The sequence below is a fragment of the Tachysurus vachellii genome, chromosome 5 (assembly GCF_030014155.1).
Source record: "Tachysurus vachellii isolate PV-2020 chromosome 5, HZAU_Pvac_v1, whole genome shotgun sequence".
Taxonomy (NCBI): domain Eukaryota; kingdom Metazoa; phylum Chordata; class Actinopteri; order Siluriformes; family Bagridae; genus Tachysurus; species Tachysurus vachellii.
In genome coordinates this window covers 20,524,077-20,579,985 of record NC_083464.1, presented here as the reverse complement: position 1 = coordinate 20,579,985, position 55,909 = coordinate 20,524,077, and the positions used below count along the sequence as shown (strand labels likewise).

Genomic DNA, 55,909 nt, shown 5'->3' with positions numbered 1-55,909 from the left:
TACACACATACATACACACTGTGAACTGTATATATCTTGAATTTTTATTATATTAATTCTTTATACTTCTCCTTATGTTTATCTTTTGTTTTATGTTTATGTTCTGTAAAGCTGCTTTGTGACAATGTCCATTGTAAAAAGCGCTATACAAATAAACTTGAATTGAATTGAATTGAATTAAGAATTGTTATCAATATAGTACTGAATTCAGCAAAAACAACTCTATCACTGTTTAACTGCAGTTTAGCTAGTGCTATCCCTAGCTCATTTGAACAACCAAACATATTCACATTTTTTTACACCATCAGCAAACATTTGTCGCTTAGACACATTTTAGTTTGCTAAGGTAAATCGTGCACAGTCAAATTATATACTAATGAGGTTTAAAGCTGCACTACATTCACATTCCCACCTGCTGTTAAATAGACCACCCCATTGTAGCTGGGAAGATACAGTTAACTAACTGATACTTCAGCTTTCCTTTAGAAGAACATCTAAAAATAGCTACACGTTTGCCAAATGATTTGCTCATTACTCATTTTCTCTGGAGCTCTGAGTCACATCTGCCCTCAGTGGCAAATGTGATTCATGTCAGCACTTTCTCCTGTGTTACTGGTAAAGGGAATATTAGAGCGGTTGGATGAGAGGATTAGGGGTTTAGAGATTTTTTAATGAAATGGGATTTTCTTTATAATAACAATAAAAAATTTATTCTGAGGAAAACATTTGATTTGTGATAATGATGGAGAGAAATCTCAATACACAATACTGTACATAAAGCAATACATGCCTTTCTCAAACACCTCAAACAGGAGGTTTCTCTATGCCTTAAATATATTCTGGCAGGTTTTTTAAAGGTGGTCCGAGAGGAATGTTTTGAACACAGATTTTTTAATCCAGATCTTCAATGGGCTTTAGTAGAAGGTCACCTGGAGGTGTGAGCTGGTGTGAACCTATTGGTGCAAATACACCGTAATGATATTATCAGACATCTATAGGATGTAGACTTATCTAAAGACATCTTGAACCAAATATAAGATTATATATGATATATAGAATATTAAACCTTCTAGACTTTTGAACCTTCTAGAAGTTTGTCAGACAGTATAAGAAAATAAATCAAGCTTAAAATGAGGGAAAAAAGTCTCAAAATAGATTTAATCATCTTGGATTTTTTCAAAATGTAGAACAGTTTAATAAAGTGCTGTTTCTCTTTAGAAGTTGTGGATTCAGGGTAACTGGATGCCGAGGAACAACTCTCTCTTTTGGCCCTCAGAGCTGGACATTTCTCTGCAGGATGTCTCAAACTTTTCTCGCTCCCCTGCGCTGCCTGAGTGGGAAGCTCCCACGTTCACCCGGGCGGCACAGTTCCGAGTTGGAGCCACACTGGTGCTCTTCCTGTTTGCAGCAGTCAGTAACCTGGCACTTCTCATCAGCGTGTGCCGCGGACGGGGACGACGCCTGGCTTCTCACCTGCGGCCTCTCATTACGAGCCTGGCTGCAGCAGATCTGATGATGACATTCATCATGATGCCACTGGACATGGTGTGGAACGTGACGGTGCAGTGGCATGGTGGTGACGGTCTTTGCAAGTTACTTAGCTTCCTTAAGTTGTTTGCCATGCAGGCCTCTGCATTCATCCTGGTGGTAATCAGTCTGGACCGCCATCATGCCATCCTGCACCCACTCGACACCATTAATGCACACTGGCGGAACAAGAGAATGCTGATGCTGGCATGGAGCCTCAGCTTGCTCCTCGCCTCACCACAGGTGAGCTACAACACCGCACACATAAAAATGAAGCGGAACTCTGTTGTACTATTTTCCTTATGGATACAAAGTCATTCGCAGTGCTCTATGTTAATAATGCCATTATGTTCTGTGGTTCTTTTCACAACAGTACCAATGCTGTGACCCAGTCATGGTCCATTAAGGCTTCTGGGAAATTGGATAAGTCGCAGATATTGAGTAGTTTAATTAAACTGAGTTAAAGAGGACCTTTTCCTAATTCATTTAGACAAACTGTTTACCTATTGGCTAGAGATAAAGGGTTATTATGGGGAAATTACAGACGGTGATTGAGCTTAAGTGTGATTCCATATTTGATGAACAATGAATGAATTTGTGGTCCTTTTATTTTTAATGTTCTTTCATTAATGCGGTATGAAATTAAGTAATTTACTTTAATTTCATAAAGTTCAGAACAATAGTTAATTTCCAGACCAAACATATACAGTAGACCTATTATGATCCTTTTATAAGAGAATGTGCTGAAGACCAAAAATAAATGATTTGAATAAGCAGCTTGTCCTCCCACATTCATAAGAGCATACATCTGTTTTTACATATGCTGTGTTTTATAGTGAGCTAGAATCTGCTATGAGTGATATTTCCATAGCAAGAATGAGCCCTGTTTTGGTGAAGGTCAAGCTCCTACCACCATCATCATCATCATCATCATCATCTTAATAATTTTAAACCCAAGATTATGTTGATCATTACGTAATACATTATGTCATTCTTTTTAGCACTAATTTGAAGAGGATGCGGGTCACGCCACCTTCTAAAGCTGTCTGACACGCAGGAATAACGCTAGGACAGACGCATTTTGTGCCCCTGACAGGTGTGCATATTAAATTCCCAGCACTTTTTGGGGTCATCTGCTTCAAATAATACTGGTGTAACACGCTGGCATATCGTAACACTGACACAGTAGATCTACACACACACACACACACATTTTATTTTGCCCCAAAAATGTGCCTCCGAAGTTCACATGAGGGTCACAGTAAGAATATTGCAGGATTCAAAGCACACTTATTACTCATGCAGCGACATACATTGCCCAAAAAATTCTGCTGTTGTGATGCTTTATGTGTGTGTGTTAGAGAAGATCTTTTGTTTCAGGATTACAATATGGTCACATTTTACATCAGTATTATGTGAAAGCAGAGAAGCCTGAATATTGCTAGGAATTTTTGTATGCACACCTGTCAGGGGCACAAAATGCTTCTAATCAAATATACACCTACTGCAGCAGGACCGGGAGGAAGTAGGGAATGTCACTTGAACACAGTAATGCAGCAGGAGATGAGAATTGAGAATCACTTGAAAATTGGGAAAGACAAGTAATGTGTAAAAAGGTATCAGAGTATAATGGGATAAGAGCAAAGGGAATAATTTGAAATGACATCTGAAACGGGTTGGTTTTGTGAAATATTTTGCTGCAACTGAAACTGTACTGAGTCTTTTTTTTTTGTACTGAGTCTCTAAGGTCTGTCTCTTCTTTCAGTTGTTTATCTTCAGGGCAATTAAAGCCGAAAAAGTTGATTTCACTCAATGTGTGACACACGGGAGTTTCCACGAGCGATGGCAGGAAACAGTTTACAACATGTTCCACTTTGTCACTCTCTATGTCATCCCGCTGCTAGTCATGAGCTGCTGTTACACACGTATCCTTGTCGAGATCAACAGTCAGGAGCGCAAAAATAAAGGTAATTGCATTAATTTTATATGGAACTAAATACTACTATGGCATCAACTGTTCATTTCACTTATTATTCTAGATATCCAGTTTGTAGATTTATTGACAACTTAAATTTCTGCTAATGTAGCTCAGTGTGAGACTTGTTGAAAATGTACTGCTCAGTGGGACAGTTTCTTGTTCTGCATACTGTACATCAGAGATGGGGGACTCGAGTCATATGACTTGACTCGAGTCGGACTTAAGTCGCACATTTGAGACTTGAGACTTGCTTGACAAATATTAAAAAAAGACTCGACTTGACTTTGACTTGACATTCATGACTTGAGACTTGACTCGGACTTGAGTTAAATGACTCGAAATAACTTTTTTTTTTTTTTTTTGGGGGGGGGGGGGGGGGGGTTTTTTCTGTTTTTAAACGCACGCAAGGGCGTAATCTAACCACGTGACGCAGCAGGCAAGCAGAGGGAGCGCGCGCACTGACTAATAAACCTTAACAGTCGTGACGAAACATGGAAGGCGCCACACCAAAAATAATTAAGTTCAGGTACCGGGATTTTGTGCAAGATGAAAAGAGAAGTACAGCAGAATGCGACCACATCGCTCACAATTGAATGACACAATTGAAGTTATATGAAATTAAATTTTTTGCAAGCGCAATGTAGTGTGAATGGTTGGTCACTGTTCATGTGGAAAGCATTTTTGCAATAGCACTTGTAATTGGTCTTCAGTGTTAGGCTTTGAGTGAAAAGCGTATGGTTATGCACACATATATAAAAAATATAAATATAAAAATAAAAAACTTCAGAGTTGCACGCACAGCCATATTCTTGTCTCGCATGCACACGCACACACATTCAATTTAAAGGGATGGTTCACCCAAAAAAAAAAAAACTCAAAATTTTCTCACCCTCGTGTTACAAACCTGTATAAATTTCTTTGTTTAGATGAACACGGAGGAAGATATTTTAAGGAATGTTTGTAACCAAACCATTCATGAGCCCCATTCACTTCCATAGCATTCTTTTTTCCCCACTATAGAAGTGAATGGGGCTCAGAAATGGTTTGGTTACAAACAGTCCTCAAAATATCTACATGTGTGTTCATCAAAACAAAGAAATTTATACAGGTTTGTAACATCATGAGGGTGAGAAAATGATGAAAAAATTTTTAGGTGAACTATCCCTTTAAATAATAAATTACAATCAAATAATCTCTCTCTCTCTCTCTCTCTCTCTCTCTCTCTCTCCCCCTCCCCCCCATAGTTAATTCACTTCAAGGTTTGTGTGATTCAATAATTTACGTTTTTTGATTGACGTGAATGATTGTTGTTGTTATTCTGTTGTTAAAAAGGAAGGATCTAATTTAAGGATGTGTTCATGTCCCATTAAAAGGGAATGCCTGTTCAATAAATGCCATTTTGTTGCATAGAAACCATTGTATTTTATATATATACTTTTCCATGGTCTTTTGCCATGTTTGAGGCATATTGAAACTTTTCATGATTTTATGTTGGCCTTATTTCAGCTACATTTACATCTTATTCTTTGTAGTTTTGATTTTTATTCATTTTTAGATTTTTATTGTATTTACAACTCACCTGTATGTGGACACCTTTTAAAAATAAATGCATATAATCATTTTTTGGTGCAAATAAAACTCATAGTCCATAAATACTGTAGATTTAACTTTGTTTAATATATACATTTAGTTAAATCATCAAACATATGTATGACTTGCCAGTGACTTGCTTGACTCAAGCTATGACTTGACTTGAATTGCTTGACATAAAGCGGTGACTTGACTTGACTTGACTTGACACTCACAAAAAATGACTCGGACTTGCTTGAGACTTGAAAGTTAAGACTTGAGACTTGCACATGTGTGACTTACTCCCAACTCTGCTGTACATTCACACAATGCCCAGGGTTTCACATCCATCCTGAAATCTATAGCACACTGTATTTCATCAGGTATCCACAGACCAGTATACTGTATTTTTACCATATAAAGCCATATAGGAATAAAACCTTAAGTAGGAATAATGATTATATTTACAGCTTTTGGTAGACGCCCTTATCCAGAGAAAAATACATTTTATCTCATTTTATACAACTGTGCAATTCAGGGTTAAGGCTAATTTAGGGCAGCTTGGTGGACCTGACATTCAAACTCACAACCTTTTGATCTGTAGTCCAATATCTTAACCACTAAGCTACCACATCCCAAATAGGTCACAAAGATAATATCACTGATTTAAATAAAGACAAGGGGGCACGGTGGCTTAGTGGTTAGCACGTTCGCCTCACACCTCCAGGGTCGGGGTTCGATTCCCGCCTCCACCTTGTGTGTGTGGAGTTTGCATGTTCTCCCCGTGCCTTGGGGGTTTCCTCCGGGTACTCCGGTTTCCTCCCCCGGTCCAAAGACATGCATGGTAGGTTGATTGGCATCTCTGGTGTCCCTAGTGTGTGATTGTGTGAGTGAATGAGTGTGTGTGTGTACCCTGCGATGGGTTGGCACTCTGTCCAGGGTGTATCCTGCCTTGATGCCCGATGACGCCTGAGATAGGCACAGGCTCCCCGTGACCCGAGGTAGTTCGGATAAGTGGTAGATGATGAATGAATGAATAAATAAAGACATGGCATGCTGATGGAGAAGGTGATGCCACGTAGTTAGACCTGAGTCTATGACTCTATAAATTCATCTTTATACTAAAAGTCCTATGTGACACTAGCATGTATAAATATTTAATCCAATTGAAATGTGTTTAAAGTTATTCTGCATTTAGTTTCCATATTAAGTTTTTCAGCCTGACCTAATCTGCTTCTTCTGTGCAGCAGGGGAGTCATGTCTCCGGCGCAGCCGAACAGATATGATCCCTAAAGCAAGAATGAAGACACTGAAGATGACCATAATCATCGTCCTGTCATTCATAGTCTGCTGGACTCCATATTACCTGTTGGGGATCTGGTACTGGTTCCAACCAGAAATGCTGAAGGTCACTCCTGAGTATGTCCACCACCTGCTCTTTGTCTTTGGTAATCTGAATACCTGCTGTGACCCAGTAATCTACGGCCTGTACACTCCCTCTTTCCGCGCAGACCTTGCGCGCTGCTGGGCCTGCCGTTCAACTAGCGAATCTCCTCGTTCTTTGGAACGACTCTCTGCACGACAGGGGCCTCACAGCGCAGAGCAGGAGTCTGATCCTGCTAGTGTAAAAGGGGTTGAGGGGTAACATGAGAAGTACCCTTCCAAATCTCTCCACATACCCTCAAGTGCAAACATCGAAATAGCTTAAAATGTGCACTGAGCGTGGATTACAAGGGAAACAGTATTTTTACACACATGTAATGTAATGTAGTGTAATGTAATAAAAGGCCAGAACACAAGTACAGTTATCGGCATGCACTGCAGCAAATACGTCAGCATTATAGCTGATTTCTGTAATGCTGCCAGGTCCTCGGTTGGTACTTTAAACTTTAGCAATATCTGATATTTTACACCAGCAGTGAGTGACATTTCTTCTCTGCAAGTCTGAGTCTCTGTTTTTTTAATGAGCACATCTTACATCATTTCATATTTGCATAATTAAGTTTAATAACCTTGCAATGCCTGTACAAAGACCACAGGGACTGATTAACAGGGATAAAAAAGTGTTTAAAGCCAGAACAGACTGCAGCTCATTTTGAAAGTGAAAAGGAATCTGATTTCACATTGGGCCACATTAAAAACTGGCTTAGCACAAAATTAAATGGAGATTGTGTACTTAAAAAACTGCAGGGTCTTCAGAGTGCTATTAAGTATGATTTGTGAGTTTGTTTGGCTCCTGAATCAATGTATGTAATCTGAGATGCAGAGAGAGAGAGAGAGAGAGAGAGAGAGAGAGAGGGGATTCGAAGTCTCAGTATATGTTAAATACTTTGGGACAGGTATACATCATTATCTTATCAGCAATAGAATCAAGAATCAATGATAATCAACAGTGGAGTTCACTGTAGGTTATTGTAATGGTCTCTGGTCACTGCTCTACAGTACATTGCTTAACTGCCTGTATTGTGCACATTATGCAGAGGAGTTGTACAAACAACTTAACTCCATGGTCATTTTTATTTATTCAGCATTAATGCATAGAGGCAGGAGTGAAACATACTACACACCTTGTCTAAACTGCTGCAGTTATATTTCAGCATCTATTTTAGAGGTGTCCTGATATATGGAGTTAATGCTCACCTGGCAGCAAATCATTTCTGAGGCCATACTGTGAGTTTATACGGGATATTATCATTTTGTTCCTAGCGACTATAGAAACAACAGGATTTAATGGTGAGAGTGAAGCAATAAAGCTTTACACATGAGAATGCAGTGAAATCCCCTGCATTATTCTACAGTATCTCCTATAGTCAGTAATGAGAGGCAGAGCTTAGTTGCAGATACAGCTCAACATTTTTACATGACATAAACAATACAATTTATATGTACACCCTTTGCATACACGCATATGCTATGCACACAGTATCAGTTGTTTGTAATTGCAGGAATGTTCTTGGAAAGCTGTGTAATTCTGTGTGAAATTGACTGAATTAATGAAAGTCATTTTCAGGCAACAAATGATCCTGTACGGAATAAATCAAGGATATCAGCAAATCTCTATAGCATATCAGCATCTTTCAAGATGGAGATATTACCAGACGGTATATGTCACTTTCTTCTATGAGCCTACATAAGCACACTCATGCTCACACACACTATAGAACACACACAGGGTCTGCCTCTCTAGATACTGTAGGTCCCCAGGGTCCTGCTAGCTGCCATGGCAACACTTGAAGTCCATGTAGTTGGTGTGATGATGATTTCTTGATGATGTGGCCAAAAGAAATGCAATTGCTGTGTGTCATCTCTTGTTTTTGAATCTAAAATATCTAAATTGTCCTGATGTGATTTAGCATTTTGTTGTCTGACCATATGTAATGAATCCAATAATCTGAACTCAATACATCTATTACACATATAATGCTGTTTTACATCATGACTTAAAACCTCAACCTTCATTCATCAAAGTTGAGCCATCACGGCCATGCTTCTGCTTGTCTGTACTTGTGTCTGGTCTCAGTGGTGTGTAACATTTTAACAACTTGTCAAGCTTTGTTTAGGCAGAAGATTCTGTTAATGCTTTCCTCTGTGTGATCATCTTCTCAGTGAAATAGCATGAGCAGGAGCTAAGAAAGAAGCAATCCCACGTGTCTTGAATGAAACATGTGTTACACCCTGGTGATAGAAAAGAACTAGCAAGTGGCTGGGAATTACCAAATGACCTTTGGGAGAAGGGGGGTAGAAAAATCTCCTGGAACATTACAAAGTCCAAGCTGCCCTGCATCCTAATAAGGTTTGCAGGGTCTTTGGAGGAAAATAACACTACAACATAATAGATCCTCCACCATAACTAACAGTGGAAATTACATAAAATTTCTGTATAACCATCCTTCTTTTCTCGGACAAAAGCCTTCCTTAGTGCTTGTTGCCAGAAAGATCTATACTCCAGGTGCTCACATACAGTACATGGTTAGATTGGAGGCCATTTCTTTCCATCATTATGTATATGGCATATGACTGTAGTTGTGGAGTGTCAAGATGCTTGAAATATTTGACCATCCATCCATATTGTACATAGAGTTACAATACACTTTTTACTACACACATCTTGACAGAAATATCTTTCCCCTCTTTATTGACTTTTGCACTTAATCAGATGTAGCATGCTGAATGATTCATTTTTCAGACTCATATTTGGGTGTGTTATATAACGTCTAAAGATGTGACAAAGGTCACTGTTCTTTTTGACAGTTACATGAGTCAAATGCTTATTTGTTCAAACATCATTCTTCATCACTCAGTTTCTACACAACTTCGATGAATAAAGGCCACTGTGAGTATAATCTAAATAATATCTAAATAAAATCTATTAAAGGATCAGGCTCCTGAGTGTGGTTCCTTCAGGCTGATTGTGCTACTAGGTCGTACATTATTCAGCAGCCTATTTGAATCGAAACCAACAGAGATTCTCAGGCTAAATACAAACCACTATGTGTACAAACAGATGTGACATGCATAACTTTTCATTGAAAAAACTATTCATTTAAACTTTACTACCTGTTCCTTCTTAATGAAAATCTGCCTTTGGGTTCATTTTTCAACATTATTGGAGTGACAGTGTGATCAAGGAATTTTCTTCATCTTCAGTATTCTGGGTGCAGTCAATTTAGAATTAGAGGAAAGCAACCCACAGGCTATCTGGAGAAGCTGCATTGGGCCTTTTGGCTGTTTAAAAATTTTATTGGCATGAAGAGAACATTATACATCCTAATTTATCATTTTCCTTTTAGTATTTTCTGGTGCTTTACCTTTTATTGATTGATTGATTGATTTTCAAACAGGTAGCCAAAGCCAGAACATCTGGAGAAGATGCTTTACTCCATTATGTCTGAAACTTATACTAACAGTCCCCTTCTATAATAGTTCTCCAACAGGCAATGTGATTCTATATTGTAATTAACTTGTAATTTAGCCTCATATTCAATTACGAACATACACTGACAAAGATTATACCCTTACCGTGAGACCATTATGTACTGTGAATGCTGATGTACATTAGACAGAGAAGCCTTTTGAACTTATGGAACTAATTACATTTGGCTTTTGGACAATTCTGCATGTATTCTTTAACACATTAATTAGAGTGAATCTATGTTGTTGATTGGGACTAGCACACAGATGGTGGTTCTGTGACTATTATTCCCTGATTCCTAACCTTTATTTAGTCAGCACAATGTCTTAAAATGTAAAACAGTGGAACTACTGACAGGAACCATGTGTTTCCTTATATCTGCACAAGGGGTAGACTGATACTGATCCGTACTTAGGCCACACAGGACGTTGTTATGCCTAATACAATGAGTTGTGAGTTTGCTTTTTATGCAGAGTAACAGTTTTGTACTTTTCATTGAGATTGTGAAGATGTAATCTGTTTGTGTAGCTAATAAATATATGCATTGCTGATGTTGTTTCTTGTTTTGTAATTTCACTATTATGGTCTGAAAAAGTAGATTAATTTGGCATAATAAAAAAAGCCAAAGGGATTTCTGTGTTTGGTGTACAGTACATCTGGATAGTCACACGTTGGCGTGCTAATCACCAGCCGTTTTGGAGACACAATGACGGTGAAAATAAATTCACATTCGGCTTGGGGTTTTTATCTCCAAAGGGCTAAATCCAGTTATCCAGTCGATACAAATGAGTATTTGAGGAAAGAAATGCTAATACTGCTATCATGTATATGTGCAATACATTATTCTTTTACTCATACTCTTAACATTAACTTTCAAATTCCAACATTTAATACTGCACGGTATTATGTGACATAAACCTAGTGTAGATTAACGTGTAAAATTACATAATTCTTAATTCAATCAATGCAAATCAGACTGCAAAATGTTCTTTGAAAATATTATCAAGAGGAAAAATATACACAATCATAATAAAATGTAACAAAACCAACAAACAACAAAAACTCATGAGTTGTTTACTGCTGGCAATGTGACAACCATCAGCGCAGATAGCTAGGCTAAAATAAAATCAATAATAAATGAACAGCTCTAACCCCAGATATTGCTCAGTATATCAGCCCCAATTGGTTACTGGCAATGAGTGAAACTTTTAACAAAATCCACTCTTCTCTACTGCACCCCTACTCAGTCCTATAGGTAATGCATGTACCTAGTGAAGACACTCACTCTCTCTCTCACTCATTTTCTACCTCTTATCCGAACTACCTCGGGTCACGGGGAGCCTGTGCCTATCTCAGGCGTCATTGGGCATCAAGGCAGGATACACCATGGACGGAGTGCCAACCCATCGCAGGGCACACACACACTCTCATTCACTCACGCAATCACACACTACGGACAATTTTCCAGAGATGCCAATCAACCTACCATGCATGTCTTTGGACCGGGCGAGGAAACCGGAGTACCCGGAGGAAACCCCCGAGGCACGGGGAGAACATGCAAACTCCACACACACAAGGTGGAGGCGGGAATCTAACCCCCAACCCTGGAGGTGTGAGGTGAATGTGCTAACCACTAAGCCACCGTGCCACCCCTAGTGAAGACAATTGGAAAAAAATTAACTAGTCAATATTATAAAGAACAAGTTATGTACGTGTGTGGACACGTGTGTGCTTTTCATGGTCAGAAAGTAAAACAAATGTTTTTAAAATAAATTTATTTCAGTTACGTACATCGGTTACATGTGAATGAACTGAGTAACGTTAACACAATTAGTTTTCATACATCTGGATATTTTCAAACACCGAGCTGAGAATAAACCCCATGACACTGGTGTTTTGCAACGGACACATTAATGTCACGGTATTCCATTTATATATTTAACCCTCTAATTGTAATACTATAGTTATACATTAGCTCCCATCAGCAACAACATCCTTGTTAAATTTCACAATTTAATTGGTTTATGTTTAATCAAGTATCTATAATCTAAATGTAAATAAATATGTATGACTGGCCATATATTCCTTTTTCAGTTTAAGTAAACTGAGAAAACATAAACAGAGATACTGTTTATCAATTGCTACTACATAGATCAGTATTGGTTTGATGGGGTGTTAAAAACATGTAATTGTACATTTGCTAGTAAAATGTACTGATGCCTCCCTCCTGGAGGATTAAAAAAATGTAGATAAGATATACCTTTATAAGATATACCTTTAGATAAGGTAAGTCATAGCCCAGGCTATCACACGAAAAGAAGCAGCTGAGCATCATATCAGTGTAGCCAAGATATTTTATATTTTATACTGTCCTTTAAATTCCCAGAGTAGACAGAGTTAAGAGTCTTCACAGGTTTTTAACTGGCTGGTCAGTGACATTAAAATGGATACAGAGGATAGTGTGGGTGTGAATGGAGCTCCTGAGTCATGCTTTATTCATATCTGATATTTGTGATATATCATAGTGACAGCCCAAACATGAAGTCTGCATCATTCTCTCTTTTAAACTATTGTACTTAAAGATTATAAAGTATAAGCTATTGGCCTGCTCTGTTAGTCTAAATAAGACGACTCTGTAAGCCACTCGCCGCAGTAAATGGTGCGCAGTGATATTCAGACTTGCTGCAGTCTCCTGGGACACTACAGGTCTTCTGCCTTAGATTGCTACCATCAATCCTTATTATAATATGGTTCTATCAGAAAGGCAAACACACACACACACACACACATATTTATATATATATATATATACAGGGGACCAGTCAACACAAAGCTCCTATAGAAGACATAAACCTGATAAACAACTATAAATCATATAGTTTAATTATTCAGAGACAGTTATGAAATCTTGTCAGTTGAAGATTAAAAGGATGAAGGGAAGTTGATGTGCTGCTTTAAGATGATACTCAGACAAGTTTGAGGTAAAGCAGGAGTAGCTTTAATTTCCTAGATGGGCCTACTGCAATGGAGTGGATGGAATTGGATGTAAAGAAAAATATTGCAGAAACCCATTGAAGACAAGGTTTGACATTTTTTTATAGCAGATGAAACTGGTCTTCTGTTTCTTTGCACCACATTCGCATGTTACTGGAAAGAAAACAGCAACAGCTTGATGACCTTTATAGAAATGATGGCTTATTATAGTGCTGAAGAGTACAACTGTTAATGGATTGCAGGGATTCAATCTGACCATGCTCTTGCTGTAACCTGAGTATGAAGAAAGTGGAAAATCTTTGTGACATCTGTATTGATTTTTGTGGTTGTAGTTCACTGTGGCAGCAGCATTTCTATTTTTGTAGCACTCAGTAATAGATAGAGCCTGTAGATTTCGGGTGGAAGCTGTTTACTTCTGTGGCAGACTGCAGACGCTGCTGCACCATGGCCCCGCACCCTTTATGAAACATGTACAGATGAGCTTATGTTACATACAAGCCTGCTTCTACCCTTTCCTTATGTTCTGAGGAAAAAATGAGAAAGAAAAAGAGAAATTAATGAAGCAATAAACAACCAGGACCAAAACAGAGAGCACACAAGTGCTGACACAGAGGTGTTAAGAGAAATTATAAATCTATAAACCTCAAAATCTGGCGTACAACTGGATCATTAAGTCTTTTTTGGGTTTTTTTATGTGTGTGCATGAGAAGCATTAAAATTTGTGACAGTACAGTATGTGCACACACCACCCACTGATTTAATGTGCATTAGTGAAAGAATGCTGTTCTCATATCATTATGTTTATCAAGGAATCTGCTTCTGTTTGTCAGGTAGTCTGTCTCTAAGGGACAAAAAAAAGGGAAAGAAAATATTGCAAATGTCTTACAACACAGTGCAAGACAATAACAATGCTCTGATTCACTTTAATAGTCTCTTTCATTTTCAGTTTCTAGCAGTAGGCAATTGCAAGACCTTTGTTTCAGTAACGTTTACCATAAAGAATTTAGTGATGTGAAGTTCATACACTTTTTTATGTACCGTTCATGCTTACTATCCGAAAGATGTAATCAGCAACAGAGATAAAGAATGCAATAATTTCTACCTTAAATTTCCACATTTGCTTTAATGAACACAATCTAAACAATATTTTTAATGAGCACATGGTGTAGGAATAAATAAATCTGTAGAATTCTACTCTGAGAGAAATAAGAAATTAGATGATGTCACTTTCTACAAGCCAATTGAAGCTTTCTCTTTAGTGAGAATATGCAAAGTATATTTCAGCTGGATCATAGATTTTGCTGATGCTGCTCTCACCTTTACTGTCTGAGCTGGCACACTGCCCACTGAGCATGACCGCAATGGCGTAGAAGAGGCGTAACGTGAGCATACACTGAACTAGCAATGGGATCTGAAACACACACACACACTCACACACACACACACACACAAGCATCAAAGGATCGACATCCACCCAAACCTCTGTTCTCTACAGTAGATACAGGATGTGCATTAGGCAGCTTATACAACCAAATGTCTTGGGTTTGATTCCGAATCTGGGATACTATCTGTATTGTGATGTGTTTCCGCCATTAACCAGATGGTATATGCTTATACTGATATATTTGACATCTTAGTGTAGTTATGGAAACTAGACAGTAGTAGGAGCAATAATAGTATGAATTTGTTGTTTTTATCATTTAAGGCATGATCCATTTTTAATCTTATAATATTAATAAGGGTGACAAAAACATTGTGAGGCTTGAGGTTTGGTGTGGGTAAATGTGGAATTCTAAATAAAATGGATTCATGACCTTTTATTGACACTATTATATTATATGATCTTGCCACACATTCACTGATCACTTAGCAAAGCTTAGCAATGAGCTGTTTTTCACTGTTGAACACTGATTTATTTGCGCCCTCTCTGCTCCTGGGGCACTGAATCATAGCTGCCCCAGTGCTCTGACCCCAACTTTCTCAGCTGGGATATGCAAACAGAATTACACTGTGCTGTAATGTATGGTAATGTGTGGCAATAATAAAGAGTTATTTTTCTTGTGTGTACCCTGTAACCATATATAATCTGTATGTTTCTCACATTCGTAGTTCACGCTGATGGTTTTTGTTTTAATTCTTTGGGTTGTTTGATTTTATACTCTACACTTTCATCCATCATCTGCCTCTGCTACTAGTTCCTGATATATTACAGCTAAATTATTGCACAATTGATGTTAATATCGTTAAAATATTAAAAATATTTTAGAAGCGCTCAAACCCAACATCCACCTCCCTGGCTATGTCTCTGGAGTATCGTAATACTGAAACCATGCACAGCACTTGTGTATTGGATTTATGGTGCGCTAAATCTAAAGTACATGTGTTTTGCCACATTTCACTATAGATCATTAAAATTATTTGACAATATCAACAAAGAAAAAACAAAAAAGCAGTTATTACTTTCTGGTATAAGTGTATAGTTCTTATTTTTAAAGTTTTATATGCTCCACATTTTAAAGGAAACCATAGAAAAGCTTGAGCTAAAATGTGTAGAACCCTATTTTTTTGGGAGGCTAATAGTTTTAGTGATCTAGAGGTAATAATATAGGCAATTAAGCAGGAAATAGCATTTATCTACAAGGAATTTGAACTCTGCCAGTCTGTTGTGTGAAGATTCAGACACAACACAGAAGGAAAAGAAAAATCAGACAAAAAATGTCATAACTGCAAATGTTCAATAAGTCTGTGAACACTGACATCTACTTAACAGTCTTTTATTTGGTACAAAGGCATCGGTATAAAGAAATGAAAACAGAAAAAGAATCATTTTTCATTAAACTGTCATTAAACTGAGACACACTCAGCACTCACAGACCTTCTGTCTAGGGTCACTAGACGTATTCACTAGATGTTTTCACTAGATGTTTTCACTATATGTTTTCACTATATGTTTTCACTATATGTTCACTGATTTACAAACTATTTTTCAGGAGCAATTCAAGAATCTACTCATGTCTGCAGAAGGCTTCTGTTATATGTACTGCAGTGTGTCTCAGGATAAAAGACTCCACAGTAGGGAGCTGTACCAGTTGAACAGCAATTTAAAGCTATGGCGAGTTTGGTTCTGAATCACACAAGTATGGTAGAAACAAAACAGAAAATACAAACATTAAAGCATTGCTTTCTCATTGGTACAAGCATCAAGCATTTACTACTTCTCTATTCATTTGATCACTTTTTCTATATAACACACATGTTGGGCAGGCAAGAGCAAAGGAACTTATACTTATAATGTCCCTAGTGAACTTATTAACACTGAGGCATGTGACATGTAGCAGCAAATGTTGCAGCACTGACGAGCCAAATTTATATACAAATTAATAAGACAAAAGTTAAATTATGCATTAAATTAATGTGTATATGGCTTATTAAAATATGGCAAAAGTCCAAATAAAAACATATTCTGAAGAAACATATGAACATTGTGAATAAATAACTATAATGAAGCAATAAAATAGCTTTAAGTCACGCCTTGCTTGCCGTCAACATGCACTTCTGTTTCAAATTCTCAAACATTTTCTAACAATTTTTTTTATTCTACTGAGAAAGAAAATAATAACTGAAATCAAATATGAATATGAGAAGAAATCACATTACATTATTATTATTAATCATAATTACAATAACCAGTTTGAAGGAACTTATCAAAATGTTTTTTGGCAATGTTTTCCATTTATAACAGAAGGAAACGAATTAGAAAAAACACACACAAATATTAAAAAAGTTCTCAAGAGAGCAGGTAAAAATATTTTTTCTTCTTTTTCTGGACATTGGAAATTGTTTTCTTTATACATTTTGGCATCATACTTGTTCTTGTATGCAAAGCACTCTCACTATATAAAACGGACAGATCCTTCTGTATTAAAAACAGCTTTCACATGTGAAACTCTGACAATTAATTCACAACCTGTAAAACAGCAGTCCTTTCCTTGTGCAGTGTCAATAGACCTGGTGTGCTGTGTATATGGACTAAGTTCATTTATTACTAATAAATACATCTTTAAAATCTTCACAACCTCTTGTTTTCTCGTTTTACAATTTTATCCCACTGCTTTCAAGGCTGTCACCAATTTAGCCCTCACTCACTCATTCACACACACACACACACACACACTCACCCACTCACCCACTCACACTCACTCACTCACTCACTCACAAACATGTAAAAAATGCATGACTATACCAATCAGTGTGAAAAGCACTGAACATGTTATGTGCCTTAGTCAGAGAGAAGCATTAATAGGAAAGGTAAAGTACATATGAGGTATTTGGTCACATTTCACTATAAATCATAAGAGTTATTTGGCAATATCAACTCAATCAGCAAAAAGAGAAAAGCAGTTATTACTTTCTGGTATCAGTGTATGAAAATATATGCATTATTCACTAGTTATTATTTTAAAAGTTATATACTGTATACTAGTTCTATTTAGAATTCCATGTTTTAAAGGTAACCATAGAAAGACATGAACTAACATGTGAAGAACTCTATTGGGTTTTGAGGGTTTTGTTTTTTTTTTTTTGCTTTGGTTAATGGGAAGCTAATGTTTTTAGTAGCATGACTGCCCTTAAAACAGGAACAAGTGTGACATCTAAAATGTCCACTGAAGGAAAAGACAAATAGAAAGCAATGAAAACCATTATAATACAGCATCTTTGGATTTCACTCAACAGTTTTCACTGAATATTTGGAGAGGTTAAAAGCAGAAAAGACAGAAACTAGCTTTGTGTCTAGCTCTGTGACAGTAAATACTTTCATGAAAAAGGGTCACCAAAGAAACTTGAAAAATGGTTAGTAATAACTCAAAAAAATAATAACAGATCTCCAGGACAACAGCCGGTTCACTGATAGCCTTTCTTCTGTGTGCGGTGCTGATAGGAAAGTGCTCAGTCAACCACCTCCGTCAACCACAGCAGGCTAAGGAGAAGTGTTCTCTAAGTCAATTCCTTCCCAACAGAGATATTTTTAGGCATGTTTTGAACCGGATGTTGTATTCCAAAAGAAGAACGTGCTCCTCCGCACTGGACTTTTCACTTCAGGGAGTCATGCAACATCGACTTCGAGGTCACATACATCGTTAGCAAACACTCTGTCTGGAGAGGAGAGAACTTTTACACCTTAGGGGCAGCATCTCTGTTAACAACACATCCAGATAAAAGCCCCAGAGGTCATGAGTCATTCTAAGGCCCAGAGTGAAAGCTTGAGTGTTGTGGAAAGGTTTGAGTGTGGCAGTAGTAGAGTGTGAGACACAGGGGACAAGGTGGCAAGCACGGGTTGAAGGCAAAAGTATCAGCGTTGTTGTCTGAATGGCACAGGTAACTGGAACTAGCACCAGAGCAACTTAAAAAAAGGCTCCAATGCACATGGCTTTTGGTCGAGGTAGGTTTGCTTAACCAGCAGCAAGGCAGGCAGATGGTTTACCTTGATAGCTCTGACGTTCTCGTCAGGCTGAGGTAGCTATCTTTGGAGGTAATTTGGTCTGAGGGGAGAAAGGAAGAGGAGGATAGAGGATGGAGGATGGAGTTAGCCACTCCATTCCACTCTTCTGAAAGGCTAATGTAGTGACACTATCACATATATATAAGGCTACAGTGTGGCGTCTCTCTCACAGCACGAATAAACTGACCATGACAATTCTACAAGAAAAAGAATTATGCTACATACTTTAAACATTTCAGTCATGCTAAGGCCTCAGAATTTTCCGTTTGGTGCATTTCGACTATAGCAGTAGACACAAGTTTATTTTGGTCCCATTTCATAAATGCTTATTTAAAAAAAAGGGGGAGAACCAACATAAACAGCAACTGCCCTTTCTTATCTATATAATTAGTATCATGAAAACTAAGCATCTTGTAACAATCAGAAATATTACTAAAATGTGAATGTGGTGCAAAACGGCTTTGGGTTAAGACTTTGGGTTATGAACGGAAATTAAAGGATGTCTTTAATGTCTCTCTACATATACTCTTCTATATGTACATTTACATTTACTCCCTTACAGGCATAAGCCAGACTCAGTGTGTTTGTGTGTGTGAGAGTGATGGTGTTACTGACTGCTCAAGCAAGGGCAGGTTGTAATAAGGCTTTGGTGAATAGAGTGTCATGGAGTGGCCAAGCATTGCGCTTTAGGGGGTAAGGGGTAGAAGAGAGTGTGTAAGGGGTTATCAGCCTGTGCCAGTGCCTGTGCTCATTGTTGTGCCTTGTTGGCAGTTGGGCTGCTGCTCAATGAGAACCTGGCATTGTGCCCCTGCAGCCTGTCTCTCTGCTGAGCAGTTCTGAGGCTGTAAACACAGAGCAAATGGCACATAGGTTAACGACACTACTGCTACTCTAAAGGTGCTTAGAATCATAGTAATGAGCTACTTGGAAGCAGTGAGAACAACAGTGTGTTTAGATAAGTATTTACCTGTGGCATTAGCTCAATAGCTTCAGTGGTGGGTATCACTCCTTCTTTAGGTACAGTGTCTCCCAGTGGTGCTGCTCCGCTCTGTGGTACTCTCCAGGCATCCTGCGTGCCCTTTCTACAAAATGAGCTACTCATGGGAACACAGACACAGAGAGCAAGTACAGTATATTAGCATAGATACGTACATATAGGCAAGGGTTGAAAAGACACTTATACTCTAGGGCAGGAGTTTCCAACCTTTGTTTCCTTTGAGAGCTACTCATTTTATTAGTTATTTTAGTGTTATTTTATTAGTAACATTTATTTACTAAGCTTACTGCCATAAAAGAAACCAGCTAAATAAGATTTTTTTATGTAAACTTAAAAAAATGCCAATATCAAACAGACATATTTTGCAATAAATCATTTTAAATTTTAACTCTTTTCTTTGTTGATATTTTCAGAATTTTAATGGTTTATAGTGAAATGTGAGTCAATGGTAATTTTCAATGACAAATGAATTCTGCAGTTATTAAATAAAAAGTTATTAAAGTTTATAGCAAATATGAAGCTAAACAATAATTTAATGCAAAAGAAAGTGTGCTGATGTGAAATGTGGGTATGAGGTCAAAGTATATATTCTCATGAAAATATTAATTAAAATGTATATTCATCTAAAGTACAAATCCCATAAACACTATTATTCAAATCGGTAAAAATCTTGTACAGACATGTTATCAGCTTCACACAGCATAAACCATGGAGCAACAGAATATAAAGCAGCTGGTTACAGATCAGCACTGGGGGAAAGCTTGACTGACATTAACCAGAATGGCTCTCTGATTAGATAAATGTTTACGGAGTGGAAAGCTCACCTGCGCCTGTATGCGAACATGAGGAAGAGCACGCAGAAGATGATGCAGGCCATTCCAATGTGGATGCCAACCACAATGCCAGTTACCGAGCTCTCTCCATCCTGCCTGCAGTTGCACAAGCTCTGCCCTCCTGTTTACACAAACACACACACACACACATTTCATATATTGATTACCACATTTTCTCTACAGCCAGGATGGTCTTTTTTTATATCAAACATTTTAGACAAAATTTAGGGGCTTTCAGGGCTTGTCATTGTTCCATGTTGGTTTGCTGCCAATTTTAAAATGCCCAGTCATCTGAGCTGGGGAAAAGTGGTAATGAACTTGATTTAGCACTCCCTCCTAAACCCAGCGCTCACAGTAGATAACTCCCTGTACACAACTCTGTCTTCATCTAACAAACCCATTTAGTATCTCAGTAATGCTCTTCAGACAGCAAAACCTTAAACAGACCATCCTGAGAACATATAGAGCCCAGGATCTCTAAGGTATACACAATAAAACCGTTAACAAGCTAAACTGCTGCTAAACTGCTGCTGGACTGTGTTTTAGTTTTAAAACCCCAAAGAATATATAGCAAGATATCTTTAAAACAACGGAACAAAAAACATTCCGAAAGAAATGACTGAAGGTGCTTTTAACATTACAGCAGGTATATAAAAGCTATATATAAAAGTGAGCTACAGGTACAGCATAAGCTTCCATAACATCCTGTCCTCACTTAGTGGTAGTGAAAGCTCACTACAGAGAGCTGGATGAAACTGCAATAAAACAGTATGTATTCACACATGGATGATGTATGGATATATTCCTTCATGTAAATATATAAAAATGAGAAAGCTGAGCCTGTATTGTATATAGTGTAACTCACCAGCACTGTTCTTTTCTCCAGTTCCACTCTCAGCCAGTGAGACGAGACGCTTGTTGCCAATGCTGTCTCCGTTTCCATTAAACGCTACAAGCTGGATCTCATACACAGCTGATGGCTCTGTCAAGCCACACAAATTACCTTAAGCTTTGGAAATCCAATTAATATACTGATGACATGAATATATCGTTGTATCACAGATATATCTTATCTTTATATATTTGTATATGATCTATATATATATATATACACATATCTATATATTATCATACATATTTATGACTAATAATTGCATGTATTATGTATTTTTTAAAGCTATTAGAATTTTTCTATTCGTTCTATTCTATTCATGTTTTCTACTCATCAGCTACTGCATATATTTAACATTCATATTATTTTATTTAAATATTCAACCTGCAATTTGTTCAGTTGCTCAGAGCTTCCATTTGCACTCCAGGCAGATGCTAAGCTATATTTTATTGTACTGTGCAATGTTAAAAAATACTATCTATGCTCTCTAATCCAAACTTTCAGTAAGTGTAGTGTTTTTATATCTACAATCAAGATCACTTTTAGATTTTTGGAGTTACACCGTATACACATTAGATGGAAAAGTAAATTGTAGGTAATTAAAGGTTTCATTCATTATTAGCTGATTTTGTGTGTGTGTGCGTGTGTGTGTGTGTGTTTAAAGCTAACCGAGGTGTGAGATGGTTTGTGTGTTGATGTGGCCAGGAAACAACTCCTCTGGACCAAACTGCTCCTGAGGCACAACACGCAGCGACAGTTTAAAGCCCTCAAGTTTCCCTGCTTTACTGGGCAGTTCCCAATAAATCTGCACTGCCGTGCTGTTCAGAACTTTTGTGAAGAAACTGGGCATTGAGGGAACTTCAGAGAGAGAGAGAGAGAGAGAGAGAGAGAGAGAGAGAGAGAGAGAGAGAGAGAGAGAGAGAGAGAGAGAGAGAGCTTACACATCACACAATATTTCTATATAATCTATTGTATTATTTATATTTATATTTATAGTTTTGTTGTTAAAAAAATCAATTTCTATGGTCTATGACATACTGCGTTTTGCCAGCATGATGTTTGGTAACTTACCGCCCCCTAGTGTTGTGGCAATGACAGTGTTGGACTTCTGGCTGGCCCCCAGAGGAGAGTAAGCTTTGAGGTAAATGGAATAAGTGGTTGCTGGTTCCAGGTTATTAAACTCATGCTGGAATGTGTCCTTACTCACAGCCTCCTGGAGCTCTTTACTGTCTGGCTCTGGAAATGAAATAATGTAAGTTGTACTGATCAGACCATGACACAGTGTTCCAGCTTCACTAAAAAGATAAGTAGCTGAAGACCATTTCTACAACCACTGCTAGTTATTTAACCCACTCTTTAAAATCCCATTAATCCTAGAATTAAACCCACAACCCCAGTGATTCCTGAACTTCCATGTTCTCTCTCACCGCCAAGCATGCGGATGTGCAGCACGTAGCCGATGATGTTGTCTGTCACAAGGCTTTCAGGCTGGTTCCAACTGAGCTGCAGGGATGTGTGTGTAAGCGGTGTGGCCATCAGGTCCTGCGGAGCTTCCGGAAGTGAATTTTCAGGAGACAGGGACACAGCTAATCGTGCACTGGCCTGGTTGGTTCCAGCGCTGTTCTCTGCTATGCACTGATAGATGGCTTCATCCTCATCAGTGATTCGGGTCACAGCCAGAGTGCTGCAGGGCAGCAAGGAAATGACATACTTGGAAACTATTCTGAAGCACACTGAATTTGGGGATTATTATAAAGTGCACTAATTTTGCTATGAGCAGAATAGGGACGTGAGATACCTGTTGTTATTGGTAAGTTTGACATTGTCTCCAGGTGTGAGGACCTTGCCATTTTTTAACCAGATGAGGTGAGGCTCTGGGACTCCCTGAGCCTGGCAGGTAAACACTGCGCTGCCCCCTACTGGTTTAGAAACAGATTGCGGCCACTGCAGGAACTCTGGTGGAGCTGAAGGAGAGAAGGTTCATCTTTAACTGTGCATTTCTGTGTGTGGACATATTGTTTCTAAAAGAAGAAGATGTTTAGTACACTTCAATAACTAAAATCAATGTAGAATGAAGCACAGTCCTTTTACAGAACCATCTTAAACTGGATTCTTTTTGGTAAACTATACATAACTGACTGTATTCGACGAGCTTACACATTTTCTATAAACAGTCAGAACAATCAGTCAGTCCTTAGCCTTTTCTACAGGGAACAAAAACATGACAGCTACTTGAAAAAAGAAACATAAACAGGATAAGACAGAAGATATGAAAAAGTCATCAGCCATTTGCATCACTGTGTTTATACATTGTCCAACCCAGAGTTAGAGAGTTTCTTGTCATTCCTTATACAAGTATACACACAAGGGCTTGGTGTGACAGTACAGAGATCACAAACTGCATAACTTCTGAGTAAAAAAAATCTAAATTTGTTTTACTGTATGCATGATGACAGGCAGGCAGAATTACTACCTGCTAAAATGTTCTACTTTTGTTAATCGCATAACAATTTGTATTATGAATAATAATAATAATAATAATAATAATAATAATAATAATAATAATAATACAAATTGTTATACGATTAACAAAAGTAGAAAATGAGCATGTGTGTGTGTGCGCATGTATCTAAATGAAGGTAAACGGTTTTTTGCTTCACCTCCAAAGCCCTTTGTGCCCATGAATAGAAACCACTCAACAATCTTTACACACTAACCTCAAGTGAAGTGTAAAGCATACACTGAGACCAGTGCTCATGTGTGTTCAGAGCTCATTTTAATGGCAGTACATTGCGGGAAAGGGGGTGGGGTGGGGTGCTTTCTTGTAATAAATCCACCCTATCAGTCTTGTCTAGCAGCTTGAAGAGCTCTTCACAATCAAGCATAAGCGAAAGCATTAACTCCGAAGAGCTGAATGCTCTGCAAACAGGAGCGCACTGAATAAAGCATAAGCTTCATTATCGCATCCAGCAAGATGCTGTACTCATCTGTCTGTCTTTGTGAACTAACTACACTTCTCCCTCAGGGCTGAATGAGGCAGTTTGTCTCAGTTTGGTGCTGAAAGAGAAAGGATGACTTGAGAGGCTCCTCGGCGTACAGGAGAAGTTCAGCTGAAGAAGTTCATGGTCATGGGAAATGGTTGAGTGGACAGAACCACATCAGAATACGCTGTTGTGCAAACACAATGGACCTACTCCATTTTCTCTCCCATCTCTCTAGCCATTCTCCGTCAATTTGTCCGCTGCATGTAGCTGATAGGCTGCCTGCGGTCCCCAAAGACTGCAAGCATCACCGTCCCCCAATCCCCAGCCTCTCACAGCACCCCACCTTCAACCAGGCGCACAACCACCCCCACCCTTAACGTGCACCATTTCCTAAAGGCCTGCTGGAACAGGGTCAGGGGGTCAAAGGTGGGAGGTGATCCTACACTGAGACACATTATTCTGCCCCTCCTCTTTTACCCCCTCCCTTCTGCTATTCTTTCATTCTCACCCTCTCATTGTCTCTTTCACCCTGCTCCACCTTTATGCATCAAACCTTCCTTATCCCCTCTTCTTCATTCTCTCTCTCTGCAAAGTCCTAATATTTTCATATTTATAATCCTCTCCATGCGCGTCTCTTTCTGTAGAAGTGAGCAGTACATTTAATTAAGTCAAATCTGATACCCAAGCTTTATATAATTTTTACTGAGCAAACAATGTAGAAATCTAACTTAAAAGTTCTCTGCACCCAGATGGCTTTTCATTGTCTGTCTCAGATCAGGCCACATATGCTAAACTTATTCCAGCTTGCCTAACATGAGGAAAGAGGGCAGACGGGGTCTGAGCAGGTCAACCCATAACTAATTCTCATTTACATACTTCCATTTTATGCAAACTACAGCTTCCCATGGCCAAAGCCAGGCAAACACGCAAAAAAAAAAAAAAAAACACCGCTCAAGTTCAAGGGCCTGGGGCAAATCAGGATCATTGGTCTGGGAACCACAAGCAGATGGCATGATGAGCAGGATAAGTAAGAATCAGCACCAGACAGCCTAGTAATTGCACATATATGTGGCACCTGCATCAATGCATTTAAATTCATTTAACACTGGAGCTGGATGAGTGAGTCACAAATAGAGGAGAGACAGATAAACCTTTCTATGATATTAAAACAAAAAATAAAGAAAATGCACCAATACGCAAATACACAAACAGGACTACTACTGGGAGGTGAAGCAGAGGTCTGACAGGCAAGAGTGTTTCTTTTTCTTTGTTCTTCTACCAACCCAATCAATAACTGAATGAATCCATTACCCAGCCACTGCAAGGCCTGTGAGGGGGAAAAAGCTGACGGAGCAATTGATTGATTGGAAGCAAAAAACCTCTGACACAAACAACAGACTTCCAACCTTTAATTATATTCTTACCTCATACATTTATCTTTGAATTGATATAATAAACATGCAATCATATAAAACATATCAAACTATATTAAAATGTGTATATTAAACTATATATTTATACGTTATCTTTCATTTCAAATAAAAACTAAATGTGCTTTTCATGTACAATGTTTTGATCTGTATGAGGTAAGCACAGTAAGAGTTATGTATGTCTATTTATAATGTAGTTATTTCAGTAGCTTTACAGTAAAACACTGGCTGATGTGTTATTGTAGGAGCAGTATTGGACTAACTGCAATATGTACATGATTGCATGAACCCCCTCCAACCCCAGTGTTGGAGGCAGGGCGGGTAATACACACTGGAGTGGCTTATAGGACATTATCAGTGTGCAGCTGGAGTCCCACTCATTTATTATGAGATGTTTGTGTGTGTGTGCATGTGTGTGTGTGTGGGGCTGTGCAAGTAGAAGATCAGGGGTTGTGAAGAAATGGGTTTCAGCTCAGCCCAGAGGTCACAGTCAAGCCCGGAGCCAGGTTAATCATGTCTGGCCTACCCAAAAGTGCAAACCTTCTCTCATTTATCCTCATACACATCAGTGCATGTGTGTGTGTGTGTGTGTGTGTGTGTGTGTGTGTGTGTGTGTGTGTGTGTGTGTGTGTATGTGTGTGTGTGCGTGTGTGTGTATGTGTGTGTGTGCATGTACACATGTGGCTGAATGAATTGGCTTGGGGCTATACACATAAAACCCACCAGATCTGGTCTGAGCCATTTTCATTTCATATGTGACCTCCTCAGGGCAGTTGCACGATTCATCTGATCAGTTCCTGATACTTGACATTAGCCAAATGTCTGAATGAAAGCAGCCTGAGGCCATATTCCATTTAAAGAGCATGTATTCAGTACATATGCCATATACCTCTTATACCAGGTTAATATCACAATTTGTATACTATCAGAATTTGAAAGAATATAATCAATGCTTTCCTACTAAATTTATACTTATGTATCTGTATGATGTTCTGTGTGTAGAAAGATGTTTTTATAGGGAAAGTATCATTTGTCTACTCTACACATATTCAATGCAAAGTAGTGAGAGACCCAAAAATGACAACTTCTGTTATGCTCAGGCGGCAGGTTACTTATATGTGTGTTGGTTTGGTAAAATCCCATAAAATCCCATAAATATCCTTTTTTTAAATTTGTTTTCAGTATAAATTGGCATTGACCATGTGTGCCATCACGTCATCAAAACGGAGTAAAGTGCTTTACATGCTTTACTCTGTACAGTTATAATAATATTTAATTACCAAATAAAAAACATTAATGATAAGAAATTTAGTCAATGAAACAGAGACTGATGTGCATATGCTGATATTCACAGTAATTACTCACTATAAACATGTAATTCTTTAAAATTTGGCATAAATGTTTCCCCCCACAAATGAATTTACGTATTATTGTAGAGGCAGAAAGAGGTAGGAAGGTTTTACAGTGGAAAGCAGATTTTTCTCATTTCCCGTTTTATTTGTTGCATACACAAATATACACAGTAGTGAAATGCTTTATATGTTAAACATGCTCGATGTTGGATATTGGATTGTTTGGTGTAATGTTTTTCTCAGAAGCCTGTGATAAAATATCAGCTTCCTACCTACTTGAACTACAGGAGAAAATGTTTTCCCCAATATGCTAGTTGAACTACTGTATCTGAAAAATATCAGGTACCTAAATGGTGGAGATAATGGAACAGTCAGGATGGAAGTCCTACCTTGCACCACCAGTAGACCCAGCGCAGTACGTCTCATCCTGCTTCCAGGTCTGTTGGCTGAGCACACGTATACTCCAGAATGCTGCAGGGAAACGTCCGAGATCATAAGATTACCCGTGCCCAGCACCTGTATCCCATCCACTCCAATAGAACGTCCATCTGCAAGAGACAAACACACACAGAGAAGAGATCAAATATGATTGAAATAAAAGCAACAGAAACTAACCCTAGCATGTACGTGACTATATAGGACTGTACATACTATTACTGTTTTGCTCAATTGAAAAACAGTAGTAAGGAAAAATGTTAAAAGGTAAAAGGTAAGGCAGTTGGACTGTGAAATGTTGTAACAATATAATCTACCATGAGCCATACAGTATGTTGCTATAGAACAAGATACACCAGCACAGTGTCTTTGTAAGAATGTAGCATGTACACTGGGATGTCAGGGATGCACAAAATCAGCTTGAAATCATCTGCTGCAAAGTTATGCTAAGTTATAAGTATTTGTGTCAGATGATATCAATATTACCCAGCCTGCTCCAGGAAACAATTGGTTTAGGGTTGCCAGTGGCAATACACTCTAAGATGGCAGTCTGGTGGATGTTGATGGTGAGATTTTGAGGACCTGACAGAATCACTGGTTCCTTATAGGTACGAGGAGTTGCCACTGTGTAGAGAGAAACAGACAAACACAGAAAACAGTGAGTGATTGAGATAGCGAGATCTTAAAGGGCAGTTGTAAGACAGAAGATTTTGAAACCAGTTTAGCTGTTGGTCTCACCAGAGACAGTGAGCAGGGCCTCATGGCTATAACGCGTGTTAGCAATATTTTTGGCTACACAACGATACACTCCACTGTCTGCAAGACGCACACCAGTGACCTGCAGAATGCCATTGGGCAGGAGAGTATACCTACAGAGAAAAGACAGAATTGAACACTAACAGTATGTATCTACACTATAGAAATTAGACAAAGAAAGTTGACATTATCCAAACTGTGGGTCCAGTGTGTGTGGGGGGTTGTAACCTGTCATCATCTGTGATGAGCGTGGTTCTGTTCTTCTCCCACATGATGCTAGCCTCAGGGATCCCATTAATGGCGCAGTGGAAGCGTGCCACCCCTCCTTCATCTACTACCATGGACTCTGGGTGAGTGTGAAACTTTGGTAGAGCTGGCAGAGAGCAGAGATGAAAACAAACAAGTCAACACACAGTGTGTAAAATCTCATTTACTCCCCACATTTTACTCATTTGGCTGAGGCCTTTTTCCCAAGTGAGTTTCAATTGAGCCAGTGTAGAACTGAGAAGTTATAGGCCAGGATTTGAGACGCCTTCTGAACATCCTCCTGCTCAATAGCCCTTTTCTACTGAGCAACCTCTGCCCTCTCTAACATCAAGAGGTATGTGATCAATAACGGAAGCCATTTTTTAGAAACAAGGGGATTCTTTTAGTAGCCTCTGGCCTAATAGAAGTCCCAGCAATAAGGAGGGAGAGGATTATCAACAATGACTTGAAGGGTCCCTTGGTGCATTTCTTAGAATACGAATTCGAAGGTGTAAAATCTTCACAAGGACAAAGGTCACGTAGGCTTCGCCACTGAAGGTGTGAAGATTCTCAAACCATTATGCATAAACACAGATGAACAGTAACGATGCAATTCAAATAAGCAATCAGAACTCACTTAAGCAGTCAGGACTTTTTTAATGGATATTAGGTGATTTAAATGATTAAATGATTAAACACAGGGACACTCACATGCAAATTGTACTCGTGCCTTACGGCTGATCAGCATGCCATAGCGGTTCTGTGCAGCACAGTCATACTCTCCTGCATCCGTCTCGTTGCTCTCACGTCGTTTCTGGAAGTTTCGGATCAGTAGCATGCCATTGCTTAACACGGCCACTCTTGGACCCACTTGAATAGGTACCCCGTTCCTCCGCCAGGTAATGGTAATAGGGCCTTCTCCCTCCACCTCACAGTCCAGCATCAAGGGGCGGTCCCTTACAGCAATGATATCATGTGGCTCTTTAATGAAGGCCAACTCAGATGTGCTGCCCATATCTGTGAAAGAAAAGAAGCAAAAGAGGAAAAATTAGGTGGTATTGAGCACAGCTGATTTTCTAACTTTTGATGTGAAATGTGTCAGGTGCTTACAAATGGTGAAGAGAAGATAGTGAGGCTGAAATCCTGCTTTGATGATGAGATGAAAATGGTAGAGCAAGAAAAGACTTTATAGCAATGATGATGATGGGGATGAGTATGATGATGATGATGATCATGAAGATGATACACTGATGAAGCAAAGATAGCATCATTAAACAAAAGAACAAATTCAAATTGTATTCGAATTACAACACATAAAAGAGAAATATGAGATCATTTGATTTTTTTACTGACAAAGGTACTGACAAACAACAGTCTTGGATCCTTATTGGAGGCAATAGTTCTCTCTGTCCCAGTTTTATAGAGCTGTAAATCCAGTAAAGGTCAGACTGGGAATGCTGGGCAGAGAGGAGTAATGGTTCATATTACAGTAATTGATTAGAAAGTATGGTTTAACAGCAACACTGACATCACTGCTCGTTTATCTGCCAAGAGATAACAAGTGAACTATGACACCATTTTACAGAGAATACTGTAATAGCATTAAAGCACTCGTAATGTAATAGCACCATTTCCAAGGCATTAACATCAGCATTCATTGCAGATTTAGGACATAGTTCTGACTGGTGTATGTCAATCCATGTCGCTAAGCTTGTGAAGTATACGAGAACTACTTTCTAGCACTAAATTATGTTCGGCCATGGATTGATTTATTCTCTGAAACAGAAGGAGATAGACAGAGGAATTGGTCTGAGGCTGGGAATGCCACATTGACATCTTCATTCCTTCTTCACATTACCGGGTGTTTGCATGAGAAAGTTGGGGACAACAGCGCAGGAGGGGCCGCAGGCTGGCTGAAGAGGGGCTGCTCCAGGCTATTCATTTCAGCTGAACTTGCACTTGACTTTCCCTAGTCTGATTGATGGCTCTGTTAGCACCCCCACCCCTCTCCATCACCCCAAAACAGCAACACAATGCTGCCAAATGCCACAGAGCCATTCAAGCACCCAAAGCCACAGCAATGTCAGAAGTGGAGAGGATAAGGGTGGAGGGAGAAGGGAGCAGGGTCACATGATTTGGGGTTTGGGGTAGACCAGTGATAGTACTCCATCTTCGCTCCCACCACTTTATAATTACCCTTGCCCCACCCCCAAATCTCATCATCCCCCGCCACACTCTGTGGCACCATCTGCCCTCTCTCCCTGCCCCCAGCACGTTTTCCCCTTTTCACTTGAACTTGGGGGTGACTTTCCCATGCCACCCGATCACTCAAACTTCATCTCTGTCCCTGTGCCGCCAACACGCCCATCCCTTCATTCTCTCTTTTTTTGGGGATGTCTGTGTTGGGAGATTCACTGACACAGACCCCAACCCCTCTCATACCCTGCACCCAAATACTCCCTCTCCCAGCTGTCCCCAAAAGACACAACAAAACACTCCAGTCGCACTTGAACTTGAATGCGCCCAATTGTGAAAATGAGAGATTGTCACCTTTCAGTGCATCTGATGACCCCATGAAGCCGTCATCATAAACTTCTGTCTAGCCTTCTGGCCCTTTCCACAATTTTCAACATTCTCTTGCTCCTTAGGATGTCACTACCCTCTTCCATCCTTCACAACCAGATACAGAGTTCATCTGGCTTTCTCTCCTGTCTAGCGTTTGTGTAAGGTGTCAAATACAAGATTTTAAAAACACAAAAGTTTGCCTCACAAGCATTTCAAGAGCACTAACTCTAAACTTCAGAGTCTATATGTACAGGAGTGCCAGGTACAGCATCAACTTCTTCATCACTACCTTCTTCATCATCGTTGTACTATTACTAGTGATTTGGTGCCATGGCTCCACCAAACAGTGCACTTTGGCTCTCTTCCAGTTTGTGTTAAGTATGAAACAAAGAATTCTGTGCGAGAAACTTGACTTCATTCCCATTTGTCTTATTAGTGCTACAAATTAACAGATGGCCAACAGAACAGCAGAAGAGCTTATTGTGTCAAATATAGTTAGTAATTCATTCTGATTCTTTTTAAAGCACCCATATGTTATTTATGAAGATTTGAAACCACTACATGTCTAATCTATGTTATTTTAGGAATCTTCAAAATGTGAACTGTACCAAACTCCTCACTATAAGATTTAATGTGAATGTTAGCAACACTTTGAAATACTTTTATAGTAAAAATTTTGTCAAATTATCTTACATTTATAATCTCCAAAACAATTATAGGTATGAAACCACCACAAGACATCAGAACAGTTTCAATGAACCTCAGCAAAGATTCTACACAGCTCTTCAACTGTACTGGAGGGTGAACACCTTTCCCCCAAAAGATGCTACTCGAGCTGTTGTGAGAATGAGTGAAAGTGCTCTCTTAAATGTTGGGCCCATAGGTGTTCAGTTAGGTTAAGATTTTGTAACTGTGAAAGGTATAATATATAATTTAAATCATTTTCATATTCAGAAAGTCATTTAGTCAGCCTTTGTGCCCTATTGTTTGAGGAAATGTCATAAGAAATCACATCCTTCAGAAAAGATTGCATTGCATGATAACAGTGAGCGGTCAGAGTAAAATTGAGTTGTTATGCACTGACCCATCCCTCTAATATAGTATGAGTGGACCTAAAGCCAACAAAATGCCCTCCAAACTATAATAGAGTCTCTGGGTTTGGTATTTTGTTATTTTCTCTATAATAAATCAACTTCTCAGTATTCAAAGAATATAAGAATACTTATACAAAAATAAGTTTTTGTATTGACTAAGATCTCCACAGGCTATCCTCTGAAATCTGAAGTGACGTACTGGATCCATTTAACAGATCGCATTATTTTTGTCCGAACACTTTTGCTGATTACAATTTGAAGGAGGTTTAGCAGTACGATAGTAACAATGGCTTCTTTGTTCAATTAGAGCCACTTAGTTATGCCTACAACACCATCTGCATTCTACACTCCCACAATAGTGAGCCCATATCCACTCGTAAAGCGCTATGGGACCTCCTGGCCCTGCATGTGACTGAGAGAGCAGGTTTGGGGATAAATTCACCTCCCATCTGGGTGTCATTAATAAGCAGAGGATTTTAGATATTCACTTGGACAGAGAAAACCCCATCAAAACCCCACCCCCATGGGTAGATAGTGACCCTAGGCCCTAAAGGTCATGAGAGAGTGGGTGCAGGGCAAGGAAGAGAGAGCAGCTTGCATTTGGTAGCTAAAGACCAGAATGCACCCTATCCTTTTGTTTATTGTTCTGAAAGCTGGCCATGAACTTCACAGTTTATTGTGGTTGTTGCCTCATGCTGAAACCCCCACAAACAGACTAGGGGGGGTGTCCTGGGTGATAAAGATAGGACAAACATGGCCAAATCCTCTTATTGATGGTGTCTCATTTGTTAAGTCCGTAACATCAGGCTAGACAAATGAAATTCTGTTGCACAAAATCTAAAATTGGAATGTTTGAACCTCAGCTCAGGGCCTTCAGTCAGTATTTCACAGTTTGATTCAAAAAAGCTGTTTTTCCCAGGGCTTTTGTTTGGACAAAAGTCAGGGTTTTGACTACATTATTAGACCAAATATAGACTTAAAGCAGCCTATACTTTACATCTGTGAATATCTTTAAAAGCAAAAGAGGAAAAGTTGCTATGTATTAAGCAGGCTCGCTGATGTATTATGAGACAACTTCACTTTCAGACAAAAGGCAGGCCAAACGTAACCTAAACAGGTTTAAAAGAGTTTGAATTACTATATATTGTGTTAGATCCTTAAATCTTCTTTTATAGCCCCCGTTGTAAATGTTTTATAGGCCACTGCATAGAATGAGCAATACACCCTGCTGCCTCTTTCACATGTAACAGAGCCTCCACAGCCTCTGTGTTTCCATAGCCTCTGTAGTTGGTCACAGTATAAACACAGTACCATGGTCTCTATAGTTTGGGACAGAGGGACTCTGTCTGTGGAGCTCTAAGTCTAAACACAGCAGGAGAGAAGGAGCCCGCAGCAAGCCTATTGTCTCTCTAATGGGAGTTAACTCCTTGCTCTGGCTGGCGGACTCCGTGCCCATTCGCTGCCAGAGCAGGCATACAAACGCACAGCTCTTGCCTATTGTTTAAAGAGGGATGCTCATTAAAGTGTACAGACCAAATGGGGAATGGGAGTGTATAAGACACAAAACAATTTCCGATTGAGGTTTGGGCCAAATTAACTGTGAGGCTTGTACTTACATCCTCCTTACTACCCCCTGGGACTTAATAGGGAGGGGTAATTAAATTAACAAATAATTAGAGGGAGTGGAAATAACTCATCAATAGCCTGAGAATAATTGTCTTTGATTCCTTTGACAAATGATGATCACCCTGATCTGATAGATTTGGGATATTTGTCATCTGCCAATAGGACCTCCTCATGACTGCCTTTACGTTTCAAGTATCCACATTTTGATTTCATGAGTTCTGTTTTGCTGCAATTCCTTTTCCATCGCTGGTTATGCACAACAAAAATGTTTAACATTCATCATCATCATTACAACAAATTCCATCATCACATTTAGCAACAGGAATATCAGTCAAAGCAGACAGGTTAAAAACACACTCAATGGTGGTCTATCCAAATACATTATATTCTATATTAATTTTACACTGACTTTTAGATTTTCTGCTCTTGAAACATACAAGAGACACTTCACACACAAGCAGGCTATGTGTTTAATACCTGTAATCAAACACAAAGCAGTCAGGGTACAGAGATATTCTTATGTTCCTATTGCATAGTTTGATTACATTTTGCAGATACCCTCTTTAGTAAAGGCAAATGAAATAGTGTGGATTGTGAAATGTGAATGTGTTTCTGAAAAGAACAGCTGCTTTCTTCATCAGAAAATGTTCTGTGGTGATTAAAGCCACAACTACTACTAACTCTTAGCTATAGCCATAGATTTATGACAAATCCATTCAGAAAATGTAATCCATCAGCTGCAACACAACAACATACTGTGTCTTCAGTCTGATGCAGTTCTGTACATTTTATACCATCTGCTTTACACCGGATCAGAGCAGTTTGTTTTATAATCCCTTTCCCCTTCCACTTCACAGTTATAAAGAATTTTGCCCTAAGCATATAAAGCATTTGGCCCTAATGCAAACTTCTAGCATTTCCCACAGCACTGAATTAAGATTGGCTCTAATTGGTAAACACAAGACAGACCCAGCACATGAGTGTATAGCAGCAGAGTGGTAGATCCACAAGGCTGAGAGAATGGATGCTTTGCCCCCCCTCCCTCCTGGGCATTGCTGGATTGGGTCTAAGCCGCACGCTGTGTGGATCTTTTGGATTAACCCCCTGAACCAGAGGGGAGCCATGTTGGATTAAAAGTAGCTTGGTTGTGACTCTATAGAGATGTGTATATGCGTGTGTGTGCGTTTGTGTCTTGGTCTCAGGCAGCTGCAGGGATTGCCGCCCCTTTTAATGAGATCTCAATCAGAACAGCTACCCCCTCCCTTGAACCTTTCCAAGTCTTATGGAGATGAGGGGTGTTGGGGGTGCCAGAGGTCAGGGGTAAATTTCAGTGGCACTGTCTGGTCCAGGTCTGTCTGTCTGCTTCGCACTGATGCCCATGAACTTGATGCTAATAAACCCCAAATCTGGTGCTGTTCATATGTTCAGCCTTAATCCATACACCTATGTATCAAGTACCTTAAAAAGCTCACCTTGTGTGTTAGGTTCCTTCTATCATTTTTGTGACTAAGCTAACAAAAACTTTAGGGGTGTTTTAAAGACTGATTATTCAAATAATATTCACAATTATAATCAAATAAATCTTACCATTTATCTTATATAAACCTAAGCTCACTTTTTTTTTAAAAAAAAGCACCTGGAAATCATTTATTTTGTGAAATAGACATAAACAATTATCTGACGTTTCAGATTCACATATGAAGGTTTACATGTCCTTGATCCTCATCGTTAATCAGCAAATGTCAGCTACCCAAATAATCTGTAAGTTATACACTTTATATACACACACAGTAATACCTTCAATTACACACACACACACACACACACACACATTACATTTAATTACACATACATGTTTCCAATTACAAGTGTTACATCATTACATTTATACCTACAATAATAGATCAGTTCTTGGAGTGTGATCATTTCCAAATACTGATCTAATGAACACAGCCTTCAATGAATTCAGAGTAAATTGCATCATGATTTCCCAAAGTGGTCATGTGCACGGTGGGGTACGATAACTCAAACCCTTGGCAATGGTTTATAATGTGTTTATAAAACTCAATAAAATTTAATATGAGTTTATAGAGCAGCCAAGAGACAGTTCAATATAACACGATGAGATCTATACAATGCAGCTGGCCATAAACAACTGACACCTAAACAAATATAAAAATATAAAATTAGGCGCAATAAAATTTTACATAGTTTACATAATAGATGTAGCCTAACAAAGTACGACAAAATAAGTGTACATAGAAAATTAAGCCCATTCAGGTGTGCTGTTGTTATATGATTTAAGTCTCATCTAAATTAAAATCTACTTAATTACAAACTTAATTAAAAACTGTATAATGGGGAATAATCCAAAAATATTTCCTGTAACATAAATTCCATCAATTCCATCATTGATGCTTTTTGGATTTTGAATTTGGATCCAAATTCTTGAGAAATACATTTAGCTCAAATTCAACAAAGAAACTTAAATATGAACCTAATGAACAAAAAGAGCACCATGCATTTAGCCGCTATAACTATAGTGAACTTGAACTTCAGCTGCAACAGCTTTCATCACTGAACACAAACACACATAAACAACAACAACAACAACAACAACAAAGAAGACATTAAAATGCACCAACGAGCTGTTGGATTTCATTTAAATGTACCCAGCAATCAAATAAATTATTAATATGAAGCATTTTTGAAAAAAATAAAATAAATAGCATATGCAAAAAGAAAAAGAAGTATTATGGCAAATAAGACAAAAGAAAATATAGCATTAGAATTAAATATATTTACCTAGTAGTGTCGCCAGCAATAGCAGCAGAGAAACAACGCTCATGGTCATGGTTTGGTAATATTCCGTCCTGAGCATCATTTTACACTCCAGAGGATGAACAGATATTTCATTTGTTCTCAAGTCAGTTATTCAGATTTAAAAAAAATAATAATAATATTTTTTTTGTTTAAGGAGAGGAAAAAGACGACAAATAATAGTATCCGTCTTCTGGAAAAGTCATCAGATCGGGTTTACACTATTATTTTGCTCTGCACAAAGCCGTGCGCTGACGTGCGTGAGCGTGTGCGTGCAGACTGACCGCAGCGGTCTGCGTGTGAAGGCGCACTACGCTCGAGCGTGTTCGCCCCCAGCCCAGTCCGAACCAAACAAACGACCTGAAAACGAGCAACAAATATGAACCAATCAAAGTGCAGGGGGCGTGGCTCCGATTATAAGAGCTAAAGACCGCGCGCGTGCATATAGTAATAGAACTATGGAATGACTTACTGTGATAAAGTACATAGAAAAAAGGGGGTAAAAAAATCACGTGCATCAGTTCCACCTAAGATCAAGGAAGTTATTTTTGAAATTGCAAAAGAAAGGTTTTAGTTTGCTATACATAAGATTTAGAATTTTATTATGCACAAAAATATAGGGATTTTTTCAATTGTTTTTAGCTATCATGTGTTTGCTTGTCACTGTTTATTTAAAGACAGACACACCCAGAAAAAAAACACATTTTCAAACCAGTAGTGTGCCCAAACCCTTGACTTGGATTTGCCTTAGACACTTTTCTACCAGTCTTCTAAACCATTAGCCAGTCTTCCATATCACACTGAACTGATCTGTATGTTATCATAGACATAATGTACTAGACAGTGTTAAGCAATTCTGCACTGCTTACCTTTTAGTCCCACTACAAGCTTCATATACATGCTTGTGCCCCTCTCTAAAGTCTAAATCATAAAAAACAAAAAAATAAAGTCTAAATCATAAAAACTAATTCTGCCAATATAATATAAAAATATAATTTCATGTCCTTTTGTAAAATAAAAGATAACACACACAACAATATACTTGGCAAGGTTTTGGATTAGTAAAGCCAAACTGGCTCTCCTGGATGAGGAGTGAGCTGAGAAAACCACCTCAAAGCCTGTGTTGTTGGAGCACTGTGTGCTGCACAGCATGACAGCAAAGCCAATTAACAGGCATTAACATACGCAGTGGGGTGTCCAATACACACACAATACAAAGGCCCTTAAAGCAAAACAAGAGACCGGCAGTATGTTCTTTCATTGGGCATTCTTTATGTTCTCCCTAAAAGACATGCAAAAGGGATCTAATTAGGATTAGATCTGAGCGACATAGACCCATACTCTACTGTGCAGCCTATAACAACATGGAAATTCTCCTCACCTCTATTTATCTCTACGGAAGAGAGAAAGAATCCACCTGCTTTAGCAAATGCAGCATCATTTACACAAAATGTCTGTGGGAATATCTCTGTCTGAGTCACCCAATGGAAACAGTGCAATTTAAACCGTAGTGGCTGTTTCCACATCTTTTTATTTTATTTTTTATTTAACCTTTATTTAACCAGGAAAAAAAATCCCATTGAGATTCAGAATCTCTTTTTCAAGGGAGTCCTGGCCAAGACAGCAGTACAAAAACTTTCATATTTAAAGTATAGTAAAACAGTAAAACAGTAAAACGATAAAAGATATAACAGAAAGAGAAAAAAAATTATTAAATTAAACATAATCTCCACATAATCACCAGCAGCACGCAGTAGTAGCACATGTGCATATAGTACTCAAGTAATCCTTTATCCTAATTTTAAACTGCATCAATGTTGGTAAATAGTCTAATTTAAAATGTTTCTGCAGTTTATCTGAAAGGATGTTTCTACTAGTCAGTATCAACATGAGACACCTATAAATAACTCTTGCGAAGGTCAATTGTAGATCATTTCTACTATAAAATATAGTTTAAAGTTGATGAATGAATGATGAATTAAAATGTTTCCCTTGTGAGTAAGGTTCTATCTTTAAAGTCCAGGTACACCAAAAAAACAAAAAAACAAAAGGAGAACACCACATTTAAATCCACTGAATTTAAAATATCTACTGAAATATGCCTCACATGACTTGATACCCAGTTCTGTTGAGTCACAGTTGCGTAACATTTAAAATGTACTGTAATTGCTTTTGCTGTACCCAAACCATTCATCTTCAATGACTGCTTAGTCAGGTTACAGTGAATCCAGTGGCCATGAGGCTGGGTGTCAATACATGCACAATAAGACATCAGTCTATCCACAGGACAGGCTCACATGCATTCACATATAGCGGCGATTTGGTATAGCTACTGGGATGTTTTTGGGAAGTTGAAGGAAACTGAAAAACCCAGAGCAACCGATGCAGACACGGGGTGAATATAAACCAAAACACCACATGGTTTGAACTGGGAACTCTGGAACTGTGAAGCTAAAAGCTACCTGCTGTGTTATTTAGCTTCTATATTTATATCTGATGATCAATAAGCTACTTATATATGACGTGGAAATACAGGATAGGTTGTGTCAGTGTGAACAGCTTTCTTTCTTGGTATTTGTATGTTTAAGAATCATTTTTCATAAACTAACTACATATGTCAACTTTCTGTTATAATGGAGATCCAAAGCTATTATATGTTCAGTTTAACACTTTGCTTAAAAAAAAAAAATTTAATGTTTAAGTAATTTTTGTTGGAATATAATCCTCGTTTACATTTTTGTTTTGGTTTTCTTCCAGCAATTTAGTAAGCAAAGGCTTTCTAAGGTCTACCGTGAGGTTAACACTCTACAATAAGAGTACATGAATAATCATGCACTTAAACCCAAAATAATACCTTAACTACGACATAGTTCTTATGAATTCATGCATGACCAACGACAACCTTAAGTATGTTAGTGCGTGCTTGTGCATTCAGTTAGCACGTCAATTATTTGAATTTGAATTTTATTTGAAATTATTTGAATTAACTCAAACCTGTATAATATTCTATATTAATTAACCATGCATCATTTCAAATTGTTTATTTAATTTCCCACATGCTGAATACACATGCATCATTGGATCCTTCTTATTGCGCATAGAAAGACCTGCTAATAATAAACACCAATAATTTATTCTCAACCAGCTTTATGTCCCTCTGTATCCATTTCTCCTCAACTCCCACTGTACTAGTACATGCTCTGGGGGCTGGAGCCCAGGACTCTGCTCTTTTACACACAAGTGTGAAGTTTCTGAACCGTAACATTTATTCATTTAGAAAATATTCTATTATTGTCTATTAACATTTAAAAGCTACTGTCCTATAAGATTATTTTCAGGTGTTTTCATCTTAGAGCAGATTTGATTTAGTTTACCCCTAAGTGTTAATACATAAACTAACGAACATGAGCTTATAAAATTCATGTCGTAGTTAAAGTTAGCTCTGAATTAGTTCACGATTAGGACATTCGTCATTAGTTCATATTTAGAGAACTATTCATTCAGATATTAGTACATGAGTATTGTAAAGTGTTAAGGATATTATTCTATACATAATTCAGTCCTGTATTTATTAGTCTTGTGCAGAGCGTTGATTTATAACTACAGTTGCTCAAAAGTTTGCATAACCTGAAAGAAATTGTAAAATATTGCCATTTATTTTGAAAATATGACTGATGATGCAAAAGATTGTTTTCTATTTTAAGAACAGTGCACAGCAAAAACTGGAGAGTTGAAATTTTGGTGTTAAACATTTCAGAGTTGATTTCAACACCCAAAGAGTAACTTTAACACATTCAGAGTAAAATGGTGTTTGGTGTTGGAGTCATTTCACAGAGTTGATCGTCAGTGTTAAAAAAAACTCCATGGAGATGTAATTGGACTCCGCCCACGCTAATGAAATCCATGAAGACGCCACCCGCCATTATCCTCGCGTCGGTTTGAACGGTAGGTTAAGTGAAATAATACTCAAACATTTATGATTGATGCTAATTCAATAACAGCATGTACAATATTACGTGCCGTGGAGCACTGCACAATAAAATATACGTTACGTTATTAAAATATAGAAAAAAAACCAATGCATACACAAAACCTATGGGCCTATGTCCTACATCGCCACGTTTTACAATGCTCACTCGTTACGATTTAACTAAAACAAGGAATCAAATTATTGCAGCGTGGCCACGATTTAATTAAAATGATGGAGCGAATTAATAAAATGAATGAGTGATCTTTTACAAAGCTTTGTTTATTGCTAGGACTGGCATTCTCAATGTACACCTAGCTAAGTTAGCTACGGAAGATTTAAAAAAAAAAAAAAAAAAGCATTAGTCTTACAAGCGCGCATATATATATATATATATATATATATATATATATATATATATATGTATATGTATATGTATGTATGTACACACTTTGCACACACACACACACACAGGGTTTCCCGCAGCACTTTGCAGTTCGGGCAGCCCGCCTAAGCTGGGAAACCCTACCGCCTTAACTAGGTCGTCCAAAAAAAAAATTCCGCTGCACAAAAGGCCGTCAAGTGCATATCGGAGAATAGCGCGGACGAAATGACAGAAAGACGTGGTCCGTCACTGTCTGGAGGATAACTAGCCAGTTAAAACGCGTGTCCGTGAGAACTGTAAGTGGACTCATGTTTTGGGTTTATTTAATTCTGTTATTGTATTAGTCTATAGTTCTTGCAAATTTAAAGTAAGTTAGCTGGTGATTTTGTTGTTTTGTTGTTCTTCACCTGCTAGCTAGGTTGCACGTGCCTGTTTTTAATAATTGTTAAATGTAGTACAGAGTCTGTGGTCTATCTCACAAGAAGCGCCGGGCCCTGCCCAACCCTACCGCCTTAAATAACTAATTTTCTGCGGGAAACCCCATTGCCTGCTTTCCCAGTCCATCTCACCTACTCTGCACACACGAGTCAGGTGTGTGGCTGCGGCTCAAGTAATGTTGAACTCCATTAAGTAGGGGATTTTATTCACTTTAAATAAAGCGATTCTCTTTAATGTAGTTGATGCAGACTCATTCATAAATTAGTTGCAGCAAAAATGCTGATTACCGATGTAATTTTCCATGAATCTGCTATATTAGCGATTAAAATCTTACTTATGTAGTTAACGTTAGCTTGTTTACAATAGCTTGTTCCATAGTGCACTGCAACTAACACGCCAAAGCCGTCGAGAAAAACTTTGAAAATAACCATAATGACTCAGTCTCCATGCTACAATAATAATGATAAAAGCAAGGTTTTTCCACTGTGGGGACATATCTTTATAAGTACGATTTGACTGTATTATTTGTGTCCCCCTTCAAAAATTGCTCATGAGAAATTATTTATTGTCCCCCCTACTGTTAAATGAAATTTACGCCTGTGTGTGTATATATATATATATATATATATATATATATTCACTCACTCACTCACACTCACTCACCGGTCACTTTATTAGGTACACCTGTCCAACTGCTCGTTAACGCAAATTTCTAATCAGCCAATCACATGGCAGCAACTCAATGCATTTAGGCATGTAGACATGGTCAAGACGATCTGGTGCAGTTCAAACCGAGTGTCAGAATGGGGAAGAAAGGTGATTTAAGTGACTTTGAACGTGGCATGGTTGTTGGTTCCAGATGGGCTGGTCTGAGTATATCAGAAACTGCTGATCTACTGGGATTTTCACGCACAACCATCTCTAGGCTTTACAGAGAATGGTCCGAAAAAGAGAAAATATCCAGTGAACGGCAGTTCTGTGGGCGCAAATGCCTTGTTGATGCCAGAGGTCAGAGGAGAATGGCCAGACTGGTTCGAGCTGATAGAAAGGCAACAGTAACTCAAATAACCACTCGTTACAACTGAGGTATGCAGAAGAGCATCTCTGAACGCACAACACGTCAAACCTTGAGGCGGATGGGCTACAGCAGCAGAAGACCACACCGGTACTAGTAAGGTGTACTAATAAAGTGGCTGGTGTGTGTGTATGTATGTGTATATATATATATATATATATGAAAAAACTCGACACTGGAGGAAAAAGTACGGTGCAGTTTTCTGTTATGTCTGCAACGTAAATATTGCACATCTGTGCATTGTGATATTAATCTGGTTAACGGGAAACGAAATGACGTGCAGCCATACAGGGTTTTTTTTTTTTTTTCTTTTTTCTTTTCATTTACACCAATTTACAATGTCAAACGTTTTGCATGTTTCAGGTAAAATGTTGGTCCAGGTCAAGTACAACGAACAGCAGAAGTATGTGAAGCTGGATTGCATTGAAGAGAGGTTCGACTTTATGCAATTTCATCTAAAAGGTGTTCTTTTCTGCTTGCATCATAAAGATATTTGTATTTAGTCGTTTGTTGTGAAAGAAAGGCTGTCAACTAAAATTTTAAAAATCTTTTTTTTTTTTTTTTAGTCATTGAGAGATTTTGCTTGCCACCAGATACAACAGTTACATACAAGGATGCAACAGGAACAGAAGTCGATGCAGAGATATTCAGTGACCTCGTTGGACAAGGCAATGTGGTGCTGACTGTTTTCTCAAATGATGGTGAGTTTTGTTGAATTAGAAAGACGGCTAGTGTTATCAAGCAAATAAATATGATAAATTAGATTAAATTTCATATTTCTGATTATTGTGCTGGTCATTACAGTATTTGTAATATTTTAATACTTTGTCATTCTTTAGAATTTTCAGACTCTTTCTCTTCCATGTCTGAGAGTTCTGACACTAGTTCAGGTGCATCAACTGTAATCTTAGATGAGGTCCCTAACAAGAGACACAGAAAAGAGGAAACATCTGCACTGTCTGCAAAACAGGTTAGAACAGCTTTCTACATGAGTTTTTGTTCACCCAGAAATGTAAATGATGATAAAATAAATCACCAAGCTAATTATATATATATATATATATATATATATATATATTTTTTTTTTTTTTAAGATGTTTTAAAGTTCAAGTCCGGTGGTGAAGCCATACTACAGGAGTATCAAGAAACAGAAACGCTTACAGATGCCACAAGAAGACAAATGGTCAACATACTGGTGGCTCACATGATTGATATGCATGGGTATTTTTATTTATTTTTTTATACAAATAACTGCATGGCCATTGTGTAAATAAATGATATCAAATTTGATATCTTCCCTTAGGCAACTCCCTACTAAACCTATCAGAGAACAGTATGCTCATGGCATAGTGGTGCTGTTCCCTTCCCTGAGAGATCCATATTCCAAGAAAGGCTATGTAAGTCATTCTCTGCATGACCCTTTCATGTTGAACTTGCAATGGTATTATATCTGTGACATAGAAATTTGATTCTTTTAAGGAACACTTTTATGATGCTGCAAGCAACACAGGATACATTGCTTGGCATATGAAAACTGTCCACAGGCAGATTCGACGAGGATCTTTGCCACTAGACAGCCCTCGTGATGTTTCTCTAGGAGGCCCAAAATGCCAAAGGGCTACTAATTTTGAAGGGCAACTTTATGGGAATGCTTGCAGAGAAGCTACAGTATGTCTTTGCTCAACCATACCACAGACAAGTCCCTAATATTCCAAAAGATGAGAGAGACCTTTCAGCATCGCCAGAAGCTTGTTAAAGATCCAGGCTCTACTGCTGATATCCTCTCCACCTTCCCAAGATTCCTAGATACAAAAGGGCTGGTAAGTTTGGAATAACATGTTTCCAAAGGCATGCAATTTTAGAATATTTTTTACAGTTTAATATCTTTTTCTTAAAGGTGGATCAAGACTTCACTCTCCTGTTTGACGCTGAGACATCATCCAGGCTGCTTCAGAAGTGGGACACGTTCTTCAGGCCAAATGTCATTAAAGAGGCCAAGCAAGTTACTTCAACACCAGAGCTGAGTCAGTTGTTGCTATCAGCAGAACGTCCTGAAGGAAGTTATCTCCATGAAACAAGTATGTTGTATTTGATGAACTTGTTTTTATGCATATTTGCAGTTAAAATTACTGTTTTGTTTTGATGACAAACATTAAAATGAGCAAACAACCTATGAGATGGATGTGTTCCAGATTAATTTTAAAAATTAAAAAAGTAAACTACATAAAGTCTTAAAGACTACATAAACACATCGGGTGAACGTTTAAAATGCTCTATATTTTTAAAGTATTTCATTTTAAGTTTTGCATTAATTCATGTGAATCTTTCATGTGAATTTTGTCTCCAGTCTACGACCAGGAAATGGCATCTCTTCTTTTATTGATACATCTCCTTCCACCACCACCAGGAGGACAGAAGTCTCCAAAAATCAGTGCATGTGATGCTGCTGAAAGACTTGTAATTTTTCATAAGGTATCAACATTTTAATATTGTGTTGTGGGTTGCACAGATATGGAAATTAAAATCAAGTCTTCAAATGCAATCACATTTTACTAGCCACTGAGTTGTTTGAACAATCACTTTTATAATGTTGTTCTCTCTGTAACTGGACATTGTGTCTAATATTAAATGTTCATTTTAACTTTAGTCATGCTGCAATTTGGAGGAGCACGTCAACAGCAACCAGCATCAGCATCCGTACCTCCTTGCTGTTGGACGCCAGAAAAGCAAGAACGACAGCTTCTACATCGCCCTGGATAAGCATCTCATCCCATGCCAGGCAAACCGCTCCCTTGGAGCATTTGATGAACTTTTCAAGGCGCATTTTGTGTTCAATTTGTCCTATGATTGTGCACTTGTAAACTTTTACACATTCCTGCAAACAACAACATTTGATGTAGGGAAAATGAAGGAGTCTCCCAGGGTTAGAGATTTGAGAGCCAGACTGCTTAACCAGACAGTAACCTTAACTTAGTCGGGCAGTATGATATTGAGAGAATGCTGATCTGTTTTATTTGTCAAAAACAGCGCCCAGACAGTCAACAGTTGATTTCGCATTTAAGAGGTGAACATAGTTTCTACCCTGGATCTAAGTTCAAATTAATTTGTTCTCAGCAAGGTTGTAGGCATCAGTTCCAAACGTATGCAGGTTTTCGTAAGCACCTTAATAGTGTTCATTGCAATGTTCAGATGATTGCTCAAAGTTCAACTGTTGGATGTTCTTCAAGTGAGCCAGTTGCAAGCTCATCTCAAGTAGATGCTTTGGAGGACCTTATGGATCCCCAGCATCAGTCTCCTTGTTCCAGTGCTATATCAGAACAATGATTTAGGGCTTGCTAAAAATTCAACTAAAGAATTGTGTGAATCCATAGTGGCCAAAATACAAGCAAGTGGGTTTCCAAACAGTTTGGTGTCCTCAATTGTGGGAGATTTAGAGGAGCTAACAGATGAGCTTCACTCACAAACAAAGCATAACATACTCTCTGCTTTGCCTACAAATGACCCCTGCAAAACTGTAAGAAATTAATTGTTTGAAAAATTAGAGAACCCATTCACAAATCTGAATACCGAATGGAAACGGAATAAACACTTTAAAGAAAAATGGGGAGTTGTAGAGCCCGTTGAGATAAAACTAGGTGTGCGGTATGACAACAGGTTGAATCAGAAATCTGGCACTTATGACCAAGTACCAGTGAATGATACTTCTATATATGTGCCAGTTTTAGAAACATTGAAATTCATGTGCAGAAATCCAGAAATTTGTGATCTCCTAAGGAAAGATTATAGATCATAGTCTGAACTTTTTACAGATTTTAGAGATGGAAGTTATTTTAAATCCCATCCTTTATTTACAACAAAGAGACATGCATTACAAATCCAAATATACTATGATGATTTTGAAACAGCAAACCCCCTTGGCTCCAAACGTTGTATCCACAAAATTGGCTGTCTTTATTTTATTGTAAGAACCTTGCCCCCAAAATTTAATTCGGTTCTTATGAACATTCATTTGTTAGCACTTTTTCACGCACAAGATTTAAGCAAGTACAGTTTTGATGTTATACTGGAACCGTTGATAAATGATATTAAGATACTTGAAAGCCAGGGATTAAGTCTTCCATTCTCAGATGAGCAGATATATGGCACCATCACACAAATCACTGGTGATAATCTAGGGATGCACTCGATTCTTGGTTTTAATGAGTCATTTAGTAGCCATCATTTCTGTTGCCTTTGTTTAATTGAAAAGAATGATTCTCAAACAGTATACAATGAGGATGATCTTAAGGTGGTCCTTCGTGGAAAAGAAATCTTTGAAATGCATTGCAAGTCTCTCCAGGAAAACCCACAATTGAGGTCACTGTATGGTTTGAAAAAAAATTCCACAATTAATACACTGAAGTATTTTCATGTTACCAATAACTACTCCTTCGATATAATGCATGACCTCCTTGAAGGAGTGGCTCAATACGAAATGAAATTGCTTTTTGGTCATCTCACCCAAAACTTATATCTGAAGAGGATTTACTTTCTAGGATTTATTCTTTTGATTATGGATTTTTAGAACGTAAAAATCGCCCCACAAAGGTTATTTTGGAGAGTGCTGGTAATAGCATTGGTTTAAATTCCATCCAGACATTGTCTTGTGAAAAATCTGCCACTTTTGTTAGGAGACATTGTTCCTCCAGGACACAAGAACTGGAGTTTGTTGCTTATGTTACTTCAAATAATGAACATAGTGTTTTCACCTTGTCTCACTTCAGGCTTGACAGTGTATTTGAAGCACTTGATTGCTGGCCACCACAAACTATTTAAGAACTTGTATCCACAAAAAAATTTGCTTCCCAAGCATCACTACATGATTCATTACCCTTCTTCTATAAGGAAAATTGGCCCCTTATTATATATGTGGTCAATGAGATTTGAATCGAAACATAAAATGTTCAAAGATTTCTTTAAAAATTTCAAAAACATAAAAGAATATAAAGTCCTTAGCTAAAAAGCATCAGATGGCCATTGCTTACCATTGGGAAACCTTTACCCTCAAACATGATGAGTTTGGGCCAATTAAATCATTTTCCATAGAAGATGAGAATGCTCAACTGCTTGAAATGTTCCTATCGGAAGATGTTTTCTCAACCAGTTGGGTTAAAGTAGATGGTGTAGAATACAGAGCTGGACTTGTGGTGTGCAGTGCAATAGAAGATGAAATGCCAGTCTTTGTCAACCAAAAGTACATCACTTATTTGACAGATCACATTTATCTGTTGGCAAACAAACTATTCACAGAAAATTTTGATGAGCATCTTCATGCATTCAGAGTACTAAGAAGTGATGAAAGGTGTATTATAAAAATGTCAGAGATTGAATTTTATAAGCCATTTGATATTCAAAGTTCATACAGTGTTGTCTATGAAAGTTTGTATATCATACCTTCTTTTGTAATGTTTTAATTGAACTTTTAAAAATAAAAAAAGGTTCATGGAATTATTTTGCGCTTTAGTTTATTTATTATTTTGTAGATCTTTTAAGAAGGAAACTAATTTTAACCACCTAAAACATGCAACTCACAACAGTTTTTCGATATCCCTTTTAGTGTTATTTTAACACTTTTTTTGGAGTTAAATTAGGAACTCCAGCATAGTGTTAAGTATTTAACTATTTAGAAAGTGTTAATTAAACTCCAGAGAGTGTGGAGCTATATAAACTCTGAAAAAGTGTTGAAATAAACTCTGTGAGTTAATTTAACACTGGACTTTTTGCTGTGTGGTCACATGATGTCATTAATTATCTAATTAATTAATTATCTAAATCACATAGTTGTCTGACTCCTTTTTAAAACCTAATGATAACTGGAATCACCTAATAAACCCTGATCAAAAGTTTACATACCCTTAAACGATTGGCCACATTATAAAGACACAGGTTGAAACACAGAGGTCTAAATGACTATTAAAGTTCCCACACCTATGGCTCATTATAATTGTAATCAGTGTCTGTGCATAAATAGCCAGTGAGTTTCTCAGCTCATGTGGTAATGCTCTGACTTGGCTGGATACACCATGGGGAAAACAAAAGAACTGAAATGGATCTGCATAATAAAGCAGTTGAACTTTGAAAAGCAGGAAAAAGATATTGCAACACTTGCAAATGCCAGTCAGTACAGTTCTGATTAAGAGGTGGAAAATAAGAGATTCTGGTGATATTATACCACAGTCAGGTAGACTAAGAAAGATTTCACCCACTACTGCGGGAAAGAATTGTTCGGAACGCAAAGAAAAACTTCCAAAAACAACTTCGAGAGAAATACAGGCTGCTCTGCAAAAAGTAGTGGTTTTTCAAGGAGCACAATAAGGATGTGCTTAAACACAAATGACCTGCATGGTCGAGTTGCCGAGAGAAAGCCATTACTGCACCCATGCCACAAAAAGGCATATATTCAATACGCCAGACAGCAACTAGACAAGTCATTTGGAGTCATGAGACCAAAATTTTAACTATATAGTCACAACCATAAATGCTGAGTTTGGAGAGGAGTCACAAAGGCCTACGGTGAAAAGTACACCATCCCCACTGTAAAGCATGGTGATGGTTCCCTTATGTTTTGTGGCTGTATGAGCTCCAGTGGCACAGGGAAGTTAGTAAGATGAATGTAGCTTGTTATCAGAAAATACTGGCAGACTTTGCATTTGCATGATGAATTTGTACATGATATTAAGAACTAAAGGTATGCAAACTTTTGAACAGAGATTATTTCCTTATTTTCATATAGTTTTGTTTGATGGTTGTGACAACCTGTTATGCCATTCACATTAACTTGAGTCCTATAAGAAATAACTTATGTTTTGTTTAAAAATGGAACACATCTTGCAGATTCTGCAAAGGTAGGCCAACTTTTGAGTACAACTGTATATTTTAGTGGATTTATTATGAAACAGTAACTATAGTTATTCTTATCCTTGCGATGCAGCTGGGCTGTTGAGTGTTCAGCATGCAGTGTGTGATGCAGCGGTCTACTGGTTCTCTATATGGCAGTAGTAGTGCTAAACTACCTGCTGTGAACTACTCATAGTCAGTCAGGCAGCCCAGCTTTATCCTATTAGCTATAAAAAGCCTGACTGGTTTCACATGGTGATGATCACAGGGACTTAATCTGCTCCTGATGGAAGTTTACACCCACCTTAAGTACTGCTTACAGCTCACTTACACACACATACATACATAAATACTTTGCTCACTGCTCTACTGGGCACACATCTGACAGTCCACACACGCCTACTCTCACAAACTGTTAGCTCTTTTGTGTGTGTGAATGGTCTAGGCAGGGGGACAGGAGCATGAAACCTGCAGGCTGTGAAGGGAAACAGTGAATGAGTCAATCTATGCGATTTATTTTTTAACATTCTGAAATCCTGTTTTCTTTACAGCTGCTAGGAAACACGCAAACTTGTGTGCAGCGTATGCAGTTAGGGGTGTGACTCTCAGGGAATGTCTTCCTCTAGGTGGAGGGGGCCTTAAAGGGCTTTTTCAAAAAATGAAAAGGGGCCCACAGTCTGCATTTGCACAAGGCTTGAAAATCTGTGAAACATTTCTTTTTATAGTACAATTCTATACAATAATACAGTTCAAATCTGAATACACTTGTGTTCCAGGATACGTGTGGGAAAGGATTTACAGTCAAACATCATGCACCTAAAGCATAAAAAACATAGTACATATTTATTACTTGGAGTAAAGTTTTCTTTTCTTTTATTTTTGTTTTACTTCATTGTCAGTAAAAGCAACCAAGTCAAATTTCTCCTAAATGATCATGTTTCCAAAATTAAATGTAGCAGTTTCCGGTTCATATATCATATCAATTCTTCACCAAGTTAAAGTTCAAATCAATTCAATTTTATTTGTATAGCGCTTTTAACAAAAGACATTGTCTCAAAACATAAAATTTTTATGTAAATCTATTTGTATTTAACCCTAATGTGCAAGCCTAAGGTGACTGAGGTAAGGAAAAACTCCCATATGGGATGAGAGAGAAACCTAAGAGGAACCAGACTCAAAAGGGAACCCATCCTCAGTTAGGTGACACCAGAGAGTGTAATCATAAATAATGTCCTTTCTACAGTCATATACATTCAATTTGGAATTAAACAACCAGGAGCCCCTGAGCAACTCATGAATTAGCTCATCATCTCCTCCATGCCAATGGATAATTTTCCATTTAAATCTACAAAGTGGTATCAATCCGACTGGTAGGATTTAAACCATCTTCAGGTTTGTCCCTAAATATCTATTTAATTTTCTAAGTGATCTAGCAGAATGTCATGATCTTTAGTGTTGAGTGCAGCAGTAAATATATTGTTCTCCTGTAAGAAGGAGCATATTTGAGCAGACACAAACTTTTCTAATATCTTAGACAAACAAAAGGTTTGAAATAAATCTGTAATTTGCTAATTCATTAGAATCTATGTTAGGTTTCTTAATAAGGGGCTTAATAACCGCCAACTTGAGGGGTTGAGGGATGTGAGCTAAATATAACAAGCAGTGAATAATATTGAGAAGACTTCATCCTGCCAAATACTGATCCCTATTGATCCACACTCTCCTAAATACTGATCCCTATTTATCTTCATCCTGCCAAACACTGATCCCTATTGATCCATACCCTCCCAAATACTGATCCCTATTCATCTACATCCTGCCAAATACTGATCCCTATTGATCTACATCCTGCCAAAAACTGATCCCTATACCTACCTACATCCTGCCAAATACAGATCACTATGCATCTACATCCTGCCAAATACTTATCCCTATACCTATCTACATCATGCCAAATACTGATCCCTATTTATCTACATCCTGCCAAATACTGATCCCTATACCTATCTACATCCTGCGAAATACTGATCCCTATTTATCGACATTGTGCGAAATACTGATCCCTATTCATCTACGTCCTGCCAAATACTGATCCCTATTCATCTACATCCTGCCAAATACTGATCCCTATATATCTACTTCCTGCCAAATACTGATCCCTATTTATCTACATCCTGCCAAATACTGAACCCTAATTATCTACATCCTGCCAAACACTGATCCCTATATATTTACATACTGCCAAATACTGAGCCCTATACCTATCTACATACTGCCAAATACTGATCCCTGTTCATCTACGGCCTGCGAAATACTGATCCCTATTTATCTACATCCTGCCAAATACTGATCCCTATTCATCTACACCCTCCCAAATACTGATCCCTATTGATCCACACCCTCCCAAATACTGATCCCTATTCATCTACATCCTGCCAAATACTGATCCCTATTTATCTACATCCTGCCAAATACTTATCCCTATACCTATCTACATCCTGCCAAATACTGATCCCTATTCCTATCTACACCCTCCCAAATACTGATCCCTATATATCTACATCCTGCCAAATACTGATCCCTAAAGATTTACATCCTGCCAAATACTGATCCTTATATATCTACACCCTCCCAAATACTGATCCCTATTCATCTACACCCTCCCAAATACTGATCCCTATTGATCCACACCCTCCCAAATACTGATCCCTATTCATCTACACCCTCCCAAATACTGATCCCTATATATCTACATCCTGCCAAATACTGGTCCCTTATGATCCACACCCTCCCAAATACTGATCCCTATTCCTATCTACACCCTCCCAAATACTGATCCCTATTGATCCACACCCTCCCAAATACTGATCCCTATATATCTACTTCCTGCCAAATACTGATCTGTAATGATCTACATCCTGCCAAATACTGATCCCTATTCATCTACATCCTGCCAAATACTGATCCTTATATATCTACATCCTGCCAAATACTGATCCCTATATATCTAATCTGAAATACTTCCCTTATCCCACCTCCCAAATACTGATCCCTATATATCTACATCCAGCCAAATACTGATCCCTATTCATCTACACCCTTCCAAATACTGATCTCTATTGATCCACACCCTCCCAAATATTGATCTCTATTGATCCACACCCATCAAATACTGATCCCTATTCATCTACATCCTGCCAAATACTGATCCCTATATAATAAACTTCCTGCCAAATACTGATCCCTATATATCTACATCCTGCCAAAAACTGATCCCTATTGATCCACACCCTCCCAAATACTGATCCCTATTCATCTACATCCTGCCAAATACTGATCCCTATATATCAACATCCTGCCAAATACTGATCCCTAATTATCTACTTCCTGCCAAATACAGATGCCTATTCATCTACATCCTGCCAAATACTGAACCCTATATATCTACTTCCTGCCAAATACTGATCCCTATTCATCTACTTCCTGCCAAATACTGATCCCTATTTATCTACATCCTGCCAAATACTGATCCCTATATATCTACATCCTGCCAAATACTGGTCCCTTATGATCCACACCCTCCCAAATACTGATCCCTATTCCTATCTACACCCTCCCAAATACTGATCCCTATTCCTATCTACATCCTCCCAAATACTGAACCCTATATATCTACTTCCTGCCAAATACTGATCCCTATTGATCCACACCCTCCCAAATACTGATCCCTATTCATCTACACCCTCCCAAATACTGATCCCTATATATCTACATCCTGCCAAATACTGGTCCCTTATGATCCACACCCTCCCAAATACTGATCCCTATTCCTATCTACACCCTCCCAAATACTGATCCCTATTCCTATCTACACCCTCCCAAATACTGATCCCTATTCCTATCTACACCCTCCCAAATACTGATCCCTATATTTGGGAGGATGTAAATATGAATAGATATCAGTATTTGGCAGGAAGTTGATATATAGGGATCAGTATTTGGGAGGGTGTAGATAGGAATATCTACACCCTCCCAAATACTGATCCCTATATATCAACTTCCTGCCAAATACCGATCCCTATTTGGCAGGAAGTTGATATATAGGGATCAGTATTTGGGAGGGTGTAGATATTCCTATCTACACCCTCCCAAATACTGATCCCTATATATCAACTTCCTGCCAAATACTGATCTCTATTCATATTTACATCCTCCCAAATACTGATCCCTATATATCAACATCCTGCCAACTACTGAACCCTATATATCTACTTCCTGCCAAATACTGATCTCTAATGATCTACATCCTGCCAGATACTGATCCCTAATTATCTACTTCCTGCCAAATACTGATCCCTATTCATCTACTTCCTGCCAAATACTGATCCCTATATATCTACTTCCTGCCACATACTGATCTCTAATGGTCTACATCCTGCCAAATACTGATCCCTATATATCTACTTCCTGCCAAATACTGATCCCTATTCATCTACACCCTCCCAAATACTGATTTCTATTGATCCACACCCTCCCAAATACTGATCCCTATTCCTATCTACACCCTCCCAAATACCGATCCCTATTTGGCAGGAAGTTGATATATAGGGATCAGTATTTGGGAGGGTGTAGATATTCCTATCTACACCCTCCCAAATACTGATCCCTATATATCAACTTCCTGCCAAATACTGATCTCTATTCATATTTACATCCTCCCAAATACTGATCCCTATATATCAACATCCTGCCAACTACTGAACCCTATATATCTACTTCCTGCCAAATACTGATCTCTAATGATCTACATCCTGCCAGATACTGATCCCTAATTATCTACTTCCTGCCAAATACTGATCCCTATTCATCTACTTCCTGCCAAATACTGATCCCTATATATCTACTTCCTGCCACATACTGATCTCTAATGGTCTACATCCTGCCAAATACTGATCCCTATATATCTACTTCCTGCCAAATACTGATCCCTATTCATCTACACCCTCCCAAATACTGATCTCTATTGATCCACACCCTCCCAAATACTGATCCCTATTCCTATCTACACCCTCCCAAATACTGATCCCTATATATCTACTTCCTGCCAAATACTGATCCCTATATATCTACATCCTGCCAAATACTGATCCCTATATATCAACTTCCTGCCAAATACTGATCCCTATTCATCTACACCCTCCCAAATATTGATCTCTATTGATCAACTCCCTCCCAAATACTGATCCCTATTCCTATCTACACCCTCCCAAATACTGATCCCTATATATCTACTACCTGCCAAATACTGATCTCTAATGATCTACATCCTGCCAAATACTGATCCCTATATATCAACATCCTGCCAACTACTGAACCCTATATATCTACTTCCTGCCAAATACTGATCTCTAATGATCTACATCCTGCCAAATACTGATCCCTATATATCTACTTCCTGCCAAATACTGATCCCTATTCATCTACACCCTCCCAAATACTGATCTCTATTGATCCACACCCTCCCAAATACTGATCCCTATTCCTATCTACACCCTCCCAAATACTGATCCCTATATATCTACTTCCTGCCAAATACTGATCCCTATATATCTACATCCTGCCAAATACTGATCCCTATATATCAACTTCCTGCCAAATACTGATCCCTATTCATCTACATCCTGCCAAATACTGATCCCTATATATCTACATCCTGCCAAATACTGATCTCTAATGATCTACATCCTGCCAAATACTGATCCCTATATATCAACTTCCTGCCAAATAGTGATCCCTATTCATCTACATCCTGCCAAATACTGATCCCTATTCATCTACTTCCTGCCAAATACTGATCCCTAATTATCTACTTCCTGCCAAATACTGATCCCTATTCATCTACATCCTGCCAAATACTGATCCCTATATATCAACTTCCTGCCAAATACTGATCCCTATTTATCTACATTCTTCCAAATATTGATCCCTATATATATCAACTTCCTGCCAAATAGTGATCCCATTTCATCTACACCCTCCCAAATACTGATCTCTATTGATCCACACCCTCCCAAATACTGATCCCTATTCCTATCTACACCCTCCCAAATACTGATCCCTATATATCTACATCCTGCCAAATACTGATCCCTAATTATATACATCCTGCCAAATACTGATCCCTATTCATCTACACCCTCCCAAATACTGATCCCTATTGATCCACACCCTCCCAAATACTGATCCCTATTCCTATCTACACCCTCCCAAATACTGATCCCTATTGATCCACACCCTCCCAAATACTGATCCCTGTTCATCTACATCCTGCCAAATACTGATCCCTATATATCTACATCCTGCCAAATACTGATCCCTATTGATCCACACCCTCCCAAATACTGATGCCTATTCCTATCTACACCCTCCCAAATACTGATCCCTATATATCTACATCCTGCCAAATACTGATCCCTATATATCTACTTCCTGCCAAATACTGATCCCTATTCATCTACTTCCTGCCAAATACTGATCCCTATTCATCTACATCCTGCCAAATACTGATCCCTATTCATCTACATCCTGCCAAATACTGATCCCTATTTATAGTCCCCTAGACTGGACTATTGTAATGCATTACTAGGTGGTTGTCCTG

At 38.3% G+C, this 55,909-nt stretch overlaps 3 protein-coding genes across 3 annotated transcripts; 2 read left to right on the top strand and 1 right to left on the bottom strand.

Annotated features, from left to right (window-relative positions):
• Nucleotides 1-1,242: 1,242 nt before the first annotated feature.
• Nucleotides 1,243-6,719, top strand: LOC132845324 (gonadotropin-releasing hormone II receptor-like). The gene is made up of 3 exons (XM_060869271.1): nucleotides 1,243-1,770; nucleotides 3,293-3,494; nucleotides 6,322-6,719. Exons 1-3 carry the CDS (start codon nucleotides 1,243-1,245, stop codon nucleotides 6,717-6,719), a joined length of 1,128 nt encoding a protein of 375 aa, XP_060725254.1.
• A 12,333-nt stretch (nucleotides 6,720-19,052) lies between these two features.
• Nucleotides 19,053-37,410, bottom strand: LOC132846039 (immunoglobulin superfamily DCC subclass member 3-like). Its single transcript, XM_060870551.1, has 14 exons — nucleotides 37,380-37,410; nucleotides 29,117-29,422; nucleotides 28,388-28,532; nucleotides 28,142-28,272; nucleotides 27,890-28,027; nucleotides 27,358-27,516; nucleotides 23,001-23,166; nucleotides 22,630-22,886; nucleotides 22,274-22,438; nucleotides 21,872-22,060; nucleotides 21,176-21,292; nucleotides 20,302-20,431; nucleotides 19,448-19,574; nucleotides 19,053-19,322 (listed from the first exon to the last, which is right to left on the bottom strand). The coding sequence occupies exons 1-14, from the start codon at nucleotides 37,408-37,410 to the stop codon at nucleotides 19,206-19,208; spliced, it is 2,178 nt and encodes a 725-aa protein (XP_060726534.1). The 3' UTR covers nucleotides 19,053-19,205.
• A 6,620-nt stretch (nucleotides 37,411-44,030) lies between these two features.
• LOC132846038 (uncharacterized) lies at nucleotides 44,031-45,699 on the top strand. The gene is made up of 5 exons (XM_060870550.1): nucleotides 44,031-44,195; nucleotides 44,273-44,453; nucleotides 44,723-44,847; nucleotides 45,023-45,298; nucleotides 45,565-45,699. Exons 1-5 carry the CDS (start codon nucleotides 44,046-44,048, stop codon nucleotides 45,697-45,699), a joined length of 867 nt encoding a protein of 288 aa, XP_060726533.1. The 5' UTR covers nucleotides 44,031-44,045.
• Nucleotides 45,700-55,909: the final 10,210 nt, after the last annotated feature.

Coding starts and splice junctions, on each gene's coding strand:
- LOC132846038 (XM_060870550.1), top strand. CDS start 44,046: ATGTCTTTGCTCAACCATACCACAGACAAGTCCCTAATATTCCAAAAG. Junction 44,848..45,022: donor GACTTGTAATTTTTCATAAG/GTATCAACATTT, acceptor TTTTAACTTTAG/TCATGCTGCAATTTGGAGGA. Junction 45,299..45,564: donor AAATGAAGGAGTCTCCCAGG/GTTAGAGATTTG, acceptor TGCAATGTTCAG/ATGATTGCTCAAAGTTCAAC.
- LOC132845324 (XM_060869271.1), top strand. CDS start 1,243: ATGCCGAGGAACAACTCTCTCTTTTGGCCCTCAGAGCTGGACATTTCT. Junction 1,771..3,292: donor TGCTCCTCGCCTCACCACAG/GTGAGCTACAAC, acceptor CTCTTCTTTCAG/TTGTTTATCTTCAGGGCAAT. Junction 3,495..6,321: donor TCAGGAGCGCAAAAATAAAG/GTAATTGCATTA, acceptor TCTTCTGTGCAG/CAGGGGAGTCATGTCTCCGG.
- LOC132846039 (XM_060870551.1), bottom strand. CDS start 37,410: ATGTATATGAAGCTTGTAGTGGGACTAAAAG. Junction 28,533..29,116: donor GGCACGAGTACAATTTGCAT/GTGAGTGTCCCT, acceptor GCTCTCTGCCAG/CTCTACCAAAGTTTCACACT. Junction 20,432..21,175: donor TGGAGAAAAGAACAGTGCTG/GTGAGTTACACT, acceptor TTGTGTAAACAG/GAGGGCAGAGCTTGTGCAAC.